The following is a 62,459-nucleotide window of genomic DNA, read 5'->3' on the forward strand; positions in this document are numbered from 1 at the left end:
GCCCTTCTATGTACTAGGCCCTCTTCAAACCGTGTCTTATTTTTTTTTAATTTTTTTTTCATTTATTTATGATAGTCACACAGAGAGAGAGAGAGAGAGGCAGAGATATAGGCAGAGGGAGAAGCAGGCTCCATGCACCGGGAGCCTGATGTGGGATTCGATCCCGGGTCTCCAGGATCACGCCCTGGGCCAAAGGCAGGCGCCAAACCGCTGCGCCACCCAGGGATCCCTCAAACCATGTCTTATTAAGAATGGTATTTGAAGCCAGGATGCTTGGCTTCAAATCCTCTACAAAAAATAAGATTCTTCATCTTGGAATGATGTTAAACACCATCCACCACTGGTTCTGCCAAGGGCTCCTTCATAGCCTGAGAAATTAAACTAAAGGAAGAAGATGAGTTGATGAAATGTTAAGAATTCTTGGCTGTTATTAACCAATTCTGAGAGAGTGGACTGATTAGGTGGGTGGCCCTGGAAAGAGTGAAATCCTTCGAGGTAGAAACATCTCTCCTACCTCCAACATAATCCGCACAGAGATCAAAAAAATCTGCAGCGCTGGCAATTTCCCAGGGTTCAAGAGTACTGCACCCCAAGAAGAGGGTACATCCAACCAAATGCAGAAAACTCTGGCTCAGAACACTTTGTAATATTTCACATATCCTTGCTGTGGAGAAACCTTTACCTGAGCAATTTTTTGGCTTCTTAGTCGAATTTAAGTTAACTTAAAGGTGACACTGTTGGATGTCTGGATGGCTCAGTCTGGGAAGCATTTGCCTTCAGCTCAGGTCATGATCCCTGGGTCCTGGGATCCAGCCCAGAGTAGGGCTCACTGCTCAGCAGGGAGTCTGCCTCTCCGTCTGCTTCTTCCCTGTTCCAGGGCACGCACACACACACACACACAGACTCTTAAAAAAATAAAATCTTAAAAGAAAAAAAAAAAGAAAGAAAGAAAAGAAGTGACACTGTTGTGGCCTGAATGATTGTGTCCCTCCAGAATTCCTATGTTGAAAGCCTAACCTAGCCTAATGTTGATATTAGCAGGGACAGCCTTGGATGGTCATGGGTCATAGGGTGGACTCTTCGTGAAGGGGATTAGTGCCCTTGGAAAGGGATGAAGAAATCCAAGGGCTTTCTCTTTACCATTGAAGACACAACGGCAATAAGACACCATCTACGAAGGAAAGGGGGCCTTGCCAGGCACCAAATCTGTGATCTGGATCTGTTGATCTTGCACTTCCTAGCCTCCACAAAATTGGGAGAAAAGAAATATTTGTTCTTCAAATACTCATTTTTGTTGTAATTTTTGTGACAGCAGCCCAAAGTGACTGGGACAAGTTAAATACCTTTTAAATTAAAAATAGCACATGCAGGCATGCCTGGCTGGCTCAGTTGGCAGAGCACTTGACTCTCGATCTTGGGGTCCTGAGTTCAGGTCCCATGTTGGGTGTAGAGATTACTTACATAAGTAAAATTTTAAATAAATAAATAAATAAATTTTAAATGAATAAATAAATAAATAAAAACAGGATGTGCGGTGTCATTCTTCCTTTTTTCATGTATTTCCATCTATTAATGCTCTGCATTGCTTTCATAAAAATAAGGAAGTCATGTCCTAAAAACAGAAGATAGCGCTTAACCATTCTTTAAAAAAAATTCTCTAGCTTTACCAGTCGTCCCTCATTTTTCCCCATCCTCCCACTGTTCCTATTTTGATTATATTTATTTCTCAATGAAGTTCCCACACTTGATTTCTAAACACAAAATGTTCCAAGCCTACGCTTTAAAAATGTTCCTCTTTGTACTTGGGTCTGTAATAATTCCATTTAAAAAAATTGATTTTAGTTCCTATTAAAGCCCACAGAGAGGGCCATATGAGGACGTGAGGGAGAAAATGGGGAGGGACAGAAGCTACCCTGAAGGCACTCCAGGAGCTGATTTATTTTCCTGGAGGCTTTTGTCACAGACAATAGTGAAGAGTAACAGTAGGTGTAGGCAAATGTCTGCCCTCTCACCCTACAAGTCCCTTTGTTAGGAAACATAGAGCTCTTAGGGTTGATGAGATGAAAACACAAAGCTTCGGGAAACACACAGGGAGCCAGGCCTGCCTGGTGATCACCCTCCACCTCTGTAAATAAAGAAAAGCCCCAGCGAGGGGCTTGGGTTCAGGAGTTCTCAGTAGTGGCCAGCCACAAAGCCATGTGGAGACCCGAAGCAGCTGAGAGCCCAGCAGGTTCCAGATGCATGACCCAGGGTGGAGGGGGGCCTGCATTGGCCGGGGTTCTCCAGAGGAACAGAACCAATGGGATATAGATAGGTATTATCTGTCTAGGTAGGTAGAGAGGACGTTGGTTCCTTACAAGGAGTTGGCTCAGGCGACTGTGGAGGCCAGCGGGTCTCAAGCTCTGCCATTAGCCAGGAGACAGGAGAGCTGATGGCGGGATTCCAGTCCGGAGGCCAACAGGCCCCAGATCTGGGAAAAAGGACAGGAGGATCAGTTCAAAGGCAGGAAGAATTCTCTTACTCCGGAGAGGGTCGGTCTTTCTGTTCACTGGTGCAACCACTGCCCCCTTTTCCCCGGAAATCTGCAAGCCAGCCGCCTGCCCTCTCCTCCCTCAGAACTGCCAGGCCTGGCCACAGAGCGGAGGGCAGGCATGGGGGTCAGTTGTCAGAGCTTTCTAGAAATGAACAACCGGCTTCCCAGACACAGAGGGGTAGTTTCTGACTAGAAAGTCCTCTGAGGGGGGCACCTGGGTGGCTCAGCGGTTGAGCATCTGCCTTCAGCTCAGGGCGTGATCCTGGGGTCCTGGAATCCAGTCCCACATAAGGCTCCCCAGGGGGAGCCTGCTTCTCCCTCTGCCTGTATTTCTGCCTCTCTCTCTCTGTGTCACTCATGAATAAATAAATACAATTAAAAAAAAAAAAAAGAAAGTCCTCTAAGGGTGAAAGACAAAGCCAACATCTGGGCATGTTTGCAGTGAGTGGGGTGTCCAGGGGCTTCTGTGGAGGCGGACTGAGTGTTCCTAAAAGACCTGGGGTGCCTTGGCGGTGAGCTTTCTCTTTCCCATTCTCTCTGCCAAGGCAGCTGCATTTCTCTCCTGCCACATTCCTCCTCCTCTCAGAAACCCAGAGTCAACAGCACACACGCCTGCCCGCCCCCACTCCCTCCCCTGACACTCACAAAACCCACCATTTTTAGTTGGTGTTGTTTTTGCTGTGCAATTGGTCACAGAGTTTGAGAGCTAAAGCATCTCGTCCAATCTCCTCCTTTTTCAAAAAAAAAAAAAAGGAATACTGAATGCAGACAGCAGAAAGGGTTAGCGCAGGTGGAGATGGAGCATGACCTTGACATTTCTATGCCGACCAAGGCTGGTGCGCTCACGACAAAATCCGGGAGGCCCAAATCACTGGCCCAGTCCTCTAGGCTTTGCTCCTAGTGTATGTGTGTGTGTGTGTGTGTGTGTGTGTGTGTGTGTGTGCAGGGCCTGGGTGGAGACAGAGCCGCTGCAGCCTGCAAACCTCCTCCGCCCAAGCACAGGGAGACAGCGCCAGCAAATTCCCTGCCAACGGGGGGCCGGCTGTTTTGCTCAGCTTCTCTCTTCCCACCGCTGCCTGCCTGCACCCCAGCCCCCTCGTCCCTCCTCCTTTGACGTCACCGACATGCTCTTTGAGGACTGGCTCTGGGCCTGGGAAGGAAAGTCAGGCCCTATTGAGGGTCTGGAGAGGAACAGCAGGGAACTAGTCCTGACAGCCCTCGGAGGTAAGAGGGCCCTGTCTCACAGGGCATCACACGTGTTTCCACCACCCTGAAAAGCAGCAGGGTTTTAAGTGGCAGTAAGAGGGCACAACCAAGTGTTCTTTTTATCAGATGCTCTACCCACCACACTTTCTTCTACCTGCAAAGAAGGAAATTATCTGGAGGACGAAGACAAACCAACGAAATGCAGAAGAGAAGATGAACAGAAAGAGAATGAGCATAAATAGGCAAGTGGGATTCAGAACCGAGGGTGACTCGTTGGATCCAGGGTGGAAAGGGAACTTTCCACAGGTCAAAGTCACTCAGAAATAAGTGCAAGAGAAGTAAGAGAAATGTGAGGACAGACACAGAGGTCCAGGTGATGAGATGGGCTGTGAGGATGGAGCCCAAAAGCCGAAGCACCTGAGCAGCCCCCAGGAGCTGAAAAAGTCAAAGAAACGGATTCTCCCCTGGGGCCTCCAGAAGGAAAACAGTCCCGTCTACACACACCTCTCCGTCAACCAGTGGGCTTCTGACTCTCAGAAGTGCATGATCATAAGTGTGTTGTTTCAAATCACTGCATTTGTGGTCATTTGTTATGGGGCCTGGGGAAAGCTGTGCCAGTGGCTTCAGAGTCTAGCTTTTTAACGGCCACATCTTTCTTTCTCTCTTTCACACCCAGGATCTGTTACCCATTTGCTGGGTAGTAAAAATTATTAACCCCCTTCCTGCTTCGTTTAACTTCTAAAATAATACATGCGCTACTTTAACAGAAGTTAGTGGTTATGAAGGGAAGTGTCAACAGCCAAGTCCTGCGCTCTTAGCCCTGCCCGGCACCTAAGCAATTCTTCTAACAAGAATCTGATCCGATGCTCCATTCTAATGTGACTTGCTGCTTTGAATTAAAAATATATCCATTCATCTTTCCATGGACACCGAGGCTCCTTCCACAGTTTGGCTATTGCGGACATTGCTGCTATAAACGTCGGGGTGCAGGTGTCCCCGCGTTTCATTGCATCTGTATCTTTGGGATAAAGAAGATGTGGTCTATGTGTACAACGGAATATTCTCATCCATTAGAAATGACAAATACCCACCATTTGCTTCTACATGGATGGAACTGGAGGGTATTATGCTGAGTGAAATAAGTCCATCGGAGAAGCACAAACATTATATGGTCTCATTCATTTGGGGAATATAAATAATAGTGAAAGGGAATGGAAGGGAAGGGAGAAGAAATGTGTGGGAAATATCAGAAAGGGAGACAGAACATGAAAGACTCCTAACTCTGGGAAACGAACTAGGGGTGGTGGAAGGGGAGGAGGGCGGGGGGTGGGGGTGACTGGGTGATGGGCACTGAGGGGGGCACTTGACGGGATGAGCACTGGGTGTTATTCTGTATGCTGACAAATTGAACACCAAAAAAAATAATAAATTTATTTAAAAAATAAATAAAAATAAAAAATAAATCATAAATACGTGGCCCAAATTTTAAATGTCTGTACCGCTCTAAGGTGTGCCTTCTTCATAAGTCTTTGTTAAATAAATGCGTAATTTCATTTCTGTGAAAAAAAAAAAAAGATGTGCCTTCTTAAGTGATGTTCTTTTTTTTTTTTTATTAAATTGTGTTCTATAGAACATATGATCCTCTCAGAAACAGAGAACATTTCATTGTTCCTTGTCATGGAAAGGAAATACAGTTGGGGCTTTATGACTTACTTTTGTTGTGGTTGTGCTTGAAGAAAGAAAGAAAGAAAGAAAGAAAGAAAGAAAGAAAGAAAGAAAGAAAGAAAGAAAGAAAGAAAACCAACTTCAGAACTTACTGTAAAAAAAAAATAATAATAAACATAAAAATAAAAATGTATGTCGGACCCATCGATTTTAAGTCGCCCTTAGAAATCAGGGCGTCCTGGCTTACATAAAATAATTATTATCACGTATGAACTGCTCACTCGGTCCTGAATCGTGTCGCATTTCTCTCTCCACAGCCCGCCCTGCCAGCGCTCCCGGCCGGTGCTGGGGTCCCCCTCCCGGTTCAGGGGCTGCATCTTCCTGCAGAAGCGGATACAAAGCGAGGCCTCCCGGTCCCGGGCTGCAGCCGAGGCTCCGCCCCGCGCCGCCGCCAACCAGCGCCCGGGCCGCCCCCCGCGGTCCGCCCGCGACCTTCCACGTCCCCAGCCCCGGCCGCAGCCCCCGCCCCCTCACCGGAGGCTCCTAACCTTAGGGTCCCGCCGCCGCCCGCTCCCGGCCCTCCTCCGCGCCCGAACCCGCGCCGCAGGGCACCGCGGGGCAGCCGGTGAGTAGGGGGGTCGGGGATGCATCCTGGCCGGAGGCCCGGGGCGACCCAGGTCACCGGCCGCAGCGCGGTGGCCCGGGGGCGGGGGGACAGGCGGACGGAACGCCCGGGGACGCTGCGCGTGGGGGCGAGGATGGGGACCTGCGTGGGTGGGTGGGAGGGTGGCCGACGGGTGACACACAGAATTTCTTGCCTTTTTTTTTTTTTTTGCCTTTTCGGATTCTTCTCTGCTGCTGCAGCTCAGCTCGGTCTCTATTTCCTTCTCGCCGCAGTGTGTGTCACCCTCTGGAGGCGATGACCTTTCCCCCTCCCCATTTTCTTGAGCTTTTTTTTTTTTTATTGTTTTGTTTTTGTAGGTTTTTTGTTTTGTTTTGTTTTGTTTTGTTTTGTTTTGTTTTGTTTTGTTTTTGTGCAAGGGCTTTGCCTGGAGCCACTGAGGTTTGAGCTAAAAGGAACCCCAGAGGTGGCTGTCCGCTCATCTGCTGGGGGCTTAATCTTGAATTATGTGGGGGTCGTTGGCCTGTGCAGGACCACTCCCACCCACCCACCCCACCTCCCCCCCACCTCCAACTCCACAGCTCCAAAGGTCAAAGGCCTCTCCTACTGCAGGGCTCTAGGCGCCCAGAGGCTCTGCGCCGGAGGAGGAGGGGTGCGCTGGGGCAGGGGGTTGCAGGGGTGGTGGTGAGAGCAGGTGAGGTGAAGCGGGCACAACGGGTAGCCTGGAATGCGTTTGGCCTGAAGCTGTAAGCGCTGGATTATTATACAGTTCCCACGTAAACACCAGGAGCTGGCCAATGAGTTGGGTCAATGAATGAAGAAGGCCTTAAGTTTGGAAGAAAAAGATTCATAAATCAGATAATCGTGAAACTTCTTGGAAGAAGCGCAAGTCCAATTAGACATAAAGGACCAAATGATCTGTCTAGCAAACCATCCATCCATCCATTCATCCATCGTTTCACATTCCAAATTATTTGTCTATTGACTTCAATATCTGGCTTTCTTTTCGGCCTCAGTGTGATTTTTTAAATGTATTAGAAAGAGGCATATAAAACATCTAAGAATGGTCTAAATAATGAACAGAATGCCCGACCATCTCCTAGATTGGAAAAATAAGACATTGCAGTACCACAGAAGCCCCCCGCATGCCCCAGCTCCAGCCCATCCTTTTCCCTTCCACCAGACATGACAGTTGATTTTTGTATTCGTCATTTTCTTGCTTTTCTTTATAGCTTGGTGATTTGTGTGTGTGTGTGTTCTGAAAACATATATGTGGACATGTTTGTTTCCCTTATTGTTTAATTTTCATATTAGTGACATTGTACTAATGTACATACTCAAGTTTTTGAGATTCAAAACTCATTTGATGATGATTCCTTATTAGTGACATTGTACTAATGTACATACTCAAGTTTTTGAGATTCAAAACTCATTTGATGATGATTCCTTCATTTTCACTGTGTATGGTATGAGTATACCGTAACTTATCCATCTACATTTAGGTTCTTGCTGGTTTGGGAAATGTATTATTATCTATTGCTGTGTAACAAACTACCCCAACACTTAGCAGCTTAAACAAAAACCTATTATCTCACAGTTTCTGTGGGTCAGGAATCCAGGAGGAGCTTAGCTGGGAGTGTCTGATGCAGTATCCCTCACAGGCTGTAAGCAAGGTATCAGTCTGAGACTAGAGTCTTCTCAAGGCTGGGGGGAGAGGGAACCCCTTCAAAGCTCCCTCAAGTGACTCTTGGCAAACCTTTCAGCCTCACTGTCTTTGGTTGGACACGTCAGTTCTTTGCCAAATGGGCCTCTGTTTACAAGCTAGTCAAAACATTGGCAACTTGCTTCCCCCAGGATAAAGGTTCCCTCAGAGAAAGGAGAGAAAAGGATGAAGGGCAGATTCTTTTTTGTAACCTAATCTCAAATGTGACATGTGATCTTCTGTTTATTAGAGATGAGTCCCCAGCTGTAACCCACACTCAAGGGAAGGGGCTTACACGAGACCATGAACATCCTGAGGCAGGGATTTATGGGGGACCATTTTAAAGGCAGCTTCCTACAGGGGATAGCAACAAATACTGTTCTCTAACATTCTTGTACATGCCTTCCAGTTCACATGCACAGGCTCACTCTGGTTTCCCTGGATTGCACACCCAGGTATAGAATTACCCGGTTAAAAGATTTGTGTGTGTTCAACTTTATTAGGTTATTTCCAACCTGTTTCCTAAGTATTGAGCTGGTTTTTACAACCTCTAGTAACAGATGAGAGTTTCTATTGCTCCACATACTTGTTATAACGTGGTATTCTCAAATTTCATTTTTAGCCAATCTGGTGGACAAGAAATAGTGTTCCACTATGATTTTAGTTAGCATTTCTCTAATACCTAATGAAGCAACCATCTTTTCATACATTGGTGAACTATTGTGCTTTCTCTCTGAAATCCTGGTTCCTAACTTTTACTCATTTTCTTATTGGATTGTTTGCCTTTTTCTTATAGACTCATTGATTGCATATAGTGTGGATGATAATCCAGTCTTCATCAGGGGTGTATGCTACAAATAGCAGCTTTCAACTTGCTTTTCTTTCTCTGTATGTCCGTCTCTCAATGAACTAAGTTTTGGATTTTAAATTCAAGTTACCAACATTTTTTTTATAAAAAGATCATTGCTTTCTCAAGACAATAAATTAATTTTACTATATTTATCTCTTTAAAAGCATTTATAGTTTTGCATTTAGCAATTCATCTTAATGCACCTGGAAATGGATTGTTATATTGTTTATTCAATATGGATAATCAATTGTCCCAGCACCAGTGATCTTCAAGAATTTGATTTTTCATAAATGCGTGAATTTAATTTCCTTAATCCTGTAATTATTTATTTCCGTAATGACTCTAGTTTTATAATACGTCTTGAAATACGGTAGTAAGGATCTTTCCCTTTAAAAAATTTTTCTTCTTCAAGACTTTTTAGCAATTCTTAGATCTTTGACCTTCCCTATAACTTTTTCTTTTTTAGATTTTATTTATTTTTTTAACACAGAGAGGGAGAGAGAGAGAGCAAGAGCATAAGCAGGGAGAGTAGCAGAGGGAAGGGGGAGAAGCAGACTCCCCACTGAGCAGGGAGCTTGACCATGACCTGAACCAAAGGCAGAAGCTTAACTGACTGAGCCATCCAGGTGCCCCCATATAAATTTTTTAAAAGATTTTTTTATTTTAGAGCATGCAAGTGGGGGTGGGAGGGTGGCAGTGGCAGAGAGAGAGCAAGGATCTCAAGCAGACACTGAGAATGGAACCTGATGTGGGGCTCAATCCCGTGACCCTGTGATCATGACCCAACCCAAAACCAAGAGTTGGACACTCAACCAACTGAGCCAACTGGTGCCTCCAAATAAATATTTAAATAAACTTAACAAGTTCTCTAAAACAATAAACAAACAAGCAAACAAACCTGCTGGAATTTTGATTGATATTGCATTATTTTTATATATCAATTTGGGGAGAAAAGTCCTCCTTAAGATGTTGCATTTTCCTATCTATCAACTTGGTATATAATGCTATTTTGTTTAGCTAAACTTTAATCTTTAATGTTTGTATTTTTCATTGTTTTCCTTCTGCTTATTTATGTTTATTAAATTTATTTCTAAATACATTGTATTTTTACTGCTTTATAAATGTTTTGTTTTATAAAATTATATTTTGTAGCTTATTGTTTCTGGTGTATAGAAATTCAGTTGCCTTTTATATACTGACTACATATCAAACTTGACAAACTCCATTAATAATTCTAAATTTACCAATAGAATCTTTCAGATTTGCTACACAGGCTGTCATATCACCTAAAAACAGTATTATTTCTTCCTTTCCAGTCCTTATACATTTCTTTTTCCTGTCTTACTGCATTGCCTAGGACCTTCAGTATAAAGTTGAGTAAAGGTGAGAAGGGCATCTTGTTTTATCCTTAAAATAATGTAGAGAAAGACTTCATTATGTCAACTTTAAATATTGCATTTGCAATGGTTAGTTTGTAAATGCCTTGTCCCATGATAAGAAACTTTGATTATTCTCCTGGGTAGCATTTTTATTATGAGTAGATGTTTTATTGAATGCTTCTTCTGTAGTTATTTTCTCATACATTTTTTCCATTTAAATATGTTAATATAACATGTAGTATTAGATCTTTAATATTTAATCAATGTTGCAGTCCTGGAATAAACTGACTATGGTAAATATGCAATAACTTTTTTATCAAGATAAGTATCACATATTTGCATTTATATATGTGATTTGAGATTGGCATGTAATTATCTTTTTTGGTTTTAACTTTATTATTTGTTGATGTCATCTCATAGGTAAGATGGGTAGTATTCTCACTACTGCTAGTCTATGGAAGAATTTGGGCTAGGTTGGAATTATCTGGTCCTTGAATATTTCTTCAAATCACCAGCAAAACCCCAGGGTATGGAGTTTACTTTATAAAAACTTGTTGGTTCAATTACCTTAAGGTCATAGGACTATTTAGGTTTTCTTATGAGTCAATATTCATAAATTTAATTTCTAAGATATTTAACTGTTACATATATATATAAAATTCAAACTTAATAGAATAAAATGGTCCATAATATTCTCTCATTTATCTGTTTCATCATCTATTATTATGATCTGTTTTTATTATTAAAGTGTATAGATATACTCTTTCATTTTGTTTTGATTAATTTTGCCAGAATTTGGACTACTTTATTAGCTCTTTTATATATTTAAACACACACACACATACACACAAACACAAAACTTAGGTCATCTCATAAAATAAGATGGGTAGTATTCTCACCATTCCTATTCAATGGAAGAATTCATTAATTGTCATTTATTTATATTTTGTTAATTGTTACTTATTTTATTAGTTCTTCTTTGAATTTTTGTTATTTAGTTTCTAAGCTCAAATTTTCAAAAGCTACAAATTTGTGTCACTGCTTCTTAGCTATATCTCACAAGTTTTGATATGAATGTTTTGCTATCATGTAGCTGTATCTAAAATTTAATTATGCTTTCTTATTTAAGCCATGAATTTTTTAGAACAGTGTATTTTAATTTCCAGTTGCTCATATGAAGATCCTTTATCATCTTGTAGTAAATGTTGCCTTTAATGTAGTCAGAGAATGTATGACATCAATTCCTTTGGATTTATTGAAGCTAGCTCTAAGACCTAGCACATGGTCAGTATCATTTTTGTACTTGAAGATAACGTGTGGTGTCTAATTACATAATGTCCTACATATATACACTCTTAAAACAAGTGTGTTAATTATACAATCCAAATCTGCCATTACCACATCTGCCTTACCAATTTTTTATCTGAATTATCAATTACAAAAAAATTATGTTAAAATCTCTCACTATGATGGTAGATTTTGAAATTTCTTATTGTAGATCTGTATTTTTTACTTTTTGAAGCTATGTTATTAGTGAAGTGGAGTAAATTGAAAATTTTCATAATGCAAGGATTCAATATGATGGCTACCTATTAATGCTTTTTTGTCTTAAATTCTTAATTTGCTCAGCTATCAAATCAAGGTTTCTTTGATCAGTGTTTACCTTCCAGAAAGATTTATCTTTCATCCTTTGACTTTAAATCTTTCTAAATCTATGTTTAAAGTAATAAACCTGTCTGTATTTTTTAAATGCTGGTTTTAAAATTGTTTGAGTGGTGCCTGAGTAGTTTAGTAGGTTGGGCATCTGACTCTTGATTTGGGCTTAGGTCATGATTTCAGGGTCATGAGATTGAGGCTGGCATCAGGCTCCACACTCATTGGAGATTCTGTTTGAGATTCTCTCCCTCGCCCTCTGCCCCTTTGCCCTCTCCCTCTCTCTCAAGTAAATAAATCCTTTAAAATAAGTCAATAAAAAATAAAATTGTTTGATAACTTATAGCTTACCATTGAATAATTTATTCCAGTTATATTTATTGTGATTAGTAGTGCATAGATTTCTTTCTCTTTCTTTCTTTTCTTTCTTTCTTTCTTTCTTTCTTTCTTTCTTTCTTTCTTTCTTTCTTTCTTTCTTTCTTTTTGCTTATTATTTTTTTGTGCTTTATCTAACTCTTTCATTCCTCTCCCTTCTTTCAGTCCTTTGTTTCATTTTACTGCTCCTCTTATTCGGAAGTTAAATGTTGTTTAATTCATAACATTTATTGAGGTATAATTGAGAAAATTTGCATGAATATAAGATCTACGATGTGATGTTTATTTTTTTTCAATGTGATGTTTAGATATATGTTTATACTGTGAAATGATTACCACCTCAAGCTAATTAATATATTGATCACCTCACAGAGTTTATGTGTGTGTGAGAGAATGATTGAGATCTATTCTCTTAGCAAATTTCAAGTATATAATACGATATTATTAACTATAGTCCCTGTGCTATACATTAGATCTCCAGAACTTACTTATGCTACATACCTGAAACTTTGCAAACTTTGCTGTCTCCCCATTTCTCCCACCTCCCAGTTCCTAGTAAACACCATACTACTATCTGCTTCTGAGTTCGACTTTTAGATTCTACATATAAATGAGATTACACAGTATTTGTCTTTGAATTATTTTGAAATTTAGCATAAAGCCCTCAAAGTTCATCCACGTCAGCACAGATGGCCAGGTTTTATTCTTTTATATGGCTAAATAAATTCTATTGATATACATACAACAATTTATTTATCCATTCATTCATTGGATAGCCACTTAAGTTGTTTCCATATCTTGGCTCCTGTAAATAATGCTGTAATGAACATGGGAGTACAAATATCACTTCCAGATATTGATTTCATTTTCCATTTTCTTTGTATATATACCCAGAAGTTGGGTTTCTGGATGATATGGTAGTTCTATTCCCAATTTTGGGAGGAATGTCTATGCTGTTTTCTTTTTTTTTTCCTTCAGGTTTTTTTAAATTTATTTTTTATTGGTGTTCAATTTACCAACATACAGAATAACCCCCAGTTCCCGTCACCCATTCACTCCCACCCCCCGCCCTCCTCCCCTTCTACCACCCCTAGTTCGTTTCCCAGAGTTAGCAGTCTTTACGTTCTGTCTCCCTTTCTGATATTTCCCACACATTTCTTCTCCCTTCCCTTTTATTCCCTTTCACTATTATTTATATTCCCCAAATGAATGAGAACATATAATGTTTGTCCTTCTCCGACTGACTTACTTCACTCAGCATAATACCCTCCAGTTCCATCCACGTTGAAGCAAATGGTGGGTATTTGTCATTTCTAATAGCTGAGGAATATTCCATTGTATACATAAACCACATCTTCTTTATCCGCTCATCTTTCGATGGACACTGAGGCTCCTTCCACAGTTTGGCTATTGTGGACATTGCTGCTAGAAACATCGGGGTGCAGGTATCCCGGCGTTTCATTGCATCTGTATCTTTGGGGTAAATCCCCAACAGTGCAATTGCTGGGTGGTAGGGCAGGTCTATTTTTAACTCTTTGAGGAACCTCCACACAGTTTTCCAGAGTGGCTTTACCAATGTACATTAACATCAACAGTGCACAAGTGTTTCCTTTTCTCCATAGCCTCACCAACACTTATCTTTTTGTAGCCCTTCTAACAGATGTGAGGTAATAAGTCATGGTTTAAATTTGTGTTTCCCCAATAATTAGTGGATTTGAGTACTTTTTCTTATACTTATAGGCCATTTCTAGATCTTCTTTTGAGAAATATCCATTTAGGTCCTTTGCTCATTTTTTAATTGGATTATCTATTTTCTTGCTATTGAGTTGTTTGAATTCCTTATATATTTTTTATATTAACCCCTTTTGGGGGATATATAGTTTACAAATATTTTCTTCCATTGCATAATTTGTTCCTTTACTCTGTTGATTTTTTTTTCTGTGCAGATGCTTTTCAGTTTGAAATACTCCCACTTTTTAAATGTTTGCTCTTGTTGCCTGTGTTTTGGGATCATATCTAAAAATTTATTGTCAAGACCAATGTCAAGAAATTTTTTCCCTATGTTTTCTTCTAGGAGCTTTACAATTTCAGGTCTTAACATTTGAGTCTTTAATACATTTTGAGTTGATTTTCATATATGGTATAAGAGTCCAATTTCATTTTTCTGCATGTGGATAGCCAGTAGTTATTCCAATACTATTTATTGCAGGGTCTATCCTTTTCCTGGTGGGTATTCTTTGTTGACGATGAGTTGGATGTAAACGTGGGTTTGTTTCTGGGGTCTCTGTTTTTTCTCATTGGCCGATATGTTTGTTTTTATGCAAGTACCATAGTATTTTGATTACTGTAGCTTTGTAGTATAATTTGATTATTTTGATTACTCTAGTTTTGTAGTGTAGTTTGAAATCAAGCATTTGTTTTTCTGGGGGCTTTTTTGGTTTTGGTTTTGTAATTTAATTTAAATTCAATTAGTTAGCATACAATGTGTTATTGGTTTCAAAAGTAGAGGTCAGTGATTCATCAGTCTTATATTATATAATACCCCATGCTCATTACATCGTGTCCCCTCCTTCATGTTCATCACCCAGTTACCCCAACCCCTCACCCATCTACCCTCCAGCATCCTCAGTTTGTTTCGTATGATTTAGAGTCTCTTATGATTTGTTTCTATGTTTTTGTCTTGTTTTATTTTTACCTCTCTTCCCCTATGATCCTGTTTTGTTTCTTAAATTCCACATATGAATGAGATCATATGATATGATAATTGTCTTTTCTCTGATTGACTTATTTTGCTTAGCATAATACCCTCTAGGTTCAAATTGCAAGATTTCATTTTTTTGATGGCTGAGTAGTATTCCATTGTGTGTGTGTGTGTGTGTGTGTGTGTGTGTATAATCATATCTTTTTTATCCATTTTTCTGTTGATGGACATCTGGGCTCTTTCCATAGTTTGGCTATTGTAGACATTGCTGCTATAAACTTTGGGGTCTGGTGTTCCTTTGGCTCACTACTTTTGTATCTTTGAGGTAAACACCCAGTATCGTTGGGTCATAGGGTAGCTCTGTTTCCAACTTTTTAAGGAACCTCCATACTGTTTTCCAGTGGCTGCACTAGCTTGCATTCCCACCAACGATGTAACAGGGTTCCCCTTTCTCTGTATCCTCGCCAACATCTGTTGTTTCCTGCCCTGTTACTTTTAGCCATTCTGACTGTTGTGCGGTGGTATCTTATAGTGGTTTTCATTTGTAATGCCTCAAATTTTATTCTTCTAGCTGAAGACTTCCTTGGCAATTTGAATTCTTTTGTGGTTCATATGAATTTTAGGATTTTTTCCCCTATTTTTGTAAGAAATGCTATTGGAATTTTGGTAGGGATTGTATTAAATCTGTAGATGTTTTTAGTTAGTATGGACATTTTAACATTATTAATCTTCCAATCTATGAACATGGAATATCTTTTCATTTATTTGTGTCTTCAATTTCTTTCTTCAATGTTTTATAGATGTCATTGTATAGATCTTTTCCCTCCTTGGTTAAGTTGGTTCCTAAGTATTTTGTCTTGAGTGCTATCGTAAATGGGATTGCTTTCTTAATTTCCTTGTCAGATACTTCATAGTTTATAAAAACAATTAATTTTTGTATGTTGATTAGATATCCTGCAACCATACTGAATATAATGAATATGTTTAATAGTTCTAACAGTTTTTTGATGGGGTCTTTAGGGTTTTGTATATGTGAGTTTTATGAGTTTTAATTCTATACTAAATTTCTCCAGCCTTGCTTGCTTCTGTGATTTTGCACATATTGACTCAGTTATTTTAAAGTAAGTCCCAAAGAATGCAAATGTCCAAACCACCTGTGAGTCTGTTTCTATCATTTGCTGTTTCTTCTGAGTTCTTGGCAATGTAATCTGATTTTTAGCCTCCCCCTAAATTTTGGATTGGGTGCAAGACATAGGAATGAAAAATTATAAAGTTATTGTTGATGTTATTGTTTTTCAAATAGGATTTTGGGGGGGGGGGTGAGAAATGGGTAAAATACCAGATGAATATTTTCATACTATCAAGAGTTAGTTTCAAAACTTTCTTAAAACTAGCGCATTTCAAATTTTTCCCTTACCCCAGACCATAATCCTTATGGTCATGGATTTTCTCACAGTCATGGATTTTCTCATGTCTCAACTGAAAGCAGTGTGTTGATAAGTGTGTTGTTTTTGTGGGACTTGACCTCCACTGCTTTATTCTAGAACAGTACAGCTACTGAAATGTCTGTCAGTTGTTTAGCATTTTAGCCAGTATTTTCAACTAGTTTTGATGGATTTTTTTGGAGGTGGGGGTCCCTCCTTGTGTGTGCATAGCTTAAGAGTCAGCCAATGACAAACTAAGGGGAATTTGCGCATAGATTTTTATATTCACTCTCAGAGATATCTTCTTGTCTGAAATTCTGCACTTTGAGTTCAGTTGGTTTGAGAATCTTGAACCAGTAAGCCTGACACTTTCTGAGTGGCCTCGCTTTTCCTGCATTATGAGCTGGGAAATGCCCTAAACAGAAAAGCCCTAGCAAATGTGGAGCTCTTGTCCTTTGTTTTCCTTCCCTTGGGATTATAGCTTCTCAAGTTCTCCTTGTGTTGTTTGCTCTTCAGAGTCTTCCATTGTTTCCTATATTTTGTCCAACTTTTATTGCTGTGAATTTTCAGTGGTAGGGTTGTCCCAAATAAGGTATTTTCTCAGTGCTGGCTTTAGAAGTCTCTTAACATTTTGTCTTACATTTCAGATAATTTATATAAGATTATTTTATTTCTTCTTGAGATATATCCTTTAGAATTTCCTTAAAGATCTTTTGAAAATAAATTCTCAAATTTTTCTGAAAAATAATATGTTTTAGACATTTGTAATAGAAGATAGTGCCTGGACAGCACTAGTGGTAAGAAAGCAGGGAGGTTAGTATTTAGGTAGCTTCCAGTTTTAGATTATTATGGATGGTGCTGCTTTGAACATTCTATCTAGTACATGTATTTTGGTTATATTTTGGTGATACCACCTAAGAGTGGTATTACTAAATAGTCTTTTTCCCCCCAAATTATGTTTGTAACATTTTAAAAATACAAAGGGTCTGAAGAAAAAAAATTACTGGTCAAACCTCTCCACATCCTGAGGTAGCCAAATATGTCCTTATTTTTCCTGCTTACATAAACATAGACACTCAAAAGGAGCATTACAGACTTTTTTGCTGAAAATATATATTGAGAGCATTCCTCAAGGTATGACTTGAGCTTATCCTTTTTAAGAATTGCATAATATTTTATAGTATGGATTTTTAATAAATTATTCATTCATTCCAATTTAGCTGAGTGTTTACAGAATGTAATATTTCAAAAGTTATTTCAGCACTTTCAGGATTTAATGGCAGTCAAGGTAGAAACTGGAAAGCAAATGAGAAACTCTAGAAGGATATAGGATTTAAAACTGAGCTAGTGGCGTGAAGTGTGAAACAGAGAGGCTAGCTGAAATTTTAGCAGATACGGGAAGAAAACAAAAGGCTTATGGGAGAATATTAAAAGAAAATAACATGAAGAAGAGGAGAAAACTTACAACATAGGAAAGTTGGAATTTGATTGGTTTTCAATGTGAAGTTGCTCTGGATCCTGTTGAAGAGTGTGCTAGATTGCCTTCCTCACGCCACATCACGCATCTTGTCCATCCATCCATCAAGCAGCCATTACCAAGTGCCTGTTTGTGGCCACGTGAAGCAGAGAATCTACAGAAGAATAAAACACAGTTCTTGACTTATGTGTACTCTAGTTTGGGAAGTTGTAATGAAACCCTAAGTAATACAGGGTGTAGTAATCTGTCCCCTTTACCAGTGAATCCACATTCCGGTGGAAGTTCCAGCCTGGACACTGTTTTGTGGTAGGGGAGAAAGCTTTTTAATGGTTGCTCCCTGAGAACAGTTGGGTCAGTGATATCTTCTCCTTAGGCACCCAGAAAATAGGGGCCAGTGCAGTGATGGGTGAAGGGTGAGGAAACAGAGGAATGTACAGAGGCCACACAAATCTTTCCCTTTGGGATGAGCCATAAGAAGGACAAGTGGTTTTTACTCCTGGCTTCTAAAGTTGAGCTACCAAGCTGGATGAGCAGACATAGATTCAAGGCGGGACCCTATAAGTCAGGTTATGGCTCAAAATCAAGTGTTCTAGCCTGCTCTTTCTCGACTAAAACAAGACAGGACTAGGGACAAAGTTCAAGAATCCCCCACACAGGGAGAAATCATATTTATAGACGTGTCACTACCAGCTATCTGAGCAAAGATATTTTATCTTAGTTGATTACATTTATCATTTTTTAATCGCAAAATAATACATATTCCTTTCTATTGAAACGCGAAGTCTAGGAAGAAAAAATACCTAAAAGTAATCTACTCTTAACTATCTGAAGTCACTGCTTCTAATAGTTTGATGTGTGTTTTCCATATAATTTCTGTTTAGATAAGCATATATAAACATTTATAAAGTTTTTCTTACAAAAATGCAAGCTCCCTATTTTTACTACCGTGTGAAATGTTCATTAAAAACATGAAGAGAGAGGCAGCCTAACTCCTGGCACACGTACGTCGATTTAACTCCTCCTTGTAAATAGTTCTGTGTCGTTTCATATACAGATCTGGACTTAGCAACCCCTCCCGGGTTGGTAAAGAGCCTTACGGATTTACGATTTTATTTTAACAAATCGCCCTGCCGCCCTCCCGCCCTCCCGGAGCTGTGCGGGGGACCCCATGCAGGATTGGGGGCTGCAGCATCCTCTCCCCGAAACCGACACAAAGCGGGGCCTCTGAGGTCTGGGGGCGGCCGGCCAGGCTCCGCCCCCCGCCGCGGCGGCCAATCAGCTGCCGGGATGCCCCGCCCCGCCCCCAGCCCCGCCCCCAGCCCCGCACCGCACTGCAGCCGAGCTCCCTCCTCGCACGCCCGCCGCCACCGCCACCTCCACCGAGTCCCGGCTCCGCAGGCTGGCCGCCCGGCCTCCTAGGCACGTCTCTGCAGAGGGGCCTCTTCCCCCCTCCGAAGTAGCCCGGTGTGAAAATCGCTGGCTACCGGGTGAGTATGGTCCAGAGATGGTTCTGGAACCGGAGCAGGCCCCGGCGCACCGACCGAGCCCGGGAGCAGGAGCGACCCGGCCGGGGTCCGGGGGCGCGCGGGGGAGGGGAGTCCGGGTGTGGGCCTGAGACCGCTTGGGCCTAAGGAGGCAGACGTCTTCCAAAGAGGATTCCCTGTGGGCTCTCCCTGTCTGTGTCTGCTGCTGCTTTTTTATTTTTTATTTATTTTTTCCACCACTCTGGCTCTTATTCCTTCCGTGCTTCATTCTTCTCCAGGAATTTCTGCCCTTTTTAAACACTTCTCCCGATGAAAGGTTTCAAAGCTGAAGATACGTACAGAAAATAATTGTCAGATGCGGGTATTTTATTACCTTTGCTTCAACGCACTTGCTCTCCACCCCCCCATGGGTGGGTGTGTGTGTGTGTGTGGGTGTCCCTCCCCGTGTGTGTGTATGTGTGTGCGTGTCTCCTCCTTTCTAAGAAACAAAACGTGACAGTTAAAACATCTCCCCATCAAATCTCAGGTCTATCTTCAGATGGGAATTAGGTTCTATCCTCCCCACGTGTGTTTTTGTCCTTTTTTGATTATTCATTTTTAGGTGGAGCAATATGTGCGTTTTTGTTTTGCATTTTAAAATTCTTCATGCAATTCAATACTGAGGCGGTGGGGGGTTGCCTTGCGGTGCTATTAGTCTTGTCATTTCAGACCGGAAAGGGACTTAGCAAGTCTCCAGCCCTCCTTGTTGACTAGCTCAGAACCCTGAGCCCTGTTGGGAAATAAAGGACGTGCTCACTGTCACTCAGGTGGTCCTTCACTGGGTAGGGTCCTGAACTGATCTCTGGATTTCCATGTTTTATGCCAGTGAGTTCACCTGTCTCCATTGCCTATTGACTATTGTTAATATGATTCAATTTGGGGAAAATTTTAAAGAAGAAAGGAAAGAGGAAGGAGGTTGAAGGGGGGCTGAGGAAAGGAAATATGACTTGGATTTGGACCAAAACTCTAGTCAGTGTTAAAGGGTATGCATTTTCCTAGAACATGAAATATTGAATCTTAGGACAGCCTGAATGTTTTATTTTTAAGAGGCCTTGGTACAGTCTTACCGTCTGCCAGTCATTGGTCTGAGAACTTTATAACTACTCACTCACCAAATTTAAGCCTTACAATAAATCTGTAATATAGGTTCTGATTTTATCATCATTCCCATTGTACAGATAAAATGAGGCACAAATTAAGTTACCTGCCGCAAGCCACTCAGCCAGTAGATTGTAGCACTGAGATCTGAATCCAGGACCTCTGGGGATAGTCTGAGTTTTTAACTGCTGTACAGTCCTGCATTTCTCTCCCTGGAACTAGCACCTGAGGGCCGTGAAGTCACTGGACACAGCAGAACTCACAGGTGACCGCAGGGAGGAGCGACTGTCCACTGGTTATCAGAAAAGACTTCAGGAAAGACATAGGATAGACTCTAGCTCTCCGCTGCCTGGAATAGAATATATTCTTATTTTTAACTTGGCAGGAGTGGCACATGGGACCATGCAGACGATGCAGAGCCATGTGTAAGTTGCCGCCACTCATCCTCAGGTCAAACCGGATTATTAACAGGTGGCGAGGGAGGCTCGCCTTCGCCCAGCGTGATGCAAATCCGCGGAGGGCCGTTTTCGGTTATGAACCCGAAGGCATAGCCAGGGGCGCCCCGCGCTGTCTACCCGCCGCGCCCCCTCCGCCGCCGGCAGCACGTCGGGATCCCCCGCGCCAACCGCACGGAGATGCGCGCTCTCCCGAGGACCGGGTGCCGTCGCGCCCGCGGCCTCCCCCGTAGGACGGCCGGCCGGGACCTTTGGGGCTCGGGAGGGGGGCCGGCGGCACAAAGGAGCGCGGCGCCCCCCGCCAAGCGCCGCCCCCCGGGCTCGCCCCGCGCCCGGGAGGAAGTGGGGGGAGGGGACTGCTCGGGAACCCCTCCTCCCCGCGGCCGCCGCCCCCCGGGGGCCCCCCACCCCGACCCTGACCCTGACCCCGCCCCGCGGGAGCCCCGCAGGCCCGAGGAGCGGAGGGCGGTGCAGGAGGCCGCGGGGGGACCCCGGGGCGCGCCCCTCGCTGCGGGTCGCCTGCTCGGGGCTCCGCGTGGCCGCGGCCGCCCGCCTGCCCTCGGGGCGCCGACCCCCGCTGGGTGTGTTGGCTGCGCTTTGTGTGATGGGGGGACGCACGGGCCGGCGTCTGCTCCGCAGCTTGGTGCGGGAGGCACGGCTTGCTCCGGGTCGCGCAGGCGGCTGCTGACCGAGCATCACTGCTGTCCTACTGCCCTCTGGTCGCTGCAGACAGACACCGGCTCTGGGACTGAGTGCCCTGCCCACCCCCACCCCCACCCCCACCCCCACCCCCGCAGATGCGCGTGTGCGCGCGCGCGCGTTTGTGTGTGTGTGTGTGTGTGTGTGTAAAAGTGCAAGAGGGGCGGGGTCTGTGTACCGCCACCCCACCCAAACCGGGCCTGCGGGTCTGGAGCATTCTCTGCCAGGCTGAGCTGCTAGGCTCCGCTCCCTCCTCCCCTCCGCCCCCTCCTCCCCTCCGCCCCCTCCTCCCCTCCGCCCCCTCCTCCCCTCCGCCCCCCTTCCCCATCCCCTCCTCTGACGTCACGGACAGGCTCTGTGCAGACTGGCCTGTGTAGGAAAGTCTGGCTGGGGGCAGGGCCTGCAGACAAACCGAGAGGATCCCACCCAGAACTCCGTAGGGACAGCCCCTCGGATTTAAGACCCACCTGTGTCCTTCGTTGTCCATTTCATAGAACGCTCTGCCCTGGGGGGCAGGCAGGTCAGCGCTCCTGGCCTTGCGCTCCCCGTGATGCTGTTCTCCTGGGACCTCACTGGGAGAGAAGTGAGCAAATGTGAGTGAGGGCAAGAGAGTCCCTGGGGAACTATGGAATTAGGAAGGGATCATGGTGGGATAGGAATAGGGGAATAGAAAAGCAGCATTTTAAATTGCGCTTATTTTTGGGGGGGAGTGTGGGAAGGGATTGGAGAGGACCACAAGAAAGCCTTCAGAAATACTGGCAACGGTCTGTTTTTTAAGCTGGGTAGTAGGTATATAGGAATCTTTGATTTTTAAAATTGTTTTCTTATTTTGCCATCTATGTCTTTCCACGTGTATTACATATTCCTTTTTTTAATATGTTGATTTAACCATTTTTTTAATGAAAAATAAATAAGATTGGTCTGCATATATGTGGCACAGAATGCAAAAAAAAAGGGCAAACCCACACCAGTTCTAGCTTAGTAGAAGTTAATGGACATTAGAAAGGGTATTGGATGTACGTATAAGGAAAAAGAAACAAGGAGTTCATGGAAGAAAATGGTATGAAGAAGAGAAGACCTATAGGACTGGATGTCTGCCCTATTAATGTGATATTAATCATTTCTCAAGGCCAGGGTAGCTGTTTGCTGAAGAAGTGATCCTAGGTCTGCCCTTGACAACTACGTCCATCACTCAGTTATCCATCCACGGAGCACCTGCTGATTCTCCTGGGGAATCCAAAGAATCACACATATCCCCTGATCTCAGACGCTTACTCTACTTGAATTTGAAATCAAACTACAGTCCAGGATGTGGTGCAGCATCCAAGACAGGCCTGCTACCCTCCTTCCCTTCCAAATACATCTCTTTCTTAAAGAGAAGCCCCATTTAGGTAGCTTGGGACCTCTTTGTGGTAGGGGTAGGGGATTCGTAAAGCTCTCTCTCAGAGTTACAGGATGTGCCTGAGATACCTTCTGCTTTAGAGGTGCCTTGGGTTCCAGAAAGCTGAAAGAGAGTTGGCCCAGAGGAGAGAAAGCAGAAGCCATGGAAGGAGAACCACGGGTGAAGAAATAAAAGGGAGAGAAATAAAAGGGACCCCCTGGACTGTGCTCCTTTACAGTCCCCAAGCTAGGAGAGCCAACAGGGATTCGGGCATAAACAGGAAGCATTTGGTTTAAAAGTCCAGTGTTGGAGTCATGGATATAGCTGGTTAGAGTGGGAACAGAACCAGCTGCAAAGTTCAAAGGACCCTATAGAGGGGGAAATCACATTTTTTAGTGAGTACATACTCAACAGATTGGGAGATGAAAAAGAAACATTTTAGGGTGAGTGAGATATGATCAGTTGAACAATCCAGTGATGTATATGGTCAATCATTTAATGCGTGTTTCCTTGCTTGTTTGCAGTTATATTACCTGTGTTGTTTTTCTTTAACATTTTATGTATTTATTTAAGAGTGATGGGAGGGTCATGCATACGCACAGACAGCGGGGAGGGGCAGAGGGAGAGGGAGAAGCAGACTCCTCACTGAGCAGGGAGTGGGATGAGATGAGGAATGACACGGGGCTCCATCTCTGGACCCTGAGATCATCACCCAAGCAGAAGGTAGAAGCTTAACCAACTGAGCCACCCAGGTGCCCCTACCCGTGTTATTTTTAACTGTAACAGTAATATATACAACAATTCAAAGGATGTAGGTTTATATAAAGTCTACTATTCACCTCTTCTCTTCCTAATGCAGTTAATTAAAGTCAGCAGGTTGAAATGTGGCCTCCATAGACTTTCTGTTTTACGGAAAATCCTGGTACTTAAGAATGTGGAGTCAGTACGAGATTCCCTGGGTTTGAATCCTGGATCCACCACTCCCACCTGTGTGACTTGAGCAAGTAACACATTGTCTGGCCATCACGTTTTTTGTTTTGTTTTTGTCCACTTCAAAGTGAGTAGTGATAGTACATACCTCACAGGTTTGCTGTCAGGATTAACTGATTTACTGAGGAACTTAAAATAATGCCTGGAACCTGGGAAGCAGTGTGTGGTCATCACTCCTGCTAAATTTACTAGTCCTACCTACTATTATTATCTTCATCCATACAAAAATGGCTTTGTGCCCTATATATTACAGTGATTTGAGGTTTTCACTTAAAGTATATCTAGGGTGTTCTGTGTAGATGCAAAACAGATTTAACTCATTCTTTGTAAGAGCAACATGATATCCTGTCATATAGATTATCATACTCTATTCAAACATTCTTCCTCTCCGACGTCGGCTTGCCGTACATGCAGCATTGCTGTAAGGCTGAAGCTACGTTGCAGTCCCACTAGTCCGTGGTGCAGACTTGGGAAACTGGCCCAGAGGAGGGGAGCTTGAGTGTTCCCTACCAAAGCCTGGCAGGTAGAAGGAAGTAACTTCACAGGAACAGCCTTCTTCCTTCTGGTCCCCTGCTTTTCAAATCTCCAGGCTACATGCCCATCCCTTTGTCACTTCTCCACAGATAGTTCTCCCATGAACTAGCTCGAAATACAGAAATGTGAATTCCCTGCTCTGAGTGTTTCTGGAGCACCAGCGGCAGCAACAAGGGCCTGTAGAGGTGGGGTCTGATGGGCAGCTCTTTGTGGGGTGTGTATGCATGGCTGGCAGGAGTAGGGGGGTGTGGGGGAGGGCTGCGCCCCAGGGTCTTATGTTGTAACAACAGACTGAGGGGAGTGAGTACACAGAAGGATAGGTGTGGCTTTGGGTTAAAGAGCTGCACCCACACAAGTCATGGATGGTTCTAGAAAACATTCCTTGTCACTTATCTATCTCCATTTCTAGGTTTGCATTTATCTGTCTCCATTGGTAGTTTCCTACAGCAGTGAGCATCCTTATATCCTTAGAACTGCTGCTCTTATTTCTGTAAGAAAGGTCATCCGAAGAGGGATTGCTGGACCGAGGACAGGCTCACCTCTGAAATGGAGCTGCCACTGTCAGATTGCTCTCAGCTTCTTGGCCCTTCCAGCAGATTGTGGTAGTGTCCTCCTTCCTAGCCTTTTGGGCATTGGGCATTATTATTATTACTATGGTTTTTAGCATCGGGCATTGTTATTTGCCTTCATCTTCTTCACCTTCTTTTTACTCCTTCCCTTTCTCTTTCGCCTTCTTCCTTTTTGATAATCTTATGGACAACATCATGCATTCTGTTTTCAATTGCCTGGCCAGTGAGCTTGAGCATATTTTCATAGACTAACTGGCCGTTTAAATTTCCTCTTCTGTGAACATCTTCTCTTGGAAGGATAGGATTTCAACAGATAGAAAGATGTGAGAGAGGTAACATGAAGGAAAGGGGATGGAAAGAGACTCTGAAATGAAAGCAGGACATGTCTGGGAATGCCAAGTGTCCTGCAAGCTGCAGGGAGGTTAGGCGGCCAGAGACACGGCTAGAAAACGTAAGGAGCAGCCAGCCCTGGAGACCTTAAACCCCAGGATGAAAGTGTCCGATTTAACCCTTCAGGAAAAGGCAAAGCTCTGGGAGGGGGATCTCTTCTGGGAAATAAAGCTATCAGTGGCTTTAGAAGAATAGAGGCAAGAACAGACCCTGGTGACTTAGAAACTGGATCAGTTTAGTTGAGGAATGAATTAGTGAGCATTCTGAACTAGGTTACTGGCAGTGTAGTTGGAAACCATGGACAATGACATTGACAGGCCTGTGACCAGCTGGAGATGGGACAGGAGGGAGAAGGGACACAGCTGTGACACTGTGCGGTTTGCGGTCCTGGCTATTTGTGGACACCAGGAAGAGCGAGGAAGGGACAAGCTCTTGTTAACCAGCTGCCTGCTGATTCTATGTCTCCAAGGTTCTCTGAGGTAGCTGTCACCCTCCCTCGCATCTAGGGACACTGAGCTCAGGTGATGTGCCGAAAAGGAGCTAGTGTGGAAGGAAAAGACTAACTTTAAGACTTCTTTAGTTTTAGAGACCACTGCAAATGGTAGAGGGTGCTCTTCCAGGAGGGATCTTGGGTGTATTTGTCACCTCAGAACCAGGGCCTTCTCATCTGTGCTTGGGAAGGCACAGTGTCTGGGCCCAGGACTTTCTCAAAGACCAGCGGAAACGCTTGAGAACTAAATGTTATAATAATTAATATTAGTGTTAGCTTTGGCTCCATGATGTGAAAACTATAAAATCAGAATCATTAAATGCTTAGCCCAAGGCACGTGGATGGCTCAGTGGTTGAGCGTCTGCCTTTGGCTCAGGTTGTGATCCCAGGTCCTGGGATTGAGTCCTGCATTGGGTTCCCCGCAGGGAGCCTGCTTCTCTCTCTGCCTATGTCTCTGCCTCTCTCTGTGTGTCTCTCATGAGTAAATAAATAAAATCTTTTTAAAAAAATACTTAGTCCAGTATTTATAAAATCTGACACAAGGTTTGGTTTTTGTTCACTTTATAAGAATTCTCTCTGGGGTGTCCAGGTGGCTGGGTTGGTTGAGCCTTCAACTCTTGGTTTCAGCTTGGGTCATGATCTACTGGGTCATGGGATTGAGCCCCATATTGGGCTTCCCACTCAGCGGGGAATCCACTTGAGGATTTTCTCCCTCTGCCTCTCCCCCTACTTGCTGGCTCACTCTCTCAAAAACAAATAAATAAATTAAAAAAAAAAAAACAGAATTCTATATTAGTCCCATTTCTAAGTTAAATAGCTTACTCTTAACCACATACTTATAAGTAAATATACATAGACAAATACATGTTACATACACACACACATACACATCCTCATATATATAGTAAATAATTGAAAGACACTTAAACTGTTTTTCCTTTGATCCTTGGGACAACCTTATGTGCTATTAGATACTCTTATCCTTACTGAATAAGGAAATGAAGTCTCAGATGTTTCCCCATCTCACGGTTAGTAAGCAAACAGAGCCAAGATTCAGGCCCAGATAGCCTAATTCCAGAAGCCTGAGCTTATAACTGCTTTGCCGTATTACCTTGAGAGTGAGCATATTCTCTGACAAGGGAAATAGAAAGGGAGAGGTTAAGGACCAAAGGTAAAAACATAAGGAATATCTGCATTTTCAGAAGAGGTAAGGGAAGGATGGAAAGTGGATGGGTCAGCAGGTTGAAGGTGATGAGGTTGGCTCTGGCCATAACGTAACTGGCAGTGAGAGCCTCAGATACTGGGAGAGCAGCATTGTCTGGTGCCGTCGAGTGGTCAGTGAGAAGGCCAAGCCCTGGATGTCCCATGAAAACACATCTATCTGCTCTTGGGGGAGTTGCTTCAGTAGAGAATATATAGTGGAGGTCAGACATCAAGCATCATGAGCAGGGAGCTCATGGTGAAGCAGCAGAGGATTTACGTGAGTACACATCCACAGACATACACACCTTGCTCCACTGCGTCCAGGTACAAGTAAGAATCTGCCATAATTCCTGGTTGTCTGGGACCTGGATTCAAGCCCCAGAAGACTTACGGTTTCCTCTTCCCCAGCCTGGGACTGTGACCAAAGAAGCTTCTCTGAGGACCCAGACTTTCCAGGCTGAAATGTTGGGATCTTCAAGCTGGGATTAGTAAGATGGACATGGGAGCAGAGCGGGGCGGGTCAGCATGCTGCACCACTGTATTAATTTTCAGCGGCCGCTGTAACACATCGCCACACACAGGGTGACTTAAAACAGCAGAAATATGTTCTGTCACAGTCCGGGGGTCATAGAAGTTTGAAGTCCAGGTATTGGCAGGGCGGTTCTTTCTGGAAGTTCTGAAGGAAAATCTGTCCCATGCCTCTTCCAGAGCTTCAGGTGCTCACCAGCAACCTCTGGCCTCCCTTGGCATATAGATGCGTCGCTCCTGTTTCTCTTACTGTTCTCCCCTATGCGTCTGTGTCTGCATCCAGATGTTTCTTAAAAGACATCAGTCATTAAATCAGGGCTCACTCAGACCCACTATGACCTCATCTTAACTTGATGGTACCTACAAAGACCGTATTTCCAAATAGGGTCCCATTCACACATACTGGGAATTCGGACTCCAAGGTATCTCTTTGGGGGCACAATTCTGCCCACACTCTCCACTTCTGTTTGTTTCCTTCTGCGATGGCAAGGTGCCAAGCTCTTTTAGGTTAGCCATAAGAGTTTAGGAGGACTGAGCAGGGTGCGATGGGGTCTCCTGGGCTGGATGTCTCAATACCCCTGGTGAATCTCTGAGTTAGTTCAGAGTCGGTCTCAGCTACATTGTCAGAAGAATTGCCACCACCAGGAAAAGAGTGAACTGTTTGGCTCCATTATTTATTTGTTTATCTATTCCTTGCCAAACTGAGCCTTTTCTCCTCTCTACAGAAATCCATCCAGCCATGGCAACTCCCTCTGCTGCCTTTGAGGCCCTGATGAATGGAGTGACCAGCTGGGATGTTCCCGAAGATGCCATCCCATGTGAACTGCTTCTAATTGGGGAGGCCTCCTTCCCAGTGATGGTGAATGACATGGGCCAGGTCCTCATTGCTGCCTCCTCCTACGGCCGAGGCCGCCTGGTGGTGGTGTCCCATGAGGACTACTTGGTAGAAGCCCAGCTCACTCCCTTTCTCCTCAATGCAGTAGGTTGGCTTTGTTCTTCCCCTGGGGCTCCCATTGGTGTACACCCATCCCTGGCACCCCTGGCCAAAATCCTTGAGGGTTCTGGGGTGGAGGCGAAGATCGAGCCAGAAGTGAAAGACTCCCTGGGGGTTTACTGCATTGACGCCTACAACGAAACCATGACGGAAAAGTTGGTCAAGTTTATGAAACGTGGAGGGGGCTTGCTCATTGGAGGCCAGGCCTGGGACTGGGCCAACCAGGGTGATGATGAAAGGGTGCTTTTCACCTTCCCTGGCAACCTCGTGACCAGTGTGGCCGGCGTGTACTTCACTGACAACAAAGGTGACACGAGTTTCTTTAAAGTCTCCAAGAAGATGCCCAAGATCCCAGTCTTAGTTAGGTAAGTGCACTACCCCAGGGGGGATTTGGTCTCACGTTAAAATCAAGCAACGTTCTTGTCTTTAGGTTTCTCCCAGGCTAACAGGAGAGAACTGACACTTAGGTGTGGATTCATCCTAAATCAACCAGATTTACCCTTCAACAACCAGATCACCCTCAATCAATCAAGGTTCCCCTGGCTGCTGCCATCCCAGACCAGACCACTCAGCTATTTGAGCAGAGAAACTTTTGGCGTCTAGCTTAAAATACAATACTGAATCCCAGAGCTGGCTGGCCTTGCTAATCCAGGAAGGCTCATGGCAGAAGGTTGCTTTCAAATGAAATGTGAAGAAAAGGAAAACAGACATGAGGAACCCCGTAAGACAAAGTGGAAAGAGCTGGGGGGAAGGCTTTGAAATGTCCAGCCAGATGGGATTGGGATGGAAGTAAGAACTAGAGGATCCAAAAGTTGAGATAGAAGAAAAGATAGCATGAGTTGCTTGTGCTAAATTTAGGAGTTAGGGGAGGATTTTATGCCTGGAGGAAAAAGACCTGATGTTGGAGAATGAAGGAGGGAGGTGATGAGTACAAAGACAGGCTACGTGGAAGGTTCTTTAAGAGCACTGCCAGTCTGTTCTGTTCACACTGTGCTCTAGCAGTTACTATAGTGCCTAACGTAGGGCAGGTGATCAGTAAACGTTTGTTGGCTGGTGATTGGATGGATGAATGAGGGGGCTTAGAGGCTGGAATAGTCCTAGGAGTATAAGAAGTGTACCAGGCCACACCGTGTTGTGTTACAACTCCCAGCATCCTTGGAGCAAAGAACACTGGTATTTCTGCCTGGGGAGCAGAGCAAAGTAGGATTGGGTGAGGAAGGCGTAGCAGGTTAGTATAGATGCATAGGGAATGGGCGGCGGCCTCTTCTCGGCATGGAACATTTGAAGCAAAACCCCACAGGTGCAATGAAGAAAGACAGTTATTCTGAGGCATCGTGATTGGCCAAATTGATCAAATTTCAGCTTACCAATGCTCTTCATCCTAAAGAATAGAGAGGTGAGGGCAGCCCGGGTGGCTCAGCGGTTTAGTGCTGCCTTCAGCCCAGGGCCTGATCCTGGAGGCCCTGGGATCGAGTCCCACATCAGGCTCCCCACATGGAGCCTGCTTCTCCCTCTGCCTGTGTCTGTGCCTGTCATGAATAAATACATAAAATATTTAAAAAAAAAAAGAATAGAGAGGTGAGACTTGACCATAATTCTATTTCTAAACAACCTAATCCCCCTTACTTGTTTTCAAAGATGTTTTTTTCTACCAAAACCATACCTCTTTTTTTCTTTGGCTGTGCCAAAATCATCTCTCATCATCGATGATTCTCGATTTGAGGGGATGGGGAAGTTAGGCTGTACGTGTATGTGTACTCACATATATTGTGCACACAAGTAGAATTAGCTTGAAGACTAATGCTTAAAAAATCAGTTAATGAGGGAGCTGTGCATACCTAAATCAAGTGAATTTCTATGTGAATTAGATCTTAGTAAACCTTTAAAAATTCGTCTCTTAAAAAAAATAAAAAAATAAAATAAAATAAAATAAAATAAAAATACGTCTCTTAGGGATCCCTGGGTGGCTCAGTGGTTTGGCGCCTGCTTTTGGCCCAGGGCGCGATCCTGGAGTCCCGGGATCAAGTCCCGCATCAGGCTCTTGGCATGGAGCCTGCTTCTCCCTCCTCCTGTGTCTCTGCCTCTCTCTCTCCCTCTGTGTCTATCATAATAAATAAATAAATAAATAAATCAATCAATCAATCAATCAATCAATCTTATTAAAAAATAAATAAAAATACGTCTTTTAATAGGACTTTTAAAAAGAATCGGATACAATCAGATTCATTTACAAAGATATGCCATTCAGCATTATTTGTAATAGAAATGAATAGTATGGCTAAATAAATTGTACATTTATTAACCAGCCATTAAAACTGTGTTTCCAAGAATAATTAAGGGCATGGGGAAAATCTTTTAGGAGGTACTGTTAAATGAAATAGAGTAGGATACTAACCTGTTGTTCAATATGTTCCTACTTTTCTTCAAAAAATATAGCTATGTGTAGAAAATATTATAGAAGGAAAAGGTCAAAATAGTTGTAGTAGGTAGATCTCTGGGTCATGGAATAATGGTAGATGATTTTTACTATTAAACTTTTATTTTCCAAACTTTCTACCAAATTTTACTAATAAGGTATATATTTCATTACCTCACTTCACACACAAAAACATTAAAATGCAAGAAAAATCATTCACAAATCACATTAAAGACCTTCCACATCTGTCCGTGCATAAATACTTATATGACACAAATTTAATAAAATAAAAGCCAAATTTGGGCAGCCTGGGTGGCTCAGCAGTTTAGCGCTGCCTTCAGCTCAGGGCGTGATCCTGGAGACCAGGGATCAAGTCCCACATCAGGCTCCCTGCATGGAGCCTGCTTCTCCCTCTGTCTGTGTCTCTGCCTCTCTCTCTCTTTCTGTGTCTCTATGAATAAGTAAATAAAATGTTTAAAAAAAAAAAAGCCAAATTTAACTCTGGAAATGATTCACTTTTTTTCACTTAGCTTTTTGACACCTCTGATATACATATAAATATGTCTCTGTGTGTGTGTTGCCAATTGCCAATACTTTTGAATCATGGTCCTTCATGGGATACTCTTTTATACCACTTTTTTCAATATCTCTTATTTTTAAAAGTTTTTATTTTAAGAATAGGTCATAAACCCACAGCTCTTTTCATCTTTGAATATTATACTCCCCATTCATCCATAATTTTTCATTGTTATCATTTTAGTATACACACTATTTTGAATTCCACTCATAAATATTTTCATTCTATATAATCTTTAAAGTTCTATTTGATTCGCTTCATGAGAATGCCTTATTTATTTAATCATTTGCCTGCTGTTGAACATTGGATCTTTCTCCACTCTTGCTGCAATAGGCAGTATTATACAGAACTTTAAAACGTTTTAGAAACCTTAGACAATACGAGATACCAGGATGCTTCTGTTAGAATTCAAGAGGGAGGATTATTTCCATCCCATGCTGAGAGAGGTTCAGACGGAAAACTCCCATGGATTTAGTTACCTCTGTCAAAGGATCTTACTTATTTTTAAACCTTCAATTTAGACATGAGAGTGTGAATTCAGGTAACTTTAATCTTACTACTTGTATATGTCTTACTAAATTAAATTCTAAATAAGATCTTGGGATCCTCTCATGCTTCTAATAGTAACCTGTTGTAGGTCTTATCCAGATGAATCAGATTTTTTATCAGAGGAAGCCTACTTTATGATCAGAAGAGCAAAACCCTAAGTATTAAAACCAGAGAATCTACTTTTAGCTTGGTACGAATACCCACAGGTGTCAGGACATGAGCCTCCTAGTCACTGCCCTCACTTCCTGCCTGGAGAGCATTGTCATCTGCATTTAGAACACTAGCCTTCATGCCCTCTGTAAGACCAAGCCACCTGTAGTCTCTTCCCCGAGTGATTTCTACTCTTCTATCAGCTTCATCCTCAATGTCTCTACTGCACCTCCAGCTCTGAGTCCAGTGGTGTTATACTTCATGTGCAAAAGTAGCCTCACTTTCTATTAAGCATTTCTTTTGAAAAAACACTGGGTCCATTGTCGTAAACCACTCATAGTCTCATTGCAGGACTCAGGATTCATATAACCTGGAAAAAAAGCACATATTCTAGAGAAAGCAGACCTCACTAAGTTTCCAAGCTCAGTGTGGTATGTGCTCTATAACCTGGTGCCATAGCCACCCTCTCTAAGCCTCATCTCTGAAGTGAGATTAATAATGGCTACCTTTCTAGGATGGTTATGAGGATTCAGTGAATTAAGAAACATGCTCAAATACCTAAAACACTTTCATTATTTTCACATCCAGCTTCCACACTATGGTATATAAGAGTATGATGTCATGAGTATCATTGAAACCTCCCTAGCATCCATCATTATGATGCCTTACCCTAGATTCAGTATGTTGTCCCAGCTGTGTAAAATATTGGCATTTTATTTTTTTTAAAGATTTTATTTATTTATTCATGAGAGACACAGAGAGAGAGGCAGAGACATAGGAAGAGGGAGAAGCAGGCTCTTCACAGGGAGCCCGATGAGGGACTTGATGCCCAGACCCTGGATCAGGCTTTGCACCGAAGGCAGACTCTCAACCGCTGAGCCACGCAGGCATCCCAGTATTGGCATTTTAGCTCATGTATTTACCTTCTTCTTCCACAAGACTGAGGCAGCATCACAATCAACTGCCACACTTTACCCTCTATATACATTTAATAAAACAGGTACTAGAGACCGAATTGGCTCCACCGATAAGAGATGTGATGCAGATAAAATGCATCATTGGATGATGAATCTAAGGGAGGTTTTAGGAGAATCAACCTAGCCCCTCTTTTGGATAAGAAGTCCCTTTGTCTCATTTTTACCCAAATCTCAGGCTTTTATTAAAGAGTTCCAACTCTGTTGTTCATTTATCCACTTATATAGCCAGCATTTACTGAGGATGTTCTATATCCCAGGCATTATTTCTTATGTCAAGAAAATGGTTTCCAAAGATCTGAGAATTAAAAGCACAGAAACATCATCAGTAAACAGACTGGAAGGAATTGCAGAAACCAAACAACTGTAGTAGGAAGAGAGCTGTGATACTGAGTTTCACTGGTACCCGAAAACTCAAGATCCTACTGCCAGTAAATGCGGTGTGACCTTGGCATATCCTGCTACCCCTTTTCCCCTCTAAATGAAGGGAGTAGAACATCCTTTCCTCCTTTTAGCATTACCCCATTGAGACTGTGGTTTTTTTCAGTCTACAGTGATTCTCATATATACTCAAAGTTATCAGAGATGCCTAGAGAAGAATGTTGTACAAAGGGTCCTGCCCTGAAATGTCTACATGCTCCAAATTCCTCAGCTTGAAAACACCCCTGTGAAACCTGGATTGGCAAATATTACACATTGATAACTATATATATTCCCTTCATTAAACTATATATATTCCCTTCATTATCACACACAATGAAGTCTTTGAATTCCAGATTATTAAAATTTCAGAATTTTGAAAATTGAAACTAGCCCAAACGAAGCAAGAACACTATCAGTTTATGGAAGATAATCACGAATAGGACTTCCCAAGCAGTTTGGAAAACAAAAATATTGAGCAGATAGTAATTAATATGCTTGTTTATAACAAGGATCCACGAATTGTTAGAGGTCACTGCTTATTACATGTTAGCAATTTTCAGGATGCTAAGTATTGAATTTTAAGTCAGGAACATGGCCAGGCGTGGTGGGGGTAAATAGACTGACCTAACTCCTACTCCACCCTTCTCACTGCATGCTTAGTTATGTAGACTAAAATTGCATTAGCTGGTTCTCAAAAAATAAACAGGGAGTTTTAGAGAGTGAATCCAAGTAGGAAGACAGGGCACTTTAGAAGAGTAATTGCTAAATCACAATTCAGATTTCTTTCCCTTTTTATGAACATTTTCCTTTCTTCAGTTTCAAAATACATGCTATAGAAAAATAACTAAAATAATCCAGAATTATGCAAAGTAGAAAGTAAAAGATTCTTTGCCTCCACCTCTCCCTTTGCCCCTGCTAATTCATTCTTTTCCCCAGTTTGGACTGTCTGTTCTGACTTTTCTTCTGTGTGTATGTGTGTACAGAGGGTGGGAGGAGGTAGTGGAAGAGCTGAGGGAACAGAGAGATCTGCAGCGTTTTCACTTAAAGATATATTTATCTTGAACATTTTTCTGTGTGTTCCTGATAAACGTGCATCATCCTTCAGAAAGGCTACGTAGCATTTCACAGTTGGATGTTCCCTAAGTTACATAACCCTTCACATACTCGCACCTGATAAAGTTATTTTCTAGTTTTTCTTCTATGAATAAAGATCTAATGAATAACCTTTCACTAGAGCCCGCACAGGCTAGATATACACCTATTCATTTTATTTTATTTTATTTTATTTTATTTTATTTTATTTTATTGTATTGTATTGTATTGTATTGTATTGTATTTTACACCTATTCATTTTAAATATTTGGCAGTTTCCTTTTAGAAACTTATTTTGGAAATCCTCCAACATATACAGAAATAGAAATTAGAAGAGTGAACAAACATGCACCCGTCGCCCAGGTGCCACAATTATCAACTCTGGCTAATGGGCCTCCCAACTCATCACCTACCCATTCCTCCCTCTTCTTGTTTGCTTTGAGCAAGTCCCTGACATTCCATCATTCCGTCCAAAAAATAGTGTATCTCTGAAAGATAAGGACTGATATTTAAACATAACCACAATACTGTTATCACATACTTTAAATAGCATTATTATCACATACTTTAAATAACATTATTTTTTCTGACCTAGCAAAATATCAGTAACACTATTGTTTTTGAGAGCATACCATAAATTCTCTAAATATATCCCTTAGATCAACTGGATTATTCATGTTTTCCATAAATTACTTAATTTTAATATACTTGATCTAAAAGATTTCTAAAATCATTGTTTCATATCCACAATGTGATTTTAGAATTGAATTTGGCTTTTACTTTCATATTTCAAAGCTACATTCTGGTATCCTATAAATTCATGAATTTTTTTCATGGTGGGTACATTTTGTCAGTCTAACATATCCATCTTTCTTGCAACTAGTATTTTTCACCTTGAATTCTTTTTTGCCTAGAATGGTAATTACTATTCCTGTTTTTTGCTGTTGTTTGTTTTACTTCTTTCTTGATCCTTTTACGCTTTCTGTATCTTTTCTAAAAGATTTGTCTCTTAGTATAAATCTGATTTTTAACCTAATCAGAGAGCTCTGCCATTTACAATCAAGAAAATTGACACTCTAGTTGCTATCATCTTGCCCAATATTTTCTGTTATACTTTCTTGTTGCTTCTTTTAAAATTATCCCTTACTGACTTTTGCTCCATCCGTTGAGTTTCTTTTTCTCTGCTCACTGTTTGGAAATTACACATGATTTTCTATTCTTCCTGTAGTTCTTTTTAATTTTTTTTTCCCAGATCTTTATTTAAAATTTTTCACACTTATGGGAACATTGCAAGAATAATGTAATGACAAGCATACCCTTCACCTAGATATATCAGTGGTTAGATTTTGTCACATATACTATATAAACACACAGGAACAATTATTTTGCCTAACCATTTGACAGTAAGCTATAGGAAAAGTAACACTTCACATCTAAATATTTCAGCATGTATCTCCTAAAGACAAAGGCATTTTCCAGTATAACCATAATGCAGTGATCTCAAGAAGTGTGCCATTGATACAATACTATTATTTAATGTCCATGTTCATATGTCTGCAGTTGTCCCAACAATGTCTTTTTTAGATTTTTTTTTTAAATAGAGGATCCAACCAAAACATTTGCTACCTTTTCTTCTCTTTCATGATATGAGTGTTTTTGAAGCATCTAGCCCAGTTGTTTTGTGGAATGTCCCTCAGTTTGGATTTGTCTAATTGTTTTTCATGGTTATACACAGTCCAAACATTTTTGGCAAGAATACTACATAGGTGAAATTGTTTTTATTACAATGTATCAAATTGGGAGGCAAGTGACATCGGTTTGACGATTACTGGTGATGATAGAGTTGACCATTTAGTTAAATTGAAGTTAGCCAGATTTCCCTATTGTAATTGTGCCTTTCCCTCTCTTTAACTAGTTTAATCTATGGTGTGACAATTTGAGAGTGTCCTGTTTACCAACAACCTTCCACCCAGTGGTTTTAGGAATTTGTTGATGATCTGTGCCTGAGTCAATATTTACAAAAGTGGTTACTTGTACTACACTTAGGTAGCTCCTGCTCCTTTCTTATAAAGATTCATGTGAACTGTCACCTCCTCCAGAAAATTACCCCCAACCCCTCTCATTCTGATATGGATGCCTCTCTTCTGCACACCTGTACCAACATAACCTTCTTCGCTGAGTATAGTTCTGCTTTTAGGTTTCTCCCAAAAGTGGTTGAGATCCTTCTGTCAATAAGAGCTTTCCTTCTTCATTTCCATAGCATTTGTTGTTGATTTTGTGATGGTTTAAAAATTTTGTTTTAGTATCACTCATGTCATGGACCCTTTGAAAAAAAAATCATATGTGCTATAATTCATTTATAGTCAGTGTTTTTTGAAGGTCATGTTGTCTCAAATTTGGCAAGTACTATTACCAACATACTATTATCAAGATCATAAATAATAAGTTTTAAAGATTTCTTTGTATTTATTTTTGTCCTCAGAATATACTGCACTTAGCATAGAAGGTCTGAGTACTATGTTCCAAAGGCACTTGGATTGTTTTTTCATTTGGCTCTACTTTAATATAGGTTTTAGCCCATATTTGTTTAATTAATTTTATTTTTTGAATATGTAAACTTTGAATATGAACATGGTTAAAACAGCAGAGTATATATTCTTTTTAAGTGTAAACACTGAAGATAAACCATATGTTGAACCATAAAATGATTCAAAAAGATTAAAAGGATTGAAATCATACACAGTGTGTTCTGATCACAGTGGTATTACAGTAGAAATCAATAGCATAGACATATCTGGAATATCTAAATATTTGTAAGTTAAAAAAATACATAAATGCTCTACAAGTAAAGAAAGAAATTACAAAGGAAATTAGAAAATATTTTGGACTTAATAAAAATGAAAACACAACCTGTCAAAATTTGTGTAATGCAGTTAAAGTAGTGCTTAGAGAGAAAGGTATGCCTTTAAGTGCTTTTATTAGAAAAGATTAAAGTTTAAATTCAATGACCTAAGTCTTCCACATCAAGAAGCTAAACAAAAAATGAGAACCTTACCCAAAATATATGGAAGGAATAAAGAAGATAATAAAGGTGAGAGCTGAATTCAATGAAATATGAAATAGGCAAACAATAGGGAACATCAGTAAAGTCAAAAGCTTGTTAGTTGAAAAAAATAAAAGTGATAAATGTCTAGATATATTGATAACAAAAACAAGAGAGAGAATTCAAATGATAAATTCTAGGAATGGAATATGGATGATTAATATAGATCCTTCAGATATTAAAAGGATAATAAGGGAATATTATAACTGTATACCAATGAATTTGACAACTTAAATGGACAGATTTCTGGAGAGACACTACTAAAATTGATGCAAGAAGAAACAGAAAATATATGTTAAATGAGTTGGAATTATAATTTAAAACATCCCAGTACTAAATATAATGTGGTTTCCCAGATTGGATCCTAGAAAATATTGGTGGGAAAACTGATGAAATTTGTATAAAGTCTAAAGTTAATAGCATTTTACCAGTTTTAACTTCTTAGTTTTGGCAAATGTACCATGATAGTGTAACATGTTAACATTAGGAAAACTGGGGGAAGAGCATATAAATAAGAACTTGGTACTATATTTGTAAGTTTTATAGTTTTTTATTTTAAATTAAAATTTTTATTTAAAATGAACAACGTAAAAAAATCCCAATAAGAAAAATTAGACCCAGATAGCTTCACTGATGAATTTTATCAAACATTCAAAGAACAAATAATACTAACTCTACATAAACCCTTCAAGAAAATAGAAGAGGAGGAAAATTTTTGCAACTTGATTTATTAAACCAGTATTTCTCTGATGCTAAAGCCAGAGAACGACATTGCAAGAAAACTATAGAATAGTATCCCTCATGAACAAAGATGCAAAAATTCTTAATAAAATATTGTAGAAAGAATAAAAGTAATACATAAAAAGGATACCGCATCATGATCAAGTATGGCTTATCCTAGGAATGCACGGCTGGCTTAACATTCTAATGTGGAAGTAATTCACCAAATTAACAGAATAGGGAGAGAAAAAAAGCATACAATTCAATATGTGTGCACACACACACACACAGAGACACACACAAGCATTTGACAGAGTTCAGTACCAAATCCTAATAATATTTTACTTAGAAATAAAAAGGAACTTCTACTCTTTGATGAGTCAGTCATCTTTGAAAAAGCTATAGCTAAGAATATGCTTAGTGGTGAAATACCCTAAGATTGGAAACAAGACAAGGAATAATACTGCTCTTGCTGTTGTTATTCAACATTGTGCTAAAGGTCCCAGCCATTACAGTAAGGCAAGTAAAAAAAGGCACAGAGATGAAAAAGTAAGAAGTAAACCTATGTTTATTTGCAGAAAACATGCTCATCTACATAAAAAATTATTTAAAACTACAAAAAATACTAAAATAATTGAATTTAGCAAGGCTGCAGGATATAGTCAATATACAAAAATCAATTACATTTTTATATACTAGCAGCCAGAAATTGGTAACTGAAATTTAAAATACGGTATCAGTTAAAACAGGACACAAAATTGTGAAATACTAATGAATAATGTTAATAAAATATATATAAGACCTATATCATGAAAACTATAAAATGTCACTGATAGGGATTAAGACCTAAAGAAATGGAGAAATATACCACATTAGTGAATCAGAACACACAATATTTTTAAGATGTCAGTTTTGCCCTAAATGATGTATAGAGTCATTGTAGTCCTAACCAAAGTGCAAATGGATTCTAAAATTAATGCAAAGGAAAGGAACTAACATAACCTAATTTCAGTATTCATTAGAAACGCTGAAGCAATCAAAATACCGTGGCATTGGCATAAGGATACGCATACAGATAATGAAACGGACTGCATGGTTCAGAAATAGACTCACAGATCCATGCTCAATTATTTTTTGGCAAAGGTGCCAAGGTAATTCAAAGAGGAAAAGAGAATTGTTTCAACATATGGTTCTGGAATAAATGGATACCCTCATGGTGAAAAGGGGAATCCTGATGCTTATCCCACTCCATACAAAACTAAATGCAGAAGCTAGAATTCATAAACTTCTATTTTTTTTGTTTGTTCGTTAAAGATTTCTAAATGAATGCACAGGAGAGATTATCTGTGACTTTAGGGTAGGCAGAGATGACCTAGATAGGACACAAAAAGTCCATAAGCCAAAAGAGGAAAAGATTAATAAATTGAGCTTCATCAAAAAAATTTTAATAATTTCTACAGTTCAAGAGACAGTATTAAGAAAACAAAAGGCAAGCTACAGATTAGAAAAGTTATTTGCAGTACCTATATCTGACAATGGACTTGCATTGAGCATACATAGAAAACTCTTACATCTCAATAAGAAGATAAACAATCCAGTAAAAAATAAATAAAAGGATAAAATATTTTAAATAGTTCACAGAAGATAAACTGTGAAAAGCCAATAAGCCCATGAAAAGATTCTCAACATTGTTAGTCATCAGAGAAATGCAAATTAAAATCACAATTAGATACCATACACCCCTCCACTAGAATTGTTCCTAAAAAAAAATCACAAATGAAGTGTTGGCAAGAATGTAGAGCAACTGGAACTCTCATACCTTACCCGTTGGGAATGTACGACGATACAACCACTTTAGAAAACAATTTCTTATAAATTTAAACCTACTCTTACCATACTACTCAGCCATCTCATTCCTATGTGTTTATCCAGAAGAAAGGCAAAACATATCTACACAAAAATTTTGTACATGAATGTTCATGGCCGCAAGCCGTAAGCTGGAGGCTACCCAAATGTTCATCAACGGATGAATGCATAAACAAAATGTGATATATCCATCCAGTGGCATACTACTCCTCAGTAAAAAGGAATGGATTACTGAGAGACTCAATAATAACATGGATGGCTCTCAAAAATGTATTCTAAGTGAAAAAAGCCAAACACGAGAGTATATGCTTTATGACTCCATATATATGAAACTTTAGAAAAAGGCAGAAAGCAAGCACGTCAGTTGTTGCCTGGGGACTGGATTGATTGAAATGGGGCAAAAGGTAGCTTTCCGTGGTGATGGAAATGTCCTGTAATTTTATTGTGATTATACAAGCATATCAATGTAATAAAATCTCATCAAGATGTACACTTTAAATGAATTTTACCACATGTCAGTGAAGTTGATTTTTCAAAATTGGCATGTTCAACACAATATTAAATGAGAACAAAGTTGGAGGAATGACATTATCTGACTTCAAGACTCACTATAGCTACAGTAAACAAGAGTGTGGTATTTGTGGAAAAACAGACCAATTGAACAGAATAGAGAGCCCAGAAATAGACCCACAGAAATATGGTCATCTGATCTTTGACACAGGAGCAAAGGCCATGCAATAGAGCAAAGAAAGCCCTCAGAAACGGTCAGAAATGGTGCTGGAAATGGACATCCAGAGGCAAAAAAAAAAAAAAAAAAGTGAATCTAGATACAGTCCTTATAGCTTTCATAAAATAACTCAAAACAGATCCCAGACCTAAAACAGAACTATAGGGGCAGCCTGGGTGGCTCAGCAGTTTAGCCCTGCCTTCAGCTCAGGGCGTGATCCTGGAGACCCAGGATCAAGTCCCACGTCAAGCTCCCTGCATGGAGCCTGCTTCTCCCTCTGCCTGTGTCTCTGCCTCTCTCTCTCTCTCTCTCTCTCTCATGAATAAATAAATAAAATCTTTAAAAAAAAAACTATAAAACTCCTAGTAGATAACAGAAAATAATCCTAGATGACCTTGAATATGGCTATGACATTTTAGACATAATACCAAAGATCCATGAAAGAGATAATCGATAGGCTGGGCTTCATTAAAATTAAAAGCTTCTGTTCTGCAAAAGACAGTATCAAGAGATAAAGCAAGCCACAGACTGGGAGGAAATATTTGCAGAAGACACATCTGATAAAGGGTTATAATCCAAACTATACAAATAACTCTTAAAATAACAGTAAAACAATCCAATTTTTTTTAAATGGTCCAGAAACCTTAACAGACACTTCACCAAGATGTACAGATGTCGGATAATCATATGAGAAAAACACTTCACATCCTGTGTCATCAGGGAAATGCAAAGTAAAACGATAAGGTATCACTCTGCCGAAAATCCAAAACACTGACACCACCAAATGCTGATGAGGATGTGGAGTATCCGGAACTCTCTGTTCATTGCTGATGGGAATGCAAAACGGTACGGTCACTTTGGAAGACGGTTTAGCAGTTTCTTACAAAACTAAACTGCTTCTTACTGTAGGATCCAGCAATCACACTCCTTGCTATTTACGCAAAGGAGTTATGGCCACACAAAAACCTGCCCACGGATGTTTGTAGCAGCTCTGTTCATAACTGCAAAAACATGGAAGTAACCAAGATGTCCTTCAGGAGGGGAATGGATAAATAAATTGTGGCATGTTCAGACAATGGAATATTATTTGATGCTAAAAAGAAATGAGCTAATAAGCCGTTAATTAACAGACATTCCAATCATACATTCTGATTCCAACTATTTTCAATTAATGTATCTTTGTAACTATTCCTTGACAATATTTAGAACCCTCTCATTTTTTTTTTCCATGATGGCATTCTGTTCCAGTCTGGGAACATACCATAGTGTAGTCAACCAGTATTGAATCAATGGGCGTTCACGTGGCTTTCCATTTTACTGGAGTTGTGCCTTTTGGCTGATTTTCTAGAGATAGAATTGCTAGGTCAAAGAATAAATGTTTGCATATTTTTGTTAGAAATTGCCAGATTCATCTCCAGATTGGGTTGCATCACTTGGCCTTCTCACCAGCAATGGAAAAAAAATGCCTATTTTACCCACACAAGTCCAACAGAACAGTTATCTGACTTCTGAATTTTTGTTAGTCTGATAGCTGGGAAATGGTATCACAATGTAGTTGTAATTTACACTCTTTTTCTCCAAGTCAGTCAGTGCCTGAGTCATTTGTGGTTTTCTTGTGGTTGCCAACTGTCTTTTCACATGTTCTGCCTGTTTTCTGATGTGTTTTTGGTGTTCTCCTCAGTTTAAGGGTTCCTTACAGATTAGGAATATTCATCTTTTATCTGTGGTTTATAGGGTGCTTGCCTTGTGAGCGAACTTAGTATTTTTGCCAATCAAAAATGTTTACGTAGCTAACGTTATCAGTCTTTTCTATCATCACATCTGATTTGGGATCATGCCCAGATTGTGAGATTTCACTCTTGGTTTCCTATAGTACTTGTGTGGTTTCCTTTTGAAAAATTTACTTTTCTGGTGCATTTGGAATCTTGTCTGGTGTGTTGTGTAATGTAGGGTATCCTATTTATCTTTTTCAAAATGCCTGTCCAGCCCTCCCAACAACATTTATGAAAGTATCGGTCTTTTCCTAATAATATAAGATGCCACCTTTATTATAAACTAACTAGTAGCCATATTTACTGCTGCCTTTATTTTTTAAATATTTTTAGATCTGAGTTGGGAATTAGCTAAATTTTATAGTCTACATCTCCATTCAAATCAAGAACTTCCTTTATCTCTTTAATGCACTTTCCATGCTCACCCCCTACCTCCCGTGTTTTGTTGAAATCATCTGGTATTTTGGTTCCAATTGGATTTTGCCTTGGTTTCATTCTTCCTGTGTTATCATCCTGGCTCTACTAACTTGGAATTATTTCTTAGCAACAGCAGGTGTCATTGGACCTTTATCAGCAGTTTCTTGGCATTCGTTATAAATTATACTGATATCCTTGCCCGCCACTGTTTTGTGAAGCCAATTTGTTCCTCTGTTGTATTTCTTTTTCTTTTACAGACCTACAGGGTAACCTCAAGTAACTTTTTGGGAAAACTTTCATGAGTGGTACATTTCTAAGCCCTTGGTACGGTTTCAGGATTTCCATGTGCCAACAAAGAGTCTTAGGAGGCTAATTATCAGAGTATTTGCACTGCCCTCAAATACGTTGTTTTTAGGGCACTGGTTTCACTTGTTTCTTTGTACGTAATTTCTTCTCTTTTGCTTTGTTTTCTTTCTGATGGCCTTCAAAGGTTTTTCTTTGTTTGAAGTTCATTAGTTTATCGGTAATCAGCTAGATCCTGCTCTTCATTTCATTTACCCTACTTTGCATTCAGGGAGTCCTGTCATTCTAAGGAATAAGATCTATTTTTCAGTAAAAGGCAATTGCATGTAATTGTAGGTTTGTTGCTACTTTCTTCTCTTTCTGCTTTGCTTTTTTAATTCTTGCTTGCCAGATCTTCTCCTTGGTCCATCCTTCTCAACTTTTTCTGCTAATGATTTTCTTTTTGCCTTTTAACACTGCTCTCTGCAATTACCACTTGACTCAGTTTTACCATTGACCTATTCATAGCGTTTCTATCCATCAAGATTTACTTTCTGTCCATATATTAAAATTGAGATGCCTGTTTGGCAATTGTATTTTTATTCTAATGAGTAACTTTTAATAGCAGTAACTTCTTTTTTCTTTTGAAAAGAGAGATAATACCTCATCTCAGAACTCTCCAATGATATACAGCATTTGTTTAGGACTTTCTTCTCCACTTATCACTCTTATTTCCTAGGGTGTTGGCTTTCTTTGGTTAGGTCAGTGCTTCTCTTTTATGCTGTTACTTTTCATCAAATATTTGGTGATTCTTGTTTCTTTAAATGTTAAATGGCATTGAAATGCTCGATTGATCATTATTGGTTACTGAAGCGTATTTTCTCAAGACAAATGATAATCCCTCTTTTTGTTTTCGTGATCATTTTCTTTCACATATATGCAGTTACAGATTCTTCTGTGCTCATGGATTTCTGATCTGTCTGATTCCATTTGATTTATATTTTCGGTAAATTCTTACTAGCATAGTTTACTGATTGTGCCCTTTTCAAAACAGAGTATAATCATGAATTTATTCTGATTTTAAAATTTTTGTTTCATTTCAGATGAGAATGAGAAAGAAAAGTAAAAATCCAGTTCATATTTTTTTCAGTTTATGAAACAAAAATTTATCCCCCTCTGCACATAAGTCATGGCTGTTAGAAATAACAGATAGATGTCTCTGAGGGTGTCCCCTCTCCCCGACCCAGGCTAAGCATGAGCAGGACCTCACCTAGGGACATTGTCTAGATGAGATCCTAGTGATTGAGTGTTTGGGCCTCAAGTTTGCACATTCGATATCGGCCACCTCATCATAATAGGCTAGTGTATAAATCTTGATGCCAGTATTAATCTAAAACACAGTAGCCTACCTCTTCACTGACTTCATTTGTAAAATAATTGCATGAAATTTATAAAAACTCATTATGAGAATTAAAACGTTTTTCACTTAATTTTGTATACATGTAAAGTAATAGAAACCTTAAAAATTATTTTTTTAATTTTAGAATCACAGAATTAAAGATAGCCTGTCCAAGATATTGCTTGAGAAATGAATAGGTCACAGAACTACAACATTCTGCTTGGCCTGACCCATGATTTCTTTGTTTAGGCAGTCAATCATCAGAAGTAAGATTATAAATTATAGTGGTTTAGTAAACTTGGAATCAGAGCAGGAAGAGCTAGTTGAACGATTTCAGTGGTTGGTGCTTCAAGGAGCTGGAGAGGCAGTAGTAAGGTGATACTTTTGTGTTCAGGAAAGGATCATACCTACTAAGAGTACCAGTTTCCCATCACTTAACTGGAGTTCTTACAACCAAGAGAGTGCAACACAGATACGCCATTAGGCTGTCTACTTGACTTGTTTTTCAGTATTTGCATGCAGCTGCCTTCTCATCCTGTAGTTGCCACACCTTTACCTAACAAAACTGGCATAACCAGCTCTGGGATCTTCCGGCTGTTAGAGGTCACTGTGCCTCTTCCCCCCTATTGATCCCCTAGGTACCCAGGGCTGCATCGCCCATTTGGGGGACATGGCAGTCCTGAAGTCGTACAGGAGTTTGTTACTCACAGACGGGTACAGATGGTCCTGAGAAACCCCTTATAGCATGGATATGGGACTCCTGAGAGTCGGCAATGAGTGGATGGAGTGCTGCGAGTAGATGGTCAATCCTTTTGAGTTCAAGTAACCAGAGGGTCTCTACTAGAGTTGAAGCCAGCCCACTCCTCTGCCCCACCTTTTGAGATAATAGTGATTCTTCAATGGTGCCACCAACTCAGCCCTCCATTGACTTTATTTGCAGAAAATTGGCTGCATGAAATTTACAAATGAGACTCTTTATAAGAATGAAAACATGATTTCCCATTCAGTTGTTTACATCATGCCCAAAAGGCTGAAATAAACACTGCAACCTAGAATATTTATGCTATGATATTGGGTAAGCATGGCACGGCTTCCCCTGGGATTTCCTTTGGAGACTTTGCATTGCAAGAGGGGGCAGACCAGAATTGATGTCCCTGTGTCTTCCCTCAGACCAGCCTCCACACCCAGTCAGGGCAGAGACGCCCACTTTATCCTCCCAGCAGTCCTGCGAGAGCTAGAAGCGATCACATTAGTAAAGCTGACACTTGCTGTGTGGGGCGCGCTCTCTGTTCCCAGAGCTTCGTGTGGCCACTCCTTTAATAGACAATGCCTGTGTCTTTTGCAGCTGTGAAGACGATCTCTCCGAGGACAGAGAGGAGCTCCTGCATGGGATTTCAGAGCTGGACATCAGCAACTCGGATTGCTTCCCGTCCCAGCTGCTGGTGCACGGGGCTCTCGCCTTTCCCCTGGGGTTAGATTCCTACCACGGCTGTGTCATAGCGGCTGCCCGCTACGGCCGGGGCCGCGTGGTCGTGACTGGCCACAAGGTGTTATTCACGGTGGGCAAACTGGGCCCCTTTCTGCTCAATGCCGTGCGCTGGCTGGACGGGGGCCGCAGAGGCAAGATCGTGGTGCAGACGGAACTGAGGACACTGAGCGGCCTGCTCGCGGTGGGGGGCATAGACACCAGCATCGAGCCCCACCTGACCAGCGACGCGAGTGTCTATTGCTTTGAACCCGTGAGTGATGTGGGGGTCAAGGAGCTGCAGGAGTTTGTAGCTGAGGGCGGGGGGCTGTTCGTCGGAGCCCAAGCGTGGTGGTGGGCCTTCAAGAACCCCGGAGTGTCCCCTCTGGCCCGGTTCCCAGGAAACCTCCTCCTCAACCCCTTTGGCATCAGCATCACCAGCCAAAGCCTCAACCCAGGGCCCTTCCGCACTCCTAAGGCAGGGATAAGGACCTACCACTTCCGTTCCACCCTGGCCGAGTTCCAGGTCATAATGGGCAGGAAAAGAGGGAATGTGGAGAAAGGCTGGCTGGCCAAGCTGGGGCCGGATGGGGCAGCTTTCCTCCAGATCCCCGCCGAAGAGATCCCTGCCTACATGTCTGTGCACCGGCTCCTGAGGAAGCTGCTGAGTCGGTATCGGCTCCCGGTGGCAACCCGAGAGAACCCCGTCATCAATGACTGCTGCAGGGGTGCTATGCTTTCCCTGGCCACTGGCCTGGCCCACTCTGGAAGTGACCTCTCGCTGTTAGTGCCGGAAATCGAAGACATGTACAGCAGCCCCTATCTGCGTCCCTCCGAGTCTCCCATCACCGTTGAGGTCAACTGCAACAATCCTGGTATGGAATTGGGGGGCGCGGGGTGAGCGCTCAGAGTGGGGGGTGTGGAAGTGGGGCCATCTCCACCCGTGGCCGGGCGCTGTCAAGGAGATGGGGGTGGGGGTGTCAGGTGACATTTGCAAGAGTTGAGTCGGGGCGGGCATGAAGAGAGAGAGCCGTGTGGAGCTCCCGAAGGGGCTGTGTACACTCTGGGGGGAGATGGTGTCATGGGGGAGGGATCAAGGGACCATTCCTGTGCTTTGGCAGGCACCAGATACTGCTGGATGAGCACTGGGCTCTACATTCCTGGAAGGCAGATCATAGAGGTCTCGCTGCCTGAAGCTGCTGCCTCTGCTGATCTGAAGGTAAGGCCGTGCCCTGTGGCCACATCACGCAGAACCCAGATATCCTGGCTTTCACGGTTGCCGTCTTGTGTGATCTCACAAAAACCCTGTTGGCAACGTGGCATGTACTTTTACCCCATTTTAAGGGTGAGGCAAATGAGCTGCACGTTGTGTGTCAATGATACTCCAATCAATCCACCAATAGATCTGACACATTTCAGAGCCCAGGGCTCCATCCTAACCAACGTCTGGCTCTTAAGTTTTGTGCTTTTCACTTAGGTCCTAGAGTGGGGAACAAGGACAGCACCAAACAGGGACACATGGCTGGCTCAGTCAATAGAGCATGTGACTCTTACTCTCAGGGTTGGGAGTTCAAGCCCCATCATGCCATGGAAACTCCTTTAAAAAATAGTAATAAAACTTTTTTTTAAAGAAGATAATTCCATAAAAAATTTAAAAAGCTGAAAAAAACAAAAAGCAGCAGATGGAGGGCACCCTGGCACGCAGGAGTGTTCAGACAACCTCAGTCCCCTTTTGGTGCCTGGGGAAGGCGATCTCCTAGTGGAGCACAAGGTTTTCCTGCATCTTCCCTGGGACACTGAAGACTGGTCCCTGCTTCCCCGGTCCACCTTCAGTCTGTCGCTTACACATACACACACACACACACACACACACACACTGATAGAAAATTAAAGAGCCATCCTGCTTTGTCCCCCGTGAGAGTCTTTTGACTGGTAGGATCTGCGCTGTGCCTGCACCTGTCCTGGAACATGTTTTGCATAAACCTGGGAGGAGAATCCCAGGACTCCACCCAGTCAGGGAGCTGCCGCATGGCCGGGGAGGGGGTCATTAGAGAAGGGGAGGAGCTGAGTCCACCCTCCAGTTTATCAGCCGATCACACTGCCTCCCACTGGGAGTCAGCGAGGTCCCCTCTGCCCCATTCCCAAGGCCAGAATCACCACAATGAAACAGGCAACCCAGGATTCGGTGGGTTATAGAGACACCCAGAGTGGGGGGCCGCCCTCCTCAGCATTAGCCTGGGGGGCTATACCAGGTGTACCTTGCTCCAGCATCTCAACATGACCCTATGTGGAGCTGACTCCCCTGGGAGGTCATTTATACAATTCAGTCCGCACAGCCTTGAGGAATGATGGAGTTGCGTAGGCTTGCATGGGGTTGTGACCCAGAGACCCTTCCTGCCCTCACCTCCTGGGAGCCTCCTGCTTTCCACTTGCACACAACCCAGGGTGACTCTGAGGGGGGATCTCTCCGCTCCAGATACAGATTGGCTGCCACACTGATGACCTGACCAGAGCCAGCAAGCTGTTCCGAGGCCCGCTTGTGATTAACCGGTGCTGCCTGGACAAGCCCACCAAGTCCATCACCTGCCTCTGGGGCGGCCTGCTGTATATCATTGTGCCTCAGAGCAGCAAACTCGGCTCTGTGCCCATCACTGTCAAGGGGGCCGTGCACGCCCCGTACTATAAGCTGGGTGAGTGGAGCTGCGGGGTGAACCCCAGGGGAGTGGGAGAGCCAGGGCAGGAGATCATCTGGGGCTGTTTGGTGTAGGAAGAGAGAAAGTCCAGGTTGGTAGAGGGGAGGGAGCTAGGTTTCCTTAGATTCAGCTTTGGGGCCAAGCGGATTAAGACCAAACCACATTCATGGGGCCTTCGTAGAAAGAGGACAAAAACGGGGATATGGTCACTCGTGACCTTGGTGCTCTCCTCCTGGAGTTCAAGTTGTACGTTTTAACATAAGGGATTTAGGAAAGTGAGTTTCGAGCCCCATGACCTCTCTTCCCAGGGGAGACCTCCCAGGAAGAGTGGAAGAGGCGTATCCAGGAGAATCCAGGTCCCTGGGGAGAACTGGCTACGGACAACATCATCCTGACAGTGCCAACCGCCAATCTCCGTACCCTGGAGAACCCTGAGCCGCTGCTTCGCCTCTGGGACGAGGTGATGCAGGCTGTGGCACGGCTGGGGGCCGAGCCCTTCCCTTTGCGTCTGCCTCAGAGGATCGTTGCTGACGTCCAGATCTCAGTTGGTGGGTACTCTGGGGGAGCCAGCCCTCTGTGCATGCTGCGCCTGGCGGCCTTCCTGTTTCTCCTGCAGCGGGCAGCCAGCGTGGTAAACATGCTCTAGCAAGATATAGAAGATGCAAACCTTGCTATCTAAATGGAAGCGGGGGGATGCATCAAAAAAAACAAAAAAACAAAAAAAACCTCAACTGTATTCCCCAACAGAAAATTGGAAACTCCCTAAATGTCCAGCAGGACAGAGTGGGGAGGTAATATAACGTGCATACCTTCCGACAGACACTGAAGGACACATTTAAAGTGATATTTTGATGGCATGAGGAACATTTGATGGGATTATGTAACACAAGAAAAGCAGGCCGTGGAAATGGGCGTGAGCAGTATGTTAAAATATGAACAGTTTAGGTCAGCATGTCAAGAGAGAGCTTCCAGCGGTGGAAATAGTGCAAGAACGAAGTGTAGGCTTTCGCCACAGCCCCATCGGCGACTTCCAGGAGAAAATAAAAGTGGTTGGGGGGGCCTCCACCGGGGTTACAGCTGTTGGGAGAAGGAATCTAATGACTTTGAGAAGAGGCCTTATGAAGAGATCTCTGCCAGTGGGGTCGAGAAGCATAACACATCAGGGGTGTGTAGAAACAAGAAAACAATGGAAATTCCTTTCCACCCCGGTATTGTTGCCTTATGGAGATGCTCCCTAGGAAGAGCATCAATGCAGGCAACTCCGTAGCTAAATAATGAGAAGGGGAAGCCACCATCAAAGAGTTCTCAACTTTGAGAAAAGAGTATCATGAGACAGGTTCACACGCCAGGACACTCACGAAAATGGAAAAGCTGAAGAGTACGTGGAGGGCTGTGGGTGATGCACATCCGTCCTGAAGCCGCGTGCTCTCGGGTCAGAGTGAGGGTGGAGGCACGATAACAGAAAGAGAGGCTGAGGGAGAGCCCTGGTGGGTCTTTGCGTGGATTGCCCTTCTGAGCATTACGGGCTTCTGGAAGTTCTGGTAAGGACAGGTGGGGAGCGTTCTCACCTCTCTTCCTCCCTCCTGTGTTCCCAGGCTGGATGCACGCAGGGTACCCCATCATGTGCCATCTGGAATCCGTGCAGGAGCTCATCAATGAGAAGCTCATCAGAACCAAGGGGCTGTGGGGCCCTGTCCATGAGCTCGGCCGGAACCAGCAGCGGCAGGAGTGGGAGTTCCCGCCACACACCACCGAGGCCACCTGCAATCTGTGGTGTGTCTACGTGCATGAGACAGTCCTGGGCATCCCTCGAGGCCGTGCCAATATTGCTCTGTGGCCTCCAGTTCGGGAGAAGAGAGTCCGAATCTACCTGGGCAAGGGTCCCAATGTGAAAAACTGGAATGCGTGGACTGCCCTGGAAACGTATCTACAGGTACTGGGCCAGAATGGAGGGGGGTGGGAGACCCCACTGCGGGGACCACCTGGCATGGCCTCATTAGGGGACATTCTAGTGACCCCAGGGTGGACTTAAGTGCCTCAGCTGCACCCTCACACCATGACTTTGAGGAGATTCATGAGAGGAGATAGAAAGCACTAAGAGGTGAAGACGGTACTATAAATATGGTTACCATGGCTAGCTTTGACCCCACACATACCTGAGACTGGAGCCAAACCACGTCCTGTTTGAATAGCGATCTAACACCAAATACCCTGCCCGTTCCTACCCCCATGACCTCCCCCTCCCGGGCACACACAGGATTTGGGACGGAACCTATGAGGCAGGTCCTCTCATTGCCTCAGTTAATCCAAGATTGTTCACTGGCCTGCACATGAGGTTGCCCCTGCCTTTGAACGATTGTCCACCAGCCCCGTTCCTGGCCCCCAGGCCCTGGAGCAGCTCCCAGGTCACGGTGCAGAGTCCCACCACCTGGGTTTCTGGAACTCAGTCTCCAGCCAGGTTCTTCCACCTGCCCCAGTCCCTCTCTGTTTGTACCCTCTGTCCCGAGAACGATAGTGAAACTGACTGGAGACTCGAACTTTGTCACTGGGGCCATTTTACCCCAGGGACAGAAGTCGCTCACCTGTGAAATGCAGCTGAGGTTGTTTCAGAGAACTGCTGATGTCTGTCCTAACGGTGAGGCGCCATAACCCAGCCTCACACGGGCTATTTCCAGTGGCCTCGGGGACAGCTGCCTTTTCCTGAAATTATGCCTTACTTACCTTAATTCTAGCCGCCTGGACTAAATAGAGTCTCCTGTTTATACTGGACTCACTTTTTTTTCTGAAAGGCTATGTTAGCAGCCTTGCAGATTGGTGCAGGCCTGCGACTGATGCAGGTCATATCAGGGTAAGGGGAGGGGGGGCTTATTGGAGTTATTGGAGTTTTGGAGTTATTGGAGTTTCACTTTGCAGCTATGAAAGATACAAGGATTTTTTTTTCCCACTTCGGCCGGTTTTAAATCCTTGTGAGATACCCTGTCGACACTTTCACAATCCAGTGAGCTACAGGAACAATGACCTAGGTCGTAAATACTGCTACTAATCCTTGCAGTTATTAGCACAGCCATCCTTGATTGAGGATCTGCTCTGTGTGAGCGCTGCACTGCCCAGAGGCCCTTCTTAAGAGAGTAACCTGTCAGGCCAGCAGCTAGAACAGGAGAGGGGGCCAGTGACAGAAATGAAACTGGTATTTTAGGGGCTAAATACATTACATTAATTTGTTATAGTGTTTGTTGGGTCTTCTTTCGGTGAATTAAATGTCTCCTGCTGCTGCTTTCTGTCCCCAGCTACAGGAGGCTTTTGGTTGGGAGCCATTTATCCGTCTCTTCACGGAGTACAGGAACCAGACCAACTTGCCCACAGACAATGTTGACAAAATGAATCTGTGGGTGAAGATGTTCTCCCACCAAGTGCAGAAGAACCTGGCTCCGTTCTTTGAGGCCTGGGCCTGGCCTATCCAGAAGGAAGTGGCTACCAGCCTGGCCTATCTGCCTGAATGGAAGGAAAATATTATGAAATTATACCTCCTCACACAGATGTAAGGAGTGCCCAGCGAGGTGGCAGGTAGAGAGGTTTGGGGAGGTAGGCAGAGATGGGGATTCACTCCTCGACCTCTGTCTCTTAGGGTTCTAGCCTTGCCCTCTTGGCTCATTGCCCACATATCTTCCTACCTAGTTCCATCTCTAGAAAGTGGGTTAAGAACACAGCAAAAAGGGGAATCAGAAATCCTTAGGAACAATGCCTTCTGTTTATGAGCCTCGTTCCTCTGCTCCCGGATTCCCTGCTGGCCCTCTGTTGGCCTGGTTCTGAGAGCTTTGGCACCTGCTTCTGTGCCAGCCCTTGGTTTACCATGATGGGCCGTGGCCCTTGGGGGTGGTTCCCATTCTGATATCCTGAGGACTCTCTGGGCTTTTATTTTTGATCAGCTATTCCAGAAACCTGCCCATAGAATCCACTGAAACACAAATTTACTAGGATAACGAGATAGTTCCTTGATATTCTGTGGCTTAGGTAGTTTTCAAAGAGCTTAAAAAGCAATCTGATATAGTAAAAAGAGCCTGTAGGTAGTGTTAGCTCTTGGGAAGGTCATTGTGTCACTACTCAACATTTCTTTGTTTGTGAGATGAGGACAAAAATCCCTACCTCACAGGGTTGTCAGGAAGACCCAGACCGATAGTCCTGAAGAGGTCTGTGAATGCAGTGCTTGTATATCAAGGGATTCCTCTATGTTCTGCTGGTCCACAGAGTAGTAAGCTTAGTACTCCCCTTTTCTCACCATGACCTGGTAGTTAAGACCATCATCTCTCACAGTAGACTCCTTGTATCCAAAGCCTGGTTCTTTCACCTATTAGTCAAATGACTCCTTATCAAATGGGATCTATTTCATTGAATTATTGTGAAGATTAAATTTTAGTCCTTCTAAAAGGAATTAAACAGCATCTGGCGGTTGGTAGGTATTGAGAAAATGCCAGCTGCCATTATTACTGTCTAATTAACAATAATTAATCATTTTAGAGCTAGACTACCCTTTTAGATGGCATTTATTGCTGCAGTGTGATCCATCGAATCCCATCCTAAATTTTATACGCCAGCCTCTCAAAACACCTAGGGGTGTTGCTTTATGAGCTACAGGATCTACAGGACCCATAGGCTCTAAATTTACAGTGTGGTCTTCATAGCTTCTTGGGTTTTTATCTCTTTATTCAATTCCATCTTAAAGGTGAAATTCCTTCTTTGATTAAATCAAGAATGGGAGTCACTTGAAAAATCAGAACAAATGCATAAAGGCATTTGTTTTTAGCAAACAATGGGCATCCGACTTAGTGATGATGTGTATGTTTCTGTAGTGACACAGATTCCTATCACTGCCCAGAGTTCTTTACCAGTTGGCAGATAAAGTCCACACACATAGAGAAATCTTGACTTTCGAACCAGATAACTGGATACAACCGGCCCAAATTTTATTTAATAACAATGCAAAGATTTTCTTAAGTTTTCTTCTAATCTTAATCAAAACCTCCCATTTCTGTGTACTTTTAACTAGAGTTGAGGATCTGGGATTAATGTATACATCCAGCCAGTTTTCCTTCAGATCACTTCTATTTATTTAGTTGTTTTAATACACTATATTATTTGCTTTATTAAGAATTGGGTGGATACATAGACAATAAAATTTGACCTAGAGAGTGTTTTTCTCTGGACTTCTTTATTATGTCATTTTTTAACCCTAGAATTATTTTCCCTTATTTCGTGGATATCTATCATCTAGGTGCTTTAAACATAGATGTCGAACATTCATTCAACATTTGAAAAAATTCTATCAGCTAGCGGGTTTTTGACTATGTGCCAAATATTGTACTTGTTTTTTTATATAGATCATTAAAATTAAATTAAACAATTTAATCTTCACAATAATCTTATGAGATGGAAATTTATCATTTCCATTTTAGGACTAAATGAACTGAATTTTATGGAGATCAAGTAAATTGCCTAAGTCTACACCTCTAATTAGTGGTAGACCTGGGATTCAAACCCGGGCACTCTGAATACAGAATGGGTGTTAGTAACTCTAGCGTTTTGAATAAGCTAGTAAATGAGTAAATGAAGAAACCAGCCAGCAAACAGAAGGACCTCTATGTCCCTACCTGCCAGTTCTTTGGCTGCTTATACTCACCCTCATCCAATTTTATCAGAACAGAAAGTCCCTTTGTGTATCCCAAATGCCAGTTCAAAGGAGGAACTTGAGATAGGCTCCTGAGGTACTTCCCAAAGACACTGACCCCTTTAGCGTCATCCAGGTCTTTTAGATTTCAGTTTATTCAAGTTTCATGCATTATCTCTAGGGCAACATGAAAGCATCCTAGTAGTTTACTGGGTTTTGAATGATGGGTTATTTTGGTAAGGTGCCTGACTCCCAAGAGTCCCAGACATTGCATGTTCTCTGCAAGGAAATCAGATTCTTAGTACTCTAGAATAATATTCATATCCCTTCTGGCCCTCTTTAGTTCATTTTTAGCATTATGGCCCCTGGGAACCTTTTAAAAATATGAAGCTATTCATGTCACTCCCCTGTCTGAAAGCTTCCAGTGGGACTTTGAATTTAAGATGATGAACTGAGCATATAAGTTTACCTCCCCTCCCTCCCCAGGCCCCACTGAATTGAAGTCAAGAAATGCAAAAGAGAACTGGCACATCTCAGCAAAGAAAACTGAACAGATTTGATTACAACTGAAGAAGATCTCAACACATTTCTGGAAGAGAGAAAATGGATGAAGCATGATAATGAATGAAAGAGTGAAGGTATCTTTCAGACAGAGTAAAAGCTGATCTGAACAACATAATCCCAAAGAAACATGAGCACCTGAAAAGTCTATAAAGAGTTATAGCAGTTGTAAAATTGAACCCCATCCTTTTCTGCCCCAACCACTGTGCATAGAACACAGGCAGTGTATAATTGGTATCCATTAAAAATCTGTTCTTGTTGGTTGTTTGTATAGAAATTGAATAAACTGCCTGAGGAGAGGTAGGAGTTGGTGCCCCAGAATAAAACTTCTCTTTTGTGGAAATAAGTGACCTCTAGCCTATCAGCTAATTCTCTGACTGTTGAAACCCCTCCTCAAGTACCTAAGTGCTTCTAGTCCCGGAAGAGGCTTATTGGAGAAACAGATCCAACCATACACTGGCAGAGGCCACCCATGCCAACTCCTATAAAAGTTAACAGTTATATTGATTCTTAAATGCAAACAGCTAGGAATCCTCAGTCTTTGGGCATGGGGTGGGGAGCGGTGGAGGGGGAAGACCAGGGGAGGAGCATGTAAGAAAAACAACCAGTTAGGGGACACCTGGGCTGCTCAGTCAGTTAAGCATCTGCCTTCAGCTCAGGTCATAGTCCCAGGGTCCTGGGATTGAGCCCCACCTCAGGCTTCTTGCTCAGCAGGGAGTCTGCTTCTCCCTTTCCCTCTGCCACTCCTCCTGCTTGTGCTCTCTGTCTCTCTTAAATAAGTAAATAAAATCTTAAAAAAAAATAACCAGTTAGAATTAGAAAACTCAAAAAATACAACAAACTCTAGAGGAAACAAAGTGAACATGGAAAGAATAACTTTAAAAATCTGTATCTTCAGGGCAGCCCCGGTGGCTCAGCGGGTTAGCGCCGCCTTCAGCCCTGGGCGTGAGCCTGGAGACCCAGAATCAAGTCCCATGTCGGGCTCTCTGCATGGAGCCTGCTTCTCCCTCTGCCTGTACCTCTGCCTTTCTCTCTCTGTGTCTCTCATGAATAAATAAATAAAATCTTAAAAAAAAAAAGAATCTTAAAAAAAATCTGTATCTTCAGAGAAATTTGAGGTATATTTGAATGAATACAGAATGAATACAGAATGCTACGAAGAAAGAAGGAAAAACAGAATAAAAAGAGCCCTTGAAAGTGAAATAAAACTGCCCCAAATACTCAGTAAACAGGCTGGAAAATAGAAACTCCTAAGATACAGAACAAAAAGAAATAGCAAATAAATAAATAAAACAAGGAAAGACCTAGACAATCAATATCTAAGCATTAGGACTTTCTGGAAAAAAGAACATACAAAACATAGGTGAAGAAATAAATTAAATAAATAAATAAACTGAAAGAACCAAGTCTCCAGTTTGAAGGGCCCCCATACAACCTATAGCTAGACACAATCTTGTGAAATTTTGGAATATTAAGGATAGAAGGAAGATATTAAAATTGCCCAAAAAGAGAATAAAGTTAAACTATCATAAATAGCTCAACTGAAAAGGGAATAAGAAATAGACTGGCAGCAGATTTTTCATTAACAACACGTAAGTGCTAGAAGCCAGTGGAACACTTTTTTCACTTATGGAAAATTTCTGTACCCAGAACAACATAGCAAGCCAAACTGTCAAAGTAGACATTCTCTGACATGCAAGTTTCCAGAAAGTCTACCTACTTTGTACTCTTTCTGAGAAAGTACCTGGAGGAGGTTCTCCAGCAAAATGAGGAAGAAAACCAGGAAAGAGGAAAGAATAAAATCCAGAAAACAATGGATCCCACCCAGGATGTCTCACTCTAGCAGACCCATTTCAGACAAGAGTACAAAGTCTCAGGCTCTTTGTGAAGAATATACATTCTGTTAATATCATTGAGAAACTGGAATGTTTGAAAATATGGAGGACATACATTCTTTAGTCAGCAAAAAGAAAACAGGAATATGCCAAGACATTCAGGTCCATTTGTGAAACAACAACAAACATTCAGGGAACGTAAGAAGAAACTCAATTTGATATTGGCGGTAGGTACTTCTCCTTATAAGTGCCACAGGCATCGTAAACATTGGATATGTATGGAAGAAAAAGTCTTAGCTTCTATTCAGCTCTCAGTAAGCAGTATTTACTTAGCCAAACTAATGCAGATGCTGTGTGTTGGTATTCAGTGTTCCGATCAGCCTAGACACAAAACATGAAAGGCTTAATTTTTTATTCAGAACTGAAATCGAATATAATTGATCCTGACAAGTTAATAAACCAGAGAGCAGAAAGAGTTTGAGAATTGGTTGGGGAAGAGAGGTGGAAGGAAGAGTGGGGCTACTTATATATTCACAGTGGGAATGAGAGGATAAAGTCTGCAGTTAATGGAACAAGAGCTTGAGGATACTATACAGTCCAAAATTATAAATTCCATCAATAGAAGTCTTAAAAATGACATATCTATCAAAAATCTGGCAAGGGATAGGCAAAGGAAAGGTGGGGATAGAGTAAGTTAAATCCTTATCTTTTGTAATGGGGAATTATTAAAGATTGTCTAAAGTTAATAAGTCAAGAATTATTGTTCAGACGTATTATTTAATGTTAGCAAGTTAGTTAACAGAAGATCTAAAAATAGAAATTGTTAAATGCATTGCCTCTAGGGAAGGGGTCTAGGGTTAAAAGACATGGGGTGGGAAACTGTGTTTTTCATTTCAAGTCCTTCTGTACTATTTAATTTTTTACCTTGTGCATGTATTACTTTGAAAAATTTTTAATAAACTCAAATAAAAATTCTTCAGCGACTTCATATTGACTAAGTTATGCTCCAACCAAAATCCTTAAAATGGTTGATGAGGCCCTTCGATATTTGGATCCACCTGATGTGTCCAAGTTCACAGTATCTCCCCATTACTCTCTGGTTCTGGCCACACTAAATATCTTCCAGCTTTCACACTTCACCTTCTCTTGTTTCCGTAGGCGTGCCACAAAAAGCAAAGCCTGCCCCTGATCTCACCATGTATCTGAGATTAAGCTTACTCTCTAGCAGATTTTCTATATTTGTTGAGTGAAGGAACACTCAACAAGTGTTAAGATGGCCAACCAGCGTTGTTTCCCAAGAAGGAGTATGATATTTGTCCCTATTCCAGGAAGCATTTCAAGATCATAACGGGGCTGTAAGTTTGTCTGCATTCTTATTCATTTGATCATTTTAGAAAGTTTTAGTCTTATATGAGATCAGATAGTGTCAGGATTTCTGTCCATTTATCAGTCACCTTGTTTTGTTCTTTGCCACTCTACCTGAATGTCATAACCTGCTTTCTGCTATTTCTCCCTCTTCCTCCCTGACCATATTTTGGAGAAGCAGTCAGCTATCTAGGAGATCTTCAGGCTCCCAAATTTCTTGAGTCTTGCTATTCCTAGTCTCTTGATGGCTCTTCCTTCTCCGTTAGTTTGCTTTCTTCTATTGTCTAATTCCCAAGGCCAGATGGAGCTTCCTAAGGAATATTGGTCTTACATACTGGCCTTACAGATCAGTCTGATACATTTAGTCCCTAAGCTAGTCCCCACCTGATAACCTCACCTATTGTATATGCCTAGTAAACCAATAGGTAACCAGATATGGCCTTAGGTGTTGACTATTTTGCTGACAAAAGTAACACATGCTATCCCTTCTTTCAAGACTACATCACATCACATCTATGTTCTTTATTTCTTCAAAGCTTTTAGACCCCTGATCAGCTTCCATTTTGAAAAGGATTTCTTTCTTTGGTTCTCATATTTGAAGTCAATTTTCTAAGTGTGGTAGAGAAGGAATGGTGGGTGATCCTCTACTTTTCAGACATCTTCTAATTACGCGCACAGACATACACACACACACACACACACACACACACACAAACTCCACACCTAATTCAAGAGAGCTGTAGAAATGCTACTTATGCATTTAGATTCTTGTACATTTGAATGCTATAAAGAAGGACCATTTCTTTGTGAGGAAAGGTTGTGTAGATTAAGTTATTGTCAATGTTCTATCCTCATGTTGGATGGTTAGTTTTAGAGGTATTCTCCATTTTAGGAAAAAATAAACAAGTGAGTAAGTTAAAAATAAACCATGTATTGACCAGTGATGACAGTACCAGGAGCCAAGGATATATTAATACAAATAAATATACATGAGGGCCATTAAAATGTTACTTCTGTTCATTTGAACTGTACGGGAACTCAAATATACATAATTAAGAAATATGTAGATGTAGGTACTAAAAATTTCTTTGCCTAAATTTTGACATAAAATTCACTTTCACGGGCTGCCAAAATTATTTAGTATAATTTGGGGTCTGAGATAGTACAAGTGGGAGGATGGGAGGGGAGACAGGGTGGGAGCCAGGAGGGCAAAATGATCAAATGTACAACATAAAAGCAATGAAATCATGCAGTCCAGAAGAGGCCTTGCAGACACAGGAGACATCCCCCCACTTTGTCAACACAACTTGTAATCCAAGGCCCAAGTATATATATCTAACAGGCTATATCTATGCCTTGTCCTGTTATCTATGAAATAAGAACCAAGTACCTGAAAGAGGTCATAAAGCCTTCCCTCAGCCTCCATCTAGGTAAAGAGTGAAAATGCAACTCCAACTTTTTATTTTTTAATATAGAGTTTCTCCTTTTGTTCTTATTGTCAGTGCAGCCTTGAGGCCAAGCTGTTACCAAAGAAACAATAATGAGCCTCAGTTGAGGCTCTTGACATTTATTCACAAGACATGTAGCACTCACTGGGAGCTTGTCCATTGGTAACAAATAGTCAAAACCTAGAGCAGACTTAAATCTCAATCCTCCTAGGAAACTGATATTAAACCATAGAAAGGCAAACAGCTGACTCGTGTCAGTACTGTTGGAGTGACCTTTATGCCTAATAGATCTCTGGTGCTGGATAAAGAAGAGTATCTAATGAGATGGGGAGGAGAGAATATCCTTGGGTATAACAGATGATGGTACTAGGACTCTCTAGCCAATAGACCACCAGGAACACACCTATAGTTGGACAAGTTGGATTACCCATTGCAGCTAGGGTAAAACAAACACTGCAAGAAACTCAATCTCAGTAAAGAGGTGTTAAACTACTAGAGAATTTGGGCTTTGGGTGGATAATTTTGGGGAGAGTCTAAGAAAGTAAGGCTTTGTTCTGGATTGGATGCTGTCAAGAAGCAGGGGCAATCCTATGATTTTTGCCATAAATCTCATCTATTGGTAGGGATGACTAAAGTGGCCATAAAGCTATAATTGTTTTCTGGAAAAGTAGCAGGTCCTCATTTTAGACAAGAAAGAAAGATACTGAGTATTTTGTGTTTGCTCAGAGATCTTGTTCTTATCTTGCTTTGACATGATCTTAGAGTGATCTTGTTTGATATGGATGTTCTATGAAATTGTTTATGTATAAAGGAGAAAAACGGTGCCTAGCTGTGAGTGTCAGACAAGTGTCAGACAAGCTCTTGGATGTCAAGGGCTGCTTTTTTTTTTTTCTTTCTCAATCCGAGAGAATGGATGAAGAGCCTCTGTTCCTCCTACACAAGATTAAAATATGCATTTCTCTTGATTAAATATAGGGATAAATTCAGGAAAAAAATTAATATTACAAGGTACATAAGAGTGTCTTCTAGAAAGGGTGACTCCCTAATGCTTCCATAGACAGGATGGAAGTCTGGGCTGTAATTCAAAATGAAGTTGGGACCACAAGCCAATACTAACAGGTCACCTACTTATTGTCTTCAAACATCCCTACTTCTGATACATAGATTCCCTGAGCCGGTCCCAGGAAGGACAGAAATTAGGCATTAGGGCAGCAGTTTGCTTTTTTACCTAGTAGGAATAACACAACAAAAATATATCTTTACAACCTGTGTAAATTCACTTGCTAATTGAGCCATGCAGAAAAAGTTGGAATTTAAGACAGAAACTAAAGATGCCCTTACATTAGATACATGATACTTTGATAAAAGGAGTAGCAGAAATCATTTTCTCATGTGCTCACAAACTCTCCCTATTGAACTTATGGTCTCTGTGAGACAGAGTAAGGTAGTAAAGATCTGTGGCTTCACTGAATTTTAAATATTTTTTGGCACAAAACTAGATGAAGCCACTAGAAAATATTTTCTCAAGTTAAAATCCTTCATGTTTTTTTCTGCCTTCTTTTAAGAAATACTCGTGGAAATGGTTCCTAAACATTCATAAAACCATTACAAAATTTTTATAAAATCTGTAAGATACATGACCCACATTTGGTCAACCTCTCCCAATTGGGTCATTGGGTCACCTATAAATTCATTCAAAAACATTTATTGGACACCTACTACAATGCTATTTACAGTTATAGGGTTTGGAAATATACAATAAATGTAATAATAAAGCCTGCCCTCATAGCACTTATGTTCCATTTTGAACATTAAAATGAACAAATAGGGGCACTTGGGTGGCCCAGTTGATTAAGCCTTTGGCTTGGGTCATGATCTCAGGGGTGTCGGGCTCTGCACTGGACATAGAGGCTGCTTAAGATTCTCTCCCTCTGCCCTTCCCCTCTTGCTCCCCCTTCCCATGTGCACACATGACTTGCTCTCTCTCTCTCTCTCTCTCTCTCCTTCAAAAATTTTTTTACTTTAAAAATAAGACACCATTTATTATAAAAACAAAATAAAATGAACAAATAAGCATACCAAGTATGATAAGTGTTATGAAGGAATATTAAACAAAGTAAAGTTAGAGAAGTGAGTGTTCTGAGTGGTGGGGGAACTGGACAAAGGGCATGTTTGCCCTTTTATGCAGTGAGGTCCAGGAAAGCCTCTCTGATAAGGGGACATTTGGCAAATCCTTGAAGGAAATGATAGAGGAAACCAAGCAGACAATTTAAGGTAAAAAGAGGTAAAGCTATAGTTGGCATATTGAGAGCAGCAAGACAGATCAGAGTTCCATCCCTTAAAAGTCAGTAAGCTACTGTCTTGGATATAAGTGTTGACTTCTGACCTGAACCTTATGATAGGATCCCCTGACCTGATGGAAACTCACCACTTTTGACTATCTCTCCTCAAACTTCAAAGTCAAGGCACACTTCATAGTAGCTTCTCCCTCTGAAATTTAGGAGTAAGAGGCACTCGTCTCA

At 41.8% G+C, this 62,459-nt stretch overlaps 1 protein-coding gene across 4 annotated transcripts; it reads left to right on the forward strand.

The window, feature by feature from the left end:
* The first annotated feature begins 5,882 nt into the window (after window positions 1-5,882).
* Window positions 5,883-58,099, forward strand: TCAF1 (TRPM8 channel associated factor 1). Of its 4 annotated transcripts, none has more exons than XM_038559283.1 (9): window positions 5,883-6,029; window positions 28,173-28,806; window positions 46,254-47,248; window positions 47,495-47,592; window positions 48,850-49,063; window positions 49,375-49,614; window positions 50,662-50,999; window positions 52,354-52,604; window positions 55,215-58,099. In XM_038559283.1, exons 2-9 carry the CDS (start codon window positions 28,187-28,189, stop codon window positions 55,222-55,224), a joined length of 2,766 nt encoding a protein of 921 aa, XP_038415211.1. In that variant the 5' UTR covers window positions 5,883-6,029; window positions 28,173-28,186; the 3' UTR covers window positions 55,225-58,099. The 4 variants fall into 4 exon arrangements, with proteins under 4 accessions (XP_038415211.1, XP_038415213.1, XP_038415212.1 ...); XM_038559285.1 differs by lacking the exon at window positions 5,883-6,029 and adding an exon at window positions 18,914-19,074 and having other exon boundaries at window positions 52,354-52,648; XM_038559284.1 differs by lacking the exon at window positions 5,883-6,029 and adding an exon at window positions 18,914-19,074 and having other exon boundaries at window positions 52,354-52,630.
* Window positions 58,100-62,459: the final 4,360 nt, after the last annotated feature.

The sequence above is a fragment of the Canis lupus genome, chromosome 16 (genome assembly GCF_011100685.1).
Source record: "Canis lupus familiaris isolate Mischka breed German Shepherd chromosome 16, alternate assembly UU_Cfam_GSD_1.0, whole genome shotgun sequence".
NCBI lineage: Eukaryota > Metazoa > Chordata > Mammalia > Carnivora > Canidae > Canis > Canis lupus.

Excerpts from the sequence above, each read along its gene's own strand:
- TCAF1 (XM_038559283.1), top strand. The coding sequence starts at position 28,187 with ATGGCAACTCCCTCTGCTGCCTTTGAGGCCCTGATGAATGGAGTGACC. Across the intron at positions 49,064-49,374 it reads CGCCCCGTACTATAAGCTGG|GGGAGACCTCCCAGGAAGAG; the intron begins GTGAGTGGAGCT and ends CTCTCTTCCCAG. Across the intron at positions 51,000-52,353 it reads CCCTGGAAACGTATCTACAG|CTACAGGAGGCTTTTGGTTG; the intron begins GTACTGGGCCAG and ends TTCTGTCCCCAG.